The sequence below is a fragment of the Lepidothrix coronata genome, unplaced genomic scaffold (assembly GCF_001604755.1).
Source record: "Lepidothrix coronata isolate B3197 unplaced genomic scaffold, Lepidothrix_coronata-1.0 Scaffold127, whole genome shotgun sequence".
In the NCBI taxonomy this organism is placed as follows: Eukaryota; Metazoa; Chordata; class Aves; order Passeriformes; family Pipridae; genus Lepidothrix; species Lepidothrix coronata.
In genome coordinates, this window is record NW_016690307.1 from 2,271,621 (window position 1) to 2,343,709 (window position 72,089).

Here is a 72,089-nt window from a genome sequence, read left to right on the forward strand (position 1 = left end):
TGTATGAGTAAAAAAAATGCCAACAATGATGGGAAAGGGCTTTGAATATTTATGAGTAAGCTGTGGGCAGAAACATACAAGAGGAGGGTCAAAGCCTCATGGGACATGTAGGAAGGTAAAAGAAAATAGAAAAGAATTTAAATCTCAATACAGAGCACTGTTTGTACTTATATGTGTATGAGATTATGATAGAGATTAAAGAAAAGACAGAACAAGCAGCAAAGATGAAGTAAAGAAGGAAGGAAGCAGAGAAATGAAATTGGAAAGAAATTGGAACTGTTTGTTGAAGTGCTTAAATGACTCAAGTCATATACTTTATAAGACTTTTGCAGATTTTTATCTTTATCAAATACCAATATGATTTTTATATTCTTACCTATGGCAGTTACCAGCAGTATTTAACAAGCAGTGAGCAGGTTTGTAGGGAAGAAACACTGAAAAACTGAAATTGAAAGTCTCAGTTGTAAAACTTCTAGCCTTTTAAAAAGGCATGAAGAGATCTTTCTCCTGTACTCCCAAGCAGCACGTTTACCATCTGAGTTTCTTAGACTCTAGAATATATCTTTTATGTATGACTATAGTCACAGGTTTGCAACAGATGAATACCAGAATCAGACATAAACATGATACATTCCCATGTCCAGCTTTGAACATGGGGCAAACATCTTCCACTGTTTTCTATATCAATTATTAATTAAAATTCATGTGATTAAAAAAATCAAAATATTACATGTTTTCCTTTCTGCATTTTGTGTTGCTTATCTGCTGATAGTATCAGCTAGAATTTTTGAAGAAGAAAGTTTCATTACAAGATATAAAAAACTGCAGAGATTGAAGGTAGATATCAAATATCTCCATTATATTCAGTTTTGGGTTGAAAAACACCTTGCCTTTTACTCACGGAATGAGACTTTCATAGATGTGTCCATGTGAATTCTTTTTGGCTGTTTGAAAGGTCCTATAGGATAGAAGGCAAAGAACAAGTTTAACAGTGTAGGAGGGATTATTACCTTGAATATATACTCCTGTCAGGATCACACTCATTATTGCCTGTGTTCAGGTATCTATTTACCCCAGGTTCACTGTAGGTATAAGGTTATCCTGTCAGGAAACAGAACTGACTTATACTGTCAGTGCACTTTACTGTGTTGTCTTACAGCTGCAACAATGGCTTTATGAAGAACGTAAGTAAAGATAACGAGAAATGACAGTGTACAACCTCACACATAGTGGTTGAAGGATCACAAGGAAAATGCTAGTCATAAAAATCAGTAATATTTCAGAATATTTTGGTTCATGTTTGGCTGCCATTTTTGATGAAGAGCCAGTGAAGTCAGAGAGGAAGAAAGTGTATTTTTCTTTTTGAGGAAGTTCTAAATTAAATTTCTAATTCATAGAGTCATAATATCATAGAATAATTTAGGTTCAATGAGACTTACTTTAAGTCATCATGTCCAACTCTCTACAAGAAGCAGAGACAACTCAGGTTAGGTTACTCTGTTGTTTGTTCAGGGAGTTACAAATCAAGGTAGTCTAACCCAAGCATCATTTCCTAGTCTGCAAGATTATTTCTCTGTCCCAGGGAGTTATTTTGAGGGTAAAATCTCTTCCATGAGGCATTTGTCAGGCTTTTGGTTATTTTTGTCTCTGTAGTGACAACACCCATTTCATCAAGTACAGCAGGTGTCTCCTACTCTCATGGAGGCAGGAGAAGTGGTCAAGAGAAATAGGTACAGAACATATAATTCTGTAGCTGAAGACTGAGATAAATACATTTTAAAGTGAAAGAACATAGAGTAAGAAAGAGAAATGGCCCCTGGAAGAAAAACATCAAGAAGTATACAATAATAACAAAAAAAATATTTTTTCTTGCTTCATAATAACACTTTTATGAATATGAGTTACTATTGGGTTAATGAAGAAGAGATTAAAAAAGATGCAGTGAAACAGTCAAGTCCTTGCTTATTTAATCTGTGTAACTGTTCACACAAAACTGTTTTTTCTCTACTTTATGACAATTTCCATGCTGCTTTTTTCTCTCCCACTCTTGGTGCGTTCTCTCCATGCTTTCTGATTTCTGGCTTTCTTGCAGGGCAAGAAAGGTCCATTTAAATATCAAGTCCATCAGCAATTTCCCAACATAGATATCTCAAACTAGAGGATTCTTTACAGCCAAAGGCTTATGAGGAGTCCAGCTGTCCTTTGGACTGTCTGGTGATTATTCACTGAGTTTACAGTGGTGTCAGAACGGCAGTCCGGTGATTGTTGTAAGAGCTTAACCATTTGTGTTGAATATTATCTCCTTCATTTTTACAAGCTGCCCTGCATTTAAGATTGATATTGTTAGCAGCTAGGAGAAAACACAATACATGAAACAGAAAAAATAACACAGAGCAGTGTCAGATGATTCTGACAGATTTGAGGAGGAAGACACAAGGAATTCTGAGAGATTACACTGGCTCAAAAAGTAACCAAGTCCTCTTAAAAATATTAAGATACAAACAGGTGTCTGTCATAAATACTAGCTTATGAAGGTTTGTAAAGATCTAGTTACTAGGTGGTTTCTATAACGAAAAATGCAAAGAACTTCATAGCTTTATATCAATTAGAATCTTAAATGGAAGGTAATTATCCCCAGCTTTGTGTTGCTCAAACCTGGCTGGAAATTCCACATCAAGATGGTCAAAATAGGCCTTTTTTAAATTTCTCTATTAATTAACCTCTCCAAATTAACGGTACTTAGAACCTGTGTCACTTTTTCATTATCCACAAAAATTAATTTTATATTGTCTCTTTTCAGCTTTCAACACACCATCGAAGTACATTTTCTTCCCATATGTTTACAGCACAAATGAACATTGGAAGTGTTACCTGGGGGAAGATAAGTCTTGGCAATTGGAGTTTGGGAGAAATAGCATTGTGTTGGGCAAGAGTAAAACCAAGACTGGAATTTCATAGATGATTGGATGCGTCTGGCAAAATGAGTAGCATTAAAATAGCTAGGAATGTTAACATGTAAATATAATTGGTGAGTTTCAGAGTTAATTACTGGTGTCACTAAGGAAATCACTGCACCTCTTAAAGTTATTTTTCTGCAGTCTCAGGAAAGAAAACAATTATTATACTTGACATATACATTCAAGGATATCTTTACTATGACAGCATAATTACTTTTTTATTTCTGCATGAATTAAAGTTTAGGTTCTGAAAAGCAGTTCTGTTTCTTTGGTAGCCCAAGAACTAGAGTTACTCCTCTCAAAACCATTGAACACATATGACTTCTTAAGATCATTTTACTTTATACCATACATATATGAGATTTTTGATCAAGAAGGACTGAGAGAAGGGTTTAGAGAAGAAAAAATGCACACTGCTTGTAAAGAGAGAGCAGAGTTAACAACAGAAAATGCGTTTTAAAAGGGCATACTTGAAAACAGATCTGAAGAGGGCAGCCTGCAAGAAAGAAGAGGTTTCTTAAGGTTAAGCTTTTGTATTACTCCACTGTGCAACATAAGTGCACCCAAAGTGACAGATACCTATCCGATAGAAACAGTTATTCAATTGAGAGAGGAAAAATCACACACAGAAGTGTTTCAGTTTCTCTGTGTCTGTATTCCTCCAACTACAACCTGTTTGTTTTCCCCTTTTATTAATAACCTTCCATGTTAGGATTATTTTAGCATCATTTTGCTATATTTGGTTAATTTTTTGTCATTTGGGAAGTAGTGGTAAGGTCAAAGAGGACTATAAAACAATGCACATTCTTATGAGACTAGGATTAAGGTTCCATTAGCAATTTCAACTTTTTATCTTGAATGCTGATGGCCTAATAAACAACATTTAATAGTTTTAGAAATGTAGCTTTTAAATGCAAGAATATTAGAGTGTGGGTGAGTTTTTATAGTCCCACATATCCCAAGGTGAAAAAGGCTGGAAAGGTGAAGGGAAGAAAAGATTAAGAAAATTAATTCAGAATAGGGCTACCTGAAAATGCTTTGCACACTCACAGGATCTTGTTGCACCGTATAGATGATTTTACATATCTTTGGGAAATGTCACTTTGGACCTGACTCAGTTTTCCTCTGCCCAGACTCCTCTAACTAAAGAATGTTCAGTTCCTCTGTTTTTAACATAGTTTACTTCCCGATTAAAGCAATGTGAACACTCTCTTCTTATTCTTACAGGTGGTTTTTAATTTATATTGTTCTGGAAGGAGAGGATAGGGAATGATTTTAAAGTAATTGAGCTTAAAACAAATTTTAGGCTGTTAACTTTTTTTATCAGTCAAATTTCATGGCCACTCTGGCTATTTGTTATTCCAGTGTAGTCATGACCTTAGCAACAGAAATTTAAATAATTAGCATAAAATCTGTGGCAAAAGATGAAAGTGCTGGTGTAGTTGTGATTGCTGGGAAGATTGTTGTTATAATCTGATGATCTACCACAATATTAAAGCATTTTTGGTGGGGATGACCTCATGCAAAGAGGTACATTTCAAACCTGTCTATTGTATATGTGATGGTATTGTAGCTGTGTGTAGAGCTACTAAAATAGATTTAAATTCATTGTATTTCTAGTGCACAGAGGTAAAGCACAAGTATGGGAAGATCAGAAAAGCTGGAACTAGATGATCTTTAAGGTTAATTCCAACCCAGGATGTTCTATGATCCTATAAAATGGTGAGGCACAACTGAAGGTTATTAACTTTGAAAAGTCTCTTTATACATGGCTATGCATGGTGACAGTGACACTGGCAAGAAAGTTAAAAAAGCAGTCCAGTTTTATATCTGTATTCTGGGAGGAGCATATATAAAGTAGTTAGATTATGGTGTAGAGTTTTATGAAGTCTTACTGGTTCAGTTTGATGTGACCTGCACAGCTCAGGCACAGAAAAGTCACACAGAAACTACTGAAGATTTTTGCAACACACTCCACCTGCCCACAACCCCTTTCACCCCAATTCTGCTCTATACAGTGTGTGAGCACAAACACAGCCCCGGTATTTGTAATGTTTTATATTATTTTTCTCTAAGACAGCCACTATTTATATATATATGTATATAAAATCTTCCTTAATCTAAGACATACAAGTTTTTATATCTTTCCTCTGCCTGGAATTTTCTGGTCTTCACAATTTTATTTTCTTCTAACTTCTGCATTGAGAGACACTCCATAAAACCAAAAGAACTGGCTATACAGTATTTCTGCATCATTAAGGAATCTTCCAGTAAAAATCCTATGCATGTGTTCTTGCTCATGCATAACTGAAGAAGAATTATGCTTAAACCTTTAGCTTGAGAGAGCCTTCCAAATAGTACTCCTACTTTGAGGTTTAAATTTCCAGGGAACCTAACAGATTTGAACACCTAGTTCTCATTAATTTTTTTATGGGAACTGGACAAACCTATCCCACAGGCATATTGGCAAACACTAGGCTTGCATTTCATCTATTTCATTGCTCTGTCTTGGAAAGCATGAAATAAAAATGAAACAAAGTAAAAAAAAAGAGAATTAGAAAGAGACTTACTTATATATATAATTGTTTTTAATTACAAATATCTGGAGAGCTGCCAGAAAGTAGAGTAAGAGGTGGAGTTCTAGGACAGAAACTTCTTGTTTTCCCAGACCCATAGAGGTACTCTTCAAACATATAATGTTCATCCATGGTTAGTGTTGAAAAAAATGAGTGTGAAACATATACATGGTATGCTAATGAGAACATATCTATATATCTGTATATCTATATCTATTTATATGTCTGTCTATCTATCTATATGTACATATGGACTAACTGAGACAATGGAGATTAGATTTAAATAAAAAAAATGTTATGATTAATTCTTTGAGCCAGATTCCATTTTACCAACTCTACCTTGCCTGGAAGATCAAATCTGTAAGTTTATCATTTTTTATTAACCAAATAAGTGAACTAGTCTAGTCTTTAATTATCATTAAAACTTTGAGACTGGAGCTCAAATTTAGTTGTAATTTTTCTATTTTTATGCTGTTTGTGCTTCATTTTTTTTATCTACGTGATGTTACCCTACATACAGTTGTAGTGTGTAACTGTTTATCTACCAGATAGGTGGAGAGAGACTTTCTTACAAGTGCATGTAGTGATAGAACAAGGGAGGTGGTTTTAAACTGAAAGAGAGTAGGTTTAGATTAGATATTAGGAAGAAATTCTTTACTGTGAGTGTAGTGAGGCACTGGAAAAGGTTGCCCAGAGAAGCTGTTGGTGCCTCATCAGTAGAAGTGTTTGAGACGAGGTTGGATGGGGCTTTGAACAACCTAGTCTAGTGGAAGGTTCCCTGTCCATGGCATGGGGGTGGAACTAAAGGATCTTTAAGGGCCCTTCCAACACAAACCATTCTATACTTCTATGAACTCTAAGCTTCGTAGTTGTTTTTCTTCCTTATATAATGTAGTTCTGAGAAAAGCATATAATGAGAACATTCAAAAACTAAAATTTAAGTGTTAAAAATCTAAATATCCACAAACCACATAAATGATTAATAGTCTGAAGAAAATAGATGAGGAATTCAAATACATCTGTACATACATGATAATATAGAAAATATTCAGGGACCATAAGTAATTATCAGTTGACTTATGAATCTATGGAGACTCATAAAAAACTTGGAAAGTTCCAGTAAGTGTTTTGCAAATAACTGATGAATTAAAAATCATTTTCTTAAAAGTTCAGCTCCAAAAAATGTGTAAAGCAGACAGAATAATTTCTAGCATTCAGGTGAGGATTCAGCTTGACGTGCTGTGAAGTGATACTTTAATTGTTTTCAATGGGACTAATTTTTACTATCAAAGGACCTGTTTCATAAAATCTGTATTTAGCCTAAATAATTTCCTGCAGCATGGTACAACCAAATACTTTGATAATCCATCAGAGACCAGATTAATGTCTATGTGGTAAGAGAAGCACCAATAACCCTGAAAATTAATATTGTTTTATTTTTCATAATATGAATTTCAGTCTATGGAACTTAGGTCTTCAGTCTAATGAGATTACTTCAGTATTCAAAAGTGATTGTGCTATACAGTTCCTTGGATTTTTACTAACTTTTTTCCTTTTAAATCATAATGATATAGTTAACATGGTTTGCCAAGGCATGCCACATATGCTTAACTTTTTTCTTTAAAATATTATGACTGGACACTTACTTTTCCAACCCACAGGAATTTCAAGTTATTTGACAGTACTTCGTACAATGACATTTGGCATCATGGTATCAAACTGGCACCTAAGGATCTCCATTTTCCTACCGATTCATAGGATCAAAACAGTTCACAATTTGTGTTTTCAAGATCTGATGGTTCAGTTCCAAATTTTACATAACATTGCATTGTAGGTTTTAGCTGAATGCTTTGTTTCCCACCAAAGCATTTTGTTGCCATGACAAAACAAATATTTCTATTTGACTTGGTACATTCACCAATCAGTTTAATATATTTTTTTCATGTAGGGTAGCAGGGATTTAAGTCTGAAAATGTGGCATAATGCATGACTAGGTGATTAAAAAAATATTTTTTCTTAATGTGAAGTTTTTAGAAATCCATCTCCCTAACGGTATACTGTCATGTTAATTTTATGCAGTTTAGATTAAATTAGGGCCCCCTGGTGGTCTAGCGGTTAGGATGCAGCACTCTCACCGCCACAGCCCGGGTTCGATTCCCGGTCAGGGGACTTCCCCGGGCAGATGGAGCTCGTTAGCCCTGTAAGGCCATCAATCTACGAGAAGGTCACTCTAAACAAACCTACGTCCTGAGAACCTCACTGCCACCGTCCAAGCTTGCTCAGCCCCAGCAGACGAACCTCAGGATTAAAGAGGGGCTCAGTTCAGCGCTGTGTCTCACCTAAAAAATCCACTGCGCAGGCTGGAAGGGAAATGACCTTTCCCAAATCTTCGTTCGCAAAGACTGGCCATGATGATGAGATTAAATTACCAGAAGTTGAAAAAAAGATGACAAAGTTCAGTGTTCGATAGTTTTGTGTCAAACTGAAAAGATGGTGTATGTCTGTCCCAGTTGACCCATTCAGGGAAACAGCTTCTCTGAAGGTCTATTCCATATTTTCATTAATAACTTAAATGAAATAAAGGGCGTAGCCACGCAATTGACAAATGACACAATATTTGTAGAGTTTGCAAGTATTCTGGAGATCCTCATAGGTCAGAGAAAAGTTTCCAAATCTGATTAAATTTAATGATGACGTATACAAGTACCATGCTTGGCAATGATGTTATATGGGCAGTTATAAAAGGAGGAAGAGCAATGCAAGAAAGAATACAGAAAAGTACAGACGTGCCATAATCTGAATTAAGGTTTATAAGATGTTGCCAAGAAACGTAAGTGTCGTTCTGGGAATGGTTCATGGAAAATTGACAGCTCTGAGTGATATTTTTACTTCTTTCCTCAGTCTTGGCAAGGCTTCAGCTAGAAATTAGGTTTGGGCACCATTCTCTCAGAGAAAACAATCAGAAAAGAGCAACAAAGTGATCAGAGATTTAAAGACACATGAGAAAAGTTTTTGTCTTGAACTGAAAATTGGATTTGTATACTCTAGAAGGGATGGTGCAGAGGACATGGTAATGATCTCTATGAAAATGTGCAGGTATTATAAAAAGAATACATTTATCCACCATCACTGTGGGATAAATTTGACTTAATTTAAAATCAAGACAGTTAAAAAGTAAGTTAAAAAGTAAGTTAAAAAGTAAGTTAAAAAGTTGAAAGCTAAAAAGTAAGAATGATTCAAGTTACTTCTACCTGAAAGCAGAGTAGATTGACTAAATGACTGACACATTGAATTACCTTTTTAATGAATTACTAGTAAACAATGGAATCAACCTTAGAAAAATAACAAATTGATATTTGGTCTGGATTTAAATATGTATAGAAGCTTTTGTTGTGGGTTTTTTTTCTGTGGGAAGAATTTTTACTACTTCCAGCCCTTCAGAATGAAAATAGGACAGAGAAATACCTGCATTTCTGCAGTACACAGATGTGAAGTTTTGTGGGGTTTTGTGAAGTGCATTAGTGTGCTGACTAATGGGACTACTCCTTGAAACACTAGTTTTCTCTCCTTTCATTTTTGCTGACAGATGATACATTTTTCTGTAGCTCTTGGAACTAAAAGCTTTTCATTTAATGATTAAAAATGTACTTGCTTGGAATACTATGAGCTTGCCATTCTGAGAACATGATGACAATAATACGATTGTGATGTAATTACAGCATGTACAGCCTTGGGAAGTGATCTCATTTTCTGAAAACCATAGGTCTGTGTAACAATTACAGTATAGTCTCTAAACTTGCATTTACAGATGGGAAAAGGAAAAAGTTTTTAGGCTATGCAGATGCCAATAATCAGACTGTAGTTATGTTTTAGGGCATCCTGCTGCCCTTTTCAAAACATGAACTTGAGGGTTCTGAATTGTTAAAAATACTGACCACAAGACCTTATTTTCTAGATAATTTTCTCTGTATTGGTAGGTGAATAAAATAAGTAGGGAAGATAAAATGTTTCTGGTACATGAACGTAGGTAACCTCTTCCAGCATTTTTGTTTTGTTTTTTTTATTCCCCAGGAATATATTCCACTTGCCATTTGGAGAGGGAAAAATGCAAGAGCAGAAGCACTTCTGAACCTTGGTCCACATTATTGAAGACCACTGTTATGAAAGCAACTGTAAAGAGATCATTTAAAGTTGAGCAGTGATACTGCTCACCATGTCATTCTTCTGCTTGCTCTTTGCTGTGTTAAACTGGGGGTCTTGTTTAACTTAAATATCTACAGCCAGGAAGACCATTGACTTAGTTTTGATAACAAAGACAGGGAAGAAGAAACAGCCCCTCTGAGCACGTAGGGCTTTCTAAATAGCTAGAAACCTTTCACATAAGTAGAGCAATAGATAGTATGGCATAAAAAAGAAAAGTATGACACAGTGCTGTTTAGAACAACAAGTGAAGTGAGGCACACAAAGGCATGACCTTGTGTTGAGTAACCTACTCCTTATGCAAGTAATTTTCATTAAAATAAGCCGATGAATATAGGGAAGAATTTCTGTAAATATTATTTTATTTTTAATTAATTCACTTCAGCATTGTATTTTCTGGTTGTGTTTGTCTATGAATATTTTAGTGAACCAGAATTAGAGTGCAGGACTGTACTTGTGTAGTTATTTAGCTATTTTTAATGCTGCATAATGTTTAGGGAAGATGAGTCTTGTACATGTAACCAAAACTAGTCATGGCAATTCAAATATATTGCAATTGGAAACCTCATCAACTGCAGATAAATGGAAAACAAACAAAAAGTATTGTAGGAACTAGATCTCCCCTTTTAAAATGAGTGAGGATGCTAATGTCATTCTTCAGTACCACCTTTCCTCCTTTGAATTATTCTCTGGAATTAAACTGAAGCAGCTCAAGAGTTTGTATTTCTGTAGTCCCCCAGTCAAAGTCTTTTACTTATGATTTTCTTGAAATGAGAGGGAAGATAATTTTTTCCCATGTTTCTGTTCTCTTCTTACCGTATTCATTCATTTTACTCAAAGAATTGACAATTGTTCACACTTCAAACTGCTCTGAGTGGGGAACAACCCTCAGGCAAGTGCATGTGATAGGTAAGAATCTTTGAGTCTCCTTTCCATTTACACAATCTCCTCAGAAGTCCTATCCTAAAATCATGTATACCACTTCATCAAGTTTGAATTTGCTCTGTGATTTTTGTGACATAAAGATAAAAGAAATGAAACTAACTGGTTACTCTTCATCTGTCATACCTGTGCCAGCAACAACTAAGAGGAAGATAAATGACAAATTCTTTAATGAACAGTTCTTTAATGAGGTAATCAGTACACAAAATGTTGCGTGTTTTTCTTGTTTGGTTGGTTGGTTCAGCTGTGTTGCTATTCTTTTTCATTGCTGTCTCCATATGGACTCTGGTGAATTATATAATTGTTCAGTAAACTAGTTGGAAGCTTTGGCTTCCTCTACATTCAGGTGGTTCTGATCATCTTACTTAATATCTAACTGCAAATGTGACTTCCGCATAATACAATGCAATGCTCCAGAAAGAGTTTTGCTAATAGTAAGTTGTAAATTTTCTATACAAAGTCTGTGTTGCATTCCTAGAAGTAGATTGTGGATAAAGCTAAGTTTACACCTCATGCTACATCTTTTATTTGTTGAAGCCTTGATCAGTTGTCTATAGTGCTCAAATTATTTGTCAGATAGTAGAGAAAATAGGAAGGAAAACAAAAGACTAAAGTCTTCTGTCATAAGACAGAAGCAACAGAGAGGTAGAACATGAGCTTAAAATGTCCGATAATTTCCTGAAGAGTGTCAACCATCTCAGACATCACTGTCTTTCACCATTTCCTGCTACAGTCTCTGCCTGTTCCCCCATTTTTTGGGAGACATTTCCACTTTTGTGAATGAAAGAAGCAATCTCTTCCCTACTCAGAGAAGTAGGTTGTGTTTGTGACATCTACCTGAAGGCCACTTTCATATTGTTCCATGATAAGGAAAGAGCAGAGGAGAAAAATAAAAGAACAAATACCAAACAACAGAGAAAGAGGGAAAGAGGCAATGAGTGATAAAAAATGATGAGTCAATCTGAATGGGGGAATATCCTCTTCAGATGTAGGCAAAGAGATTAATTTGATGTGGTAAGGATGAGATATCAGTGCCACTAAGAGAAAGCAGGAAAAATTATACTATCTGAGGTCATCATGATGGGAACAACAGAACAAAGAAATAGGGAAGTAATAGGATGAGATCAAGAAATGGAACTATGAGACCTTATTACTGCTTGACTGAATTGGGAGAAAATATCTTTTGTCTGGAAATTGCCAGGTATATGTTAAAGCAGCAAGGGCAAAATTACCATGTAGTACAGAAAACAGCTTGCAAGAAAAATGGTGAAATCCTGGGTCCACTAAAATTCCAAGGGATGTCTGTCATATAATTACAACCCAGAGATATGAGTTCCCCCAGTTTATTGAATGTTTACCCATAGATTTGTTTATCATAAAATGATTCTCATTTGCAAATATTGCTGTAAATTTGGATCCTGAAAATGTTATTCATAGAGTTAATCCTATATTTTCATAGAATTTTATGGAATTCTTAACAAGACAAGCACAATTCAAACTCAGTCAGAAGAGCAGATAGATTCCTTAATATGCGAAATCCACCTTAGTGTCATTTTGTAATCTAATCTAGGGCTGGATCACAGTTAATTATGACCACCTAAATGCTTGCTTGCTTTCAACAGCTGCAGGTGGAGTTTTTTATAGTTGGTCTGACTCCAGAAATAGGTCAGAGATCGAACTGTGTGCATAGCTGACACATATCTCATGACTCACCTTGCTCATTCTTAGAAGCCATGTATATGATGCCTTCTATCATTATGATGATACTTATACTGTGGAACACTTAAATTGATTGATTTTTCATTATGGCAAAGCACCCACTTGCCAGATTCCATTACCTTGCGTTCTTCTCTGAGGATGTAAAAGATATAGTATACCTGCCCAAATTTTCACCACAGGGTTAATGTTGCTCACTTCCCCCACCCCCAGAGGTCAACTCCAGGGTAGGCACCAAATAGTCCAAGAATGATCTGTCTTTGCCTAATTTTAGATTTCAGCTGCGGATGTGTCTTCTTTCACAGTCCTTTTGACTCTGATTTTTTGCCTAAATCAACAGTTGCTTTGAGAATATACTTGGCAAATTATGCAATCTGAAAATAAATTTTGAACTGTAGCTACAACATAGCAGTTAAATCTCTGAAAAGGGATTATAATTGAAAGGTAGTTTTTATGAATATATTAGGCTTGTTTATGACATGAGCAAAATAAGAGCAGATCAGAAAATATTCAGAACTATGCAAGAAATAAGTTGTAGAAAAATTTACCCCTAGTTCTTTATGAGTGATGTGTGGAAGTCCTCTCTGGCCTGAAAACTCAGAAACATTAAATGTGATTCACAAAATTCAAGCAAACATAAATTTGTGTCTTATTTGCTAATATTGTATGTAAATTTATTAGGGAAAATTTCTTATTTTAGACACCTGCTCCAGGGAGCAGCAAGAGCCCTTGGTTAAAGGGATCTGGTCTAGTCCAGAAGAGGATAGTTCAGTGGAAAAGTATGAGGTGGTCCACTGAAGAGCATGAGTCAAGAGCTGAGAGCAGCTGTGGCATGGGCAGGGCAGTGTCCTCTCTGACAAAGGTACAACCCTACTGCATCAAGGCAGGGTCATGAGAGGGAAAAGGTCCATCAGCAGTTCCCAGATAAGATGAGATAAAAGTCTGGGGTGATCACTGAGATTCCCTCAGGAGTGATAGGAGACAGGAGTGGAAACAAAGCTACTGCAGCATATGCGCGAGGTCTGTCCAGGAACCCCTGGAACCAGCACAGCAGGTGGCAGGTCTGGCCTCAGGGAAAACTGCAATGCTCAGGGCAGGTCTATGTGTCCTGGCATGAGCTTCAGTGAAAGCTCCACGCCCATGGGAAGAGTGGATGGGTGAAGATTCAGGTGAGGCTCCTTAGGGCAGCTAAAGCCTATTAGTGTACTCTATGCCCTTAAAGTGTAAATCCAAAGTAATCCAATTCACTTCAAAGCGTAAGCAATGGAATTTACAGTAATCAGTCTCTCTCAGTGAAGTTTTCAAGCCTGCTATGTGTTAAGAAATGGTTTTGAAAAAATATGAATAATATAATAAATATCTATGGTTTTCCTTATTGTGTAAAATAAATATTATTGATGGACTCCAAATCTTAAAAAAAACAAACTACTTGATATTTAAAAGATTAAATTATGAAATTAGATTAATATTAGAAATGCTGCAATATGTCAATTTGTGATATTTGTGAAGCCATATTTTACTCCTGTTAATCCATATTTCATAAGAATTCAGATACATTGTATCCCAAAGAGACTTTCATTGATTCCTTTTCCAAATTAAAATATCTAAAATATAATTCATTTTATATGTAAAGACCACATTTATACACATATGAAGGGGTCTAGCTATGCAGATTGATGCTCAGTGTAATTTGCAATGGCAAGTACTGTTCATTAAACAATGCTTTTAGAAGTCAGCAAGTTAAATATCTACTCTAGTGGGTTCTTTCTAAAATCTATCTACATCTTTATTCACTGTAACTATATTTATTAGACCATTCCCCTCGATTTTAATCTTTATACAATTTATATTTTATGCATAGCCTGATAATTCTCCAACATACTTCTGACAGTATTTTCTCTTGTTGCCTTTCAATACTAATCCTTTATTTTTTTCTCTGATAGGATATTATCCAAGACTTACTATCTGTCCCCAACAGAAGCCATGTGAGTTTGACTTGCTGACTAATTCCAGAAATTTAAGCTACAATAAGCTACAATAAGCTAAGTATTGAAGCTACAATAAAATATTAATGAGAACCGAGAGTGATTGAGACAGATTAATGCACATACTGAAGAGGTGAAATCATAGAATCAGAAAATGGTTTACATTGGAAGGAACATTAATGATCATCCTACACCCCTGCCATGGGCAGAGACACCTTTCACTAGACCAGGTTGCTCAAAGCCCCATCCAACCTCGTCTCGAACACTTCCAGTGATGAGGCATCTGCAGCTTCTCTGGGCAACCTGTTCCAGTGCCTCACTACCCTCAAAGTAAAGAATTTCTTCCTAATATCTAATCTAAACATACTCTTTTTCAGATTGAAGCCATTTCCTCTTGCCCTGTCACAACATGCCTGATGTATGGTTTGGGTCTTAGGCGGCCGTGCCATACTTGATTGGTTGGTGCCACTGCTAGGTAGATTTTTGAATCTTTATTGCAACAGACTTTTCTCACTGTTATAATACAAGAAGATTCCTGTCTTCCAATATAATTTACATTTTATAATCCCCAACACATACCTTATGAAAAGTAATTTATGGGATATTTTTCAATCAAGGTTATTTTCTGGTTCAGACTCACTGTTCTATGTTGCAGAGCATGTGTTTTTAAAAATCTTTTTAGGTTAATTTATGCAATTGTAAATAATTAAATCCACTAGAGGGCAATAACATTGTTAATCTAGCTAAAATAACGACATTTCAGTTGATTAAAAAATTTAGGTGAATAAGGAAAGCACAGGAAATCATTTAAGAGACAGGGTGTTTGTACTGACTCCAGACTGGGAACACTACTGTCCAACTTCTTTAGTTTTCCTATTCCAAGCATAAAAATGAACACCCAGGATAAACATCTTCAGATATGCTGGTCCTCTATTCCATGAAGAGAAAAGGAAATATCAAAAAAACAATTTTGTAAGTAGTGGATTTCAGGAACTTCATTTACCTAGTGTAATTCAACCTGAAATATTAAGCCCTTCAGACTTTATCCTGAACAGTAATCACATGATCTCCTAGTTAAAATGTCCTTTACTTATGTAAAGAAGTTGCAAAAGTAAAATATTTGTCATCAATGCCTTCCTGACCTGCAAAGTACCAGAAAGACTTACCAATGTCTTTAAAAAAGCTATCATTTAGGAATATGCACCAAATCTTACACTATGAGGAGGAAAATGGGAGTAAAGAATGGTAGGAAAGATAGAAGAGTAGTTAGTAGTTTCCAAAGTGTTTTTACTGGAAGAAATGGCAAAAAGAATATTCCTGAAGGAGAGAGGCTGAGACCATACTGACCTTTGTCCACTCATCTCCCCCACCTCATACTTCAGAGCTTTGCTATGGCTTTCTGTCATGAATGTTTCATATCTGATGAAATGAGTACTAATTTCTGCAGTAAGGGAAAGCCTAATTTTAATCCATGGGTAATACAAAAAGCATACGAAAATGATGAATACAGTGCAATTTCAGATTTGTACTGGGTAAATTTTAATGATGGATTAGACCTTTTACAGGTATAGGCAGGTCTGCTCATTTATCTTTCTAGATAAGTCTAATAGAAGACTGTTCATAGTGATATTGTGAAAGTTTTGATGGAATAACATATACATTTAAATCATCTGCAAAATAGAATAAAACACACCGGTACTATCAGCAAATTATTTAATTTATATAATAAATTAACTTATCAGTTATGTAAACAAGGTAAAGAAAAAAGATGGAAAAAAATCAGTAAATTAACTTTTGACTATAAGTATATTAAGTGCAGAAATTAATTATGATGATATGTGAATAATCTGCAGTAGATTTATTTATAGTGTCAATATATATATATTTTCAGAATATTCATAAGCATAGAATTCGAATGCATTTAAAACACTGTTGAAGCAATGTTATGCTCCTATATTCTCATTCATCCTGCTGTTTAGCTGAACTCTGTGAAGGTACACTTCTCATAAAGCTCAGCATCACTGAGACTAAAACTGAGAGAAAAATAGGTATTATTGTTTTTCACAACTAAAGAAAAGAAGCAGCAACTGAGGCCTTTGCAAACGATCCCAATGCACTCTTCAACAGTTAGTGAGCACCAGAGACTTTTCGTTTATGCCCCGCATGACTGTTGTCTGTTGTCTACAAAAAGTAAACCTTAAAAAAGAAGTCTTGAAAACAAATCATTTTTGTGTCTTCATGTATTATTTGACGACCCTTCAGACTGAAGAACTCTGACAACTCTGTTGTTGATTTAATCCCAAACAGAGTCTTCCATAACAAAATATTGCTAGTTTGTTTGAAAAAGTTTGAAAGATGTTTAACAGAGACAAGAACTAAATTTGGATACCTTATAAAGGCTATATGTAATTTTGCCTAAGGGCTATTCTATTTGATATTATGACAAAATTGTCCTCTCTATAGTGTGCTTTGCTCCAAGGAAAAATTGTCATTACCTGTGAATCTTGGAACAGCAGCTGAGGAAAGTTGAAGAAACATTATTCAGTAGTTGTGGCACTAGGCAGGTCCCTCAGAGATCTAGGCCTTTGCAGTAGAGGACATGTGGGTAGGAAATCAGCATTAAGTAAGAAAGAAGATAACAAACAGGCACATGTTAGAACATTCTTCTGAAAAAAATAGTAACATGCATTTATTAACAAACAAATTCAGCTAATCTATGTTCAGTTATAAAACTAATTTTGCAGATTATTTTGAACAATTAAAGCAGAAATAAAGGACACTCCTTAAGTTTCATCACAATATTAGCAAAGTCTTAATGATATCTCTAGTTACTATATACACAAACACTTACGTGCAAGGTCCGAAATGGATTAAGGAAATAATAAACATGCATATGAAATTATAGGTAAATCAGTTTAAATGGAAATATGTTCCAGATGCCAAAGGAGATGCTGTTAGAATGCCAGGGATGTGACGTCAAAGATGATGAGTAAATGTGGTTTAGTAGTAGCATTGAATTAATCCTGAAGATAAAGTAGCATTGATGTATGTTCCAGGAGGAATTCACACAGGAAACTGTAAACTAGAAGATCATAACTGTTGCACTAGATGGATGGGGGAATATATTCAGCTTGAGCCTTCTCTCTGGCACGGCATAGGTGCCCTGTCATGCTAAGGCTACTGAAGTCCTTGTGCCTTCTGATAGGTACCTGGAAGCAAGGGAAATAGAATATGAAACCATCTTTTCCTTTAATCTAGGTAAATGTTTAGATAAGTCCATAACCTTTCCCACTTTTTCCTCAAATGTACTGTTCCTGTAAAATCATGGTATCTGCATCAATTCTGATTTGTCCTAATCACCTGTACGTATTATGTATGTAAGAAAAAACAACACATTTAAATATTAAAACTCAAATTGGAGAGCCTAGAAGGTTTTTATCTCCAGAATGTCCAAGTGAAGTTTTGATGGAATAATCTTTCAGGAAGTCATCTGCTCTACCTAATGCAGTAAATATTGTTGTCAGGGCCCCAAGGCCACCATCCTGCCCACTGCACAGGACCCCACATGAGCCTCCCCAGGCTGTCAGCTCCCTGTCCCAGCAGCACTGCAACAGGGCCAATATCCAGGTCCCCACAGCCCTACCATGCCATGGGCTCCTCCAAGCCATGCCCACCCACAGGCTGTCCCTGTCCCCATCCCCAGGGGATTTTCACCAAACATGAACCTGCCCCATCCACCTCCCTTGACTTCAGAGCTACTTGATCAACATGACCTTCCTTAGTCATCTGAAATCCAGGATGAACCTGTCAGCCATCTTGAGCCCTGCCCTGCCACCTCGCTGGGGTGGTGGGATGGGCTCCACAGCCCCCAGCCCCAAGGGCTGCCCCAAGCAGCTGGTCCTTGCTGCTCCCCAGTAATTAGCTTCTGAGTGATTTTAAAGCATTCAGAAATAATACAGATCTTGGTTGATAATCATGTGGAATTTACCACATCTGACTGTGAACACATGTTGTTCTCTTAACCTGGTAGATATGTCTTAAACCGTTGTGTCCAGTGCATTGCACTGTAGATCCAGGTACAACACAGTTAAAATGTTTTATCACAATTTTTTCTGTTACCATGTTCTCACAAATTCAAAACTTATGCTCATTATAAGAATATTTTTAAATGTTATGTGAAGTCTTATTCCCCAAGAACTACATGGTCCTGACTGTAAAACTACCAGTTCGCTTCTGAAGATTTTTGGTAGGAAGGTGTCATGTCAGCAACAAAAGCTGATGCTCCCTCTTATGCAAGTGAAAATCTCTTCGACATACAGCTCAGCAACTGGGTGAACTTTAAGTAAACTCATAGCCCCTATTCTTTGCATATGGAAACTTTTCAAATTAATCCTTCAACAACTTAGGAGAAATATTTTTTTCACCATGTTTTTAAAGGGACCATAAGTACTCTAACCAAGACCTGAATCTAAGTAACACGATATATAATCCTATTAATTTTCTGTTAGAAGATTGACTTATTTCTAGATTTCTACAAAATATCCCTTATAAGACCATTTTAAGTGGATTAGTGGGCTTTTTTTTTTTTTTTTAGAGTTACTAGCACTTGCCAGGGTGTGGAATAGAAGCAGGATAATCTCCACAGCTTTCTTCTCCTAAATGAAGAGGACTTTAACTTAACATGCTGAACTAGATCTGGAGGAAACTATCTACACAGATTATACAGGAAGCCAAAGCATAGACATCATTATGGGTATAGCTATAATAAAATATACTTACAATAAACTGGAGGGTTTTTTCTGTCTGAGGATTACCCCAGATGTGTAGGCTTTCTCTACTTAGTATATGATTTTCTGGAAGTCTGGAATCATGCTGTTGTGATGCCAGAGGTGGTTAGATCATTAAATAATGTATTTCTAAAAAATCAGAACTAAAATCCAGTGAATCATAGACAGGATGGTTGTGATCAAATTTTGTGCTTGAATCACAATTTCTGCTAATTTTCTTTGTCTGAAAAGTATTACATAAGTTTTCTCAAGTACCTAGCCTAGCCAATATAAAAAACTTTGGTGGAAAAGTACAAGGAAACATGTTGATTTATAAACTAAAGCATTCTATTCAGAATTTTTCTTTTTCTCAATTTCTTCATTTTCTTCATATGACTTACCAATTAGTTTCCCTCAGAAAATTAGGGCAAGAAATGACAATGGGATAGTTAGAAAATTCTTCCTTTAGAGTTATTCTTCAGGAAGCTGTGTCTGTGATGAGATGACTCAGAAAGACAAAAAAAAATTATTTCAAGAATTCTTGATATCTTGTAGTTGATGCTCCTTAAAAGTGCTTGTAGTTTCTTGCTGCCAAAATAATTAAAGGTTTCTCATGTCTTTGTCATGACCAGCCTTTTGTGTCTAAGGCTAGACAAATAAGATAAGAAACACAGGGTGAAATCCTTAACACAGAGAGATACAGATCTCCCAAATGTGACTTTCTATGTCCAGCTGTCACGTAGCACTGTCTTTATTTATGCAGCCCTCTAAAGTTTTGTAAAGTCAGTTACAAAGACTGACTGGTTTCACCAGTGTACCCTGCTCTGAAAACGTACAGTAACTATCAGCACAGCTTAACTGGAGTCTGAATTGGTTGGCATGGTAAAAAATCTGATCTCAACAGTTAAATTATTTTTATTTTTTTTTAAGAATTGCTATTTCACATTTTCCTGTCATTAGAATTTATGAAAAGAGTATTCTCTGACTTGGGGCCTCTGGTGGTCTAGTGGTTAGGGTGCAGGACTCTCACCGCTGCGACCCGGGTTCGATTCCCAGCCCCCCGGGCAGATGGAGCTCGTCAGCCCTGTAAGGCAATCCATCTAAGAGAAGGTCACTCTAAACAAACCTACGTCCTGGGGACCTCACTGCCACTGTCCAAGCTTGCTCGGCCCCGGCAGATGAACCTCAGGATTAAAGGGTGGGCTCAGTCCAGCGCACGCTGTGTCTCACCTAAAAAATCCACTGCACAGGCTCGAAGGGTTAATGACCTTTCCCAAATCTTCGCTCGCGAAGACTGGCCATTATTATTATTATTATTCTCTGACTGCATCTTATTTCAGTTTTCTAGTATGAATTGTTTGATAACTCTTTAAATGCAAGATGAGCAAAAGAATGAAAACAATCCCTACTTTTCCTTCTTGATGGGCCTCTACAGTTTTTTATAAAATTAAAGTCTTTTTCAATAGGTATTGAATTATGCAACAAATATGCTTGTGCCATTACACTCAAATGGCCTCGAGTCCACTATAAAATAACATTACTATCCCAAACTCCTTGCAAAGCAATGTCAGCATAATATGAAAAATATTTCTGAGCAAGTTACTTTGAATTAGAGCCACAGACTCTGTCACTTTAGATGACAAGTGACTGTGGTGATTCTCCTTGAAAAGGATTTTGTGTGTTCACATTAAAAGAAATGCTCATTTTGCTTTACATACAGATTTCTTTTAAAGGTAGAAAGTAGCTGTGTCATGCTAGTGAAATGGAACTAATTTTAATATTTCTTTTTTATTTTCGCTAGGGTATGCACATTATTATGAATAAAGTAACAGGTAAAGCAGCTTTAAGATTTGTCTTTCTGTCTTTTCTGTTCAGAGTACTAAGTTAAAATAATAAGAAAAAGAAAAAATCTTCAGAGGAATGATTTCTGAATTCACCTCCTAATGAGTCAATTGTTTCTCTGAAGACTGAAGCTTATCAGCTCAGCTTAACAAATGGATGACAATGAAGTTTGCAATGCTTTTATATATCATTGTATATTGATGATTTTACTTCTCTTCTTGGCTTTCTTTTTCTATTCTTTTTTTCCTAAAGATTAAATGTAATAAATCTGGTTTTGTTCCACGTCTTTCACATTTAAGGTACCCTGAAGTATATTACAAAAATAATGAGACAGGAGCTTTTCATTTCAATAGATGTTTAAGAAAGGATAAAATGTGTCTGGTAAAAGGAGGGGGATGATCTACACGTCTTTTGGGGCTGACTTCTGTATTGACCTCGTGCTGAACTGTCCTTTATAGTAATTGTAGGCAGAGCTTTCGCAAGGGGAGAGCAGCCTGAGTAGGCAGCCAAAATATTATCCCTCCTAATGAAAGGGAAATAGCTGAAGTACCAGTGAAACTTCTGCTCCAACTTCCCAGATCAGCCTGTGCCAGGCTATCTTCTGAAGTACAAATTAAAGAGAAGAATAGAGAAAATACAGCCATAGCACCAGGGTGTATATCTTTTTCTTCATCTCCAGTCACTTTTTTGCCCCATAAAACATCAGGGAAAATAAATATCCATTTGGATGCAAAATAATGTACGTTAATTTTAGGTATTAGTGCCTTCATCACAAGAGAACTAAATAATTGCAAAGTTCTTTGGGAAAGGACCCCTGACATTTAGACTGTCACAGATTCATATATATCAGTATCAGTTAATTGCTCTTGCCCACATTTTCTGAAATTTCTGCAAAGTATTGACTTAGCAGATACAGGAAATCGTTAAACAGTACAATGTAACCTAATAACTCTGGGCAGCACCACCAAAATGTTCAAATGTAGTGGACACATGACTAACACTCCCCATACCACCTTCCTGTGTCCTAGGAGTGGTTTCTAAGTTAGGGTTCTAAATTACTTCTTCAATGTAATCGTATTGTCATGCTTCCTGTTATTGCTCTATTGTGGCCATAAGATGCTGCTCATCATCTACCTGCAAGCCATATAAGTGAAAACACTTCTCTCTGAGTATTGATATTTAAAGAGTAACACCTTAAACACAGTGAGAATTAACAATAATACACAAGCATATGAGGATAGAAGGTAACTGGTCTCTGCTGTCTGCATCAAGGTTAAGCATACTGATATCCATGTTAGCTTGTGGTCAGAGTAGTATTAGACTTAGAAGAGTAAGTCTAATACAGCTGTAGCAGGATATATTTTGAAGGAAGAAAGAAAGACAGGATCTTATTTACAGTTAGACTTCTTGCTGAACATAATATAAAAAAATTAATAAGAATTTTCTTAATAATAAAATCAATTTATCTTTAGAAACATGGTGTATTTTAATCTGTGCACTGAGTTAATGTAACTGAAGTAACTAATGTTATATTAGTCGTAGTGGCAGGGGGTTGTCTTCTCAGATCCAGAATTAAGATGAGTATTTGATTAGTGCCCAAATAAGTACTTTGGAACAAAGCAAAGTGGAACTATGGAAAGAGTCAACTTCTAGAGAACTTTGCCTCTTCAGAAACTAGAACCACAATACACTATTTTTAAATAATGTTTCAGGCACTGATAGAAAGTGGCATCTATTGGTATGACTTTAGGAGCTGCAAAATGGGTTATACTTAAAGACATGATTCTCAAAAGTGCTGTTCATTGTGGATCACTTTCCAGAAGTAGTTTTTAAGACAAATATGACATATTTAGTCACATTATCATTTTTATCATGTATAAAAATCTCCATAAAGAAGGCATAATGAAGATAAAATGCAGTGAATGATATTAAATCTCTTCAGTCTGGAGAACACAATATTTTATTGCTCAAAAATTGCTCTACTGTTGTTTTTTATATTGGTGGCAGGTTTTTGGTACAGGGGCAGCAGTTGTGGCTGTGATGTGGGAGGAGACCATGAGCTGGCTGATCCCAGCCAAGTTCCATCTGGCTCTGACACCAGTGCGAGTGCTTCACTGTGTGCCAAAACCACAGACAGCCAGAGGAGACCAGTGCCATGGCTCTGCCATGTTTAAGAAAGAGCAGCAGCTACTATAGAGGGAATAAGATGAAGATCACAGAATCACAGAATATGCTGAGTTGGAAAGGACGAACAAGGATCACCGAGTCCAACTCCTGGCCCTGCACAGGACCATCCCCAAGAGTCACACCATGTGTCTGAGAGTATCATCCAAGCGCTTCTTGAACTCTGTCAGGCTTCGTGCTGTGACCACTTCCCTGGGGAGTCTGTACTAGCACTCAACCACCCTCTGGACAAGGAACCCTTAATATCCAACTTAAACCTCCCCTGACACAACTTCAGGCCATTCCCTCTGGTCTTGTCACTGGTCACCACAGAGAAACAGGCATTGTTTTCAAGAACCTGAATACACAGAGATATGTGAGAGAGGATGTGAGAGAGATATGGAAATCCTGGAGAAAGTCCAGAAAAGGACCACTAAAATTGTTGAGGAAATGGAGCACCTCTCTCATGAGAACCTGAAAGTGCTGAAACTGTTTAATCTGGAGAAGAGAAAGCTCAGTGGGAATTTTGTCAATGTGTACAAATATCTAATGGAGGGAGAGAGAAGACACGGCCAGGCTCTTCTGAGTGGTGCCCAGTGAAAGAAAAAGGGACAAGAAGCCCCATCTGAAACACAGGAGGTTCTCTCTGAGCATAACAAAACACTTTTTTAGTGTGAGAGTGACTGAGCACTGGTACAGGCTGTCCAGAAAGGTTTTGGAGTCTCCATCCTTGGATGATTTTAAAAAACACCTGGACATGGGCAATCGACTCTAGGTCATCCTGCTCAATAAGGGGAGATTGGACCTCCAGAGGTCCCTGCCTCCCTGCCAACCTGAGTTTTCTGTGATTCTATCTGATTCTCTGAGATAGAACCATCTGTTTTCCCTTAGTGACTCAATCAATAAAAGCATATCAAACTGACCAAGGAGGCCTCTGGGAAAATACAAAAATTATTTCATTACCTGGAAATAAAAGGAGTGCTCTCAAAACCTCATTCACTTTACAGCAGCCCAGTTTGGCATACACGGAGCCTGCTGGAGAATGGCATTTAGCAGTAGGTGTTAACTTTGAATGAAATCACATCCCCACCTTTTCCTGCTGTGTTTTCAGACATGTTGCACCTCTCCTGTGAGGTAGAAGCCAAAGAATGTAACTTGTATGCTACAATTGGTATTGCAAATACTTGTTTTCTGTCCCTCTGGCTGTAGAAACAAGATCCCAATTTCTCTTGTTCTGGAGTGGTATAGGCCTGGAAGCAGCTGACCCAGGGGTGAAACACAGCCCTACCATCCACCTTGGCATCATCCACCAAACTTGGAATCAACAGATATCCAGACAATTTTTTAATTACATTGATGATGCATTACTTGGAAGAATAATTACAGAAGTGCTAAGTAAAGGGAGTTTAACTTTGGACTGCAGCCAGATTCTCACACAGCCACTTACTCACTCCACTCTCTCACCAGGGAATAGGAAGAACATAGGGTGAAAAAACCCATGGGTCAAGATGAAGACAGGAAATCACCAGCTACTATCATGAGCAAAACACACTTGAATTGGGGAGAATTAATTTAATTTATTGACAGTTAAAATAGATGGGGTTAGTGAAAAACAAAGGCAAAAATTAAAACAGATATATGCACCCACCCCCATTTTCACAGGCTCAAAATAATTTCTCAAACTCCTTCTTTCCTCGTTCCTCTATCTCTGCCCTGCTCCATGAGTAGTACAGAGCGGATGGGGAATAAGGGGTTATGGTCATTTCATAACAGTTTAACATTTATTACCTGTTGCTCCTTCCTTCTCTCACTTTCCCCCCACTTCATAGGTCCTTTCCAAGGACTCTAGTCCTTCAGTAAATATCCATCTGCTCCACTGTGGTCTTCTCCACAGGTTGAAGGGAAATTTCTGCTCTGGTGACTGGAGCAACTGTTCCCCTCCTTCTTCTCTGACCTTGGTGTTCACGGGGTTGTTTCTTGCTCTTTATTTCTTTCTTCTCTTCAGATAGTGTGATAGGTTTTGCCCTTTCTCAGCTATTTTCACAGAGCACCACCAGCACTCCTGAGCTGTGTCCTGCAGTGGGTCTAGAACAGAGCCAGCTGTAAGCAGCTGTGCCTGGAGTGGAGCAGCCTCTGGTTTCTTCTCACAGAGACCACAACTTCAGGCCTCCCCCAAACTTGTCATAGATCAACAGAATAGGAAATCAAAATGTAGTCAGTACTTTACTAATGCCAGATTTGCCATTAAGGGTTCCAAAAGGAGCCCATTCAAGGTCTACTGAAGAAATATATTTTTTAGATTTTTCATGGCCATATGGGCAGAGACACATCACAGCTTAACCAATTGCTCAAGTAAATGCCTTAGATGCCTTAATACAGTAATACATTTTGGTGTATCCATATCCTCAGTTGCAGCCAATTGAGTGAACCTTTATATTGTGATCTCAAAAAAAAAAAAGAGTCATTTTGAGAGGGAAGAGAAGTAGCATTGAGCTTTTGACCAGGTCAAGCAGGAGGTAGCCAATGCAATGACATTAGTACCCATCCAAAAAGAGAGATGTAAACATTTCATTTATTAGTCTATAGCCAGTAAACCAAAAATGAGAAGAAATCAGATTCCCGGGGCTATTGAAGCCCCAGCATATGATGAATTAAGTTATGTAAAAAACCAATGGAATTTGTTTACAGATAGATCTTTTAAAATTACAGCAAGAATCAGGAGGTGGTGAGCTGTTACTTGGAATCCCTCCATGGGAGAAGCTGCCACCTGCGAAGGGACTGGAGGCTCAAGTCAGTTTGCAGAAGTAATGGCCTTGAAAATAGCCTTGGAACACGTTCAGGAACACCACTGGTCCCAGTATATGTACATACAAACTTCTGGATGGTGGCTAATGTAGTGTAAAAATGTCTTGAAGACTGGAATCATGTTAACTGACAGCAATGAGCAGATGAGCCTGGGGAGAAGGGAGGAAAATGTTAGTGTTCAATTGTGTATATTTTCCTTTTTTTTCTCAGTACCTGAATCAGTAATCAAAAGTTTCTGTTAATTGCCAATAAAACATAAATAAAATTCCTCTAATTGAGAGTATTTTACCTCTGACAACTGTTGGCAAGTGATGCAAACTAGATTTCTAGAGGATAGCTCTGGAAAGCAAAATACCGATTCCATCAGCTTGCCGGCATACGCTTACTTCATGAAAATGCTAAGAAGGATACTGAATCAATGGACAGATCTTAAGGAACAAATATGCGACATTACTGAGGGGGCGGTAGGGGTAGCCCTTGCAGATTTAGGAGCAGACCTAATAAATATGGATGTTTCACGCTGGACAAATGTAGTCTAGTGTCTGTATATGCAAGATTATTTGGCATATGTTTGAACAATGAGAAGAGTGCAAACAATACAGAAGACATATAGCCTCAACCAGTTCTCAACTAAATGTAGAAAAAATCAAATCACTATCTAGGAAATATATGGATAGTGAAAGATTAATTTCCAAATTTGTGAGAGAAAGTCTATCTGGAGGGCAAAATATGTCATGAGGGAACTAAAGATAGGTTTTACCATTTCTGACCTATCTGACATTGAGTCAGGAAATGAGCAAGACATTACAGAAGGTGTCAAGTGGTTCAGTGGCATCTGGGAATCTGAAAACATAATGGATAGCAGTAGGCATTCATAATCCCTTGGAAAGACATCCAAGAAACTGATGGCAAGGGCAAACAAACAGAAAAGGATCCCGTACCTGGTAGTGTTGGATCTGGTGAAATGTCTTCCCAGGTAACAAAACAAAGTGCGATGAGCTAGAAAAATATTTTTATTCCCTGAAGTCATCTGGACCTCATTAGAGAAATGACAGACCCTCTCACAGTTAGGAGAATGACAAGCAATGTGGGCAGCCCTCTATAACAAAGGAGATCTACAGCTGAGCCCAATTGTGTCCGACTGTCAAATCACCACAGAAACAATGGCAATAGCCCATATTCCCATGGAAAACATTGCCTGTGAGGTAAACACAGACTGAGAGAACAGTGGAGAGAAAACTGTGGACAACTGCATAGAATTGGCAGACAGTGTAAAAAGGACAGAAAGAAAGTGATAGAGGGTGACCTAGAGTGACATCCTATGAGAAATGAGTCTGCCTAATTCATCTGTGACAAGGGTTACGTAAGCTGACAAGTCCTCATAGGCCTCACAGCTACTTCCAAAATCAGACTTTCAAAGACCAAAATATTTTTAACATTAATAGAAATTCTGAAAAAATAGTTCCCATTCTGATTCAGAAGGAATCATCAACTTTTATCCTGAAACAGAAAATCTGGATTTCCGGATTTAGCCAACTGTACCTCAAACTGCTTTTCCCACCAGATCCCATCTATGACTTTCTTTTAATGTCTAAGCTATTATAGTATATAGACTTTCTGAAAATGCACAAAATAAATAGCTTAAATAATATCTAATGTTCTCAAGTGTGAGTAGTTTAACAACGTATTAATTTAGTGCAGAAGCTTTGAGCAGTTAGTGCAAACACAAAGTGATGAAACTTTGTTTTATTTAATATAGCATAAGTTACTAGAATTTCAAATTTTCCTCTGGTTTGATTTTTAAGTGAGAAATGTTGCATTTATCCTATATAATCAATATAAAGGAAGTATATTGAATATTCTTTCATATATTGACAGAACACTTTGTCATAAATGGATTATCTGTACTGGGGATTCTAACTTTAATTTAGAACTTGTTACCCATGTAAGTCACTTACAGTATTAGAACAAAGTGAAATTATACAAAGTTCATCTTTGCAGATCAGGGAAGAACTTACTAAATAACACAATTTAGAGATTTCGTTTTTTTCTTAATTTGTATGAATGAACTGAAAGAAATTTCTTAAGCGTATCTCCACCACACTGGCACCGAGAGAATGTCAGTATTTTAAATGGAAATTAGCACTGGCAGGTGAAAATTTGATGGGAAACAGTGAGATTGCGTTTAGATGAGCAACACCTTCCTTAGCCTTCTCTCAGTGAGACTATAAGAAAGCTGACAATGTGGCAGTGCTCAGTTTACAGTTTATCCATATTTTTCAGGTAGCTTTACTGAATGGAATCTCTCACTTAAATGAAAAGTATAATTGATCTAATGTAGACAGGCAGAATGGATGAAAGAAGTGGTGCCAAATATACATATTGCTGTGAAATATATGGTATGATGGATTTGAAATATTAAACATTAGAGCATTTTAAATTACAGCTCTAGATAATCATGATACTTAGGCTTCAACCCAAATATACCTTCCCTATTTGTGAAGTATCTGTAATAAAAGAGATCACCCTTTTTGACATACGTAGATATGAAATACGATGGAAGGTTTTTGGCTTGTTTGTTTTTTAAAGTAGGCAGTTCCACTTCTTTTGGTTATTATTTTATTAAAATATTATGCATATATTTTCAAAGCTCTCTGTATGTTTCTGGATATTCATACAAAATATAAATCCATTCAGGGAGTTATTCCTGTTAATGCTATTTATGGAAAGACATCAGAGATTAAACTTTAATCCTAGTTGCCATTATAAATAGTAATTTCTTGAATACTTCACAAACAGATGATCATGGTTTTAATACAATATCTGGATTTTATCTAGAATACCTAACCTTAAAGTAGGAAGATATTCTAAGGAGATAGTTTACCAAAACGAGAAATTGATATAATATTACATGTCAAAATTAATTACTTCAGTTAATGAAGGCAATTAACCACTGAGACAGTTTAACAGGAACTGTGTTAGACTTTTATGACACTGAATTGAAAGCTGAATGCATTCCTAAAAGGCATGATCTGATTAACAAATGACTTAAAGGGCAAGTGGTGAATTTCTCTTCCTTTCATGTATGCAAGAAGTAATTATAATGATACTTCTCACCTTAAGTACTCTAAAAAGATCTCTTACCTAACAACATACCTGTAAATTCTCAACAAAATCGGGAAGAACATATATTTATTCTAAAGGAAAAATTAAACATCTGTTGGTCCTGATGGTATGCTGAGATGTGAGGGCATTTATGTGACACCCTTCACTTCTGTTCTTCTTGTCCCTAGTGCAATGTTCGAATAGCCATAAAAATTTGAAGTACATGAAAACAGAGAAGTATCATCTGATTTGGCATATGTAAACAGTCTCTCTGGAAAACAGTTTTATATTTTACGTTAGCTGAAAATGTTATTTTAAATATATGTAGCCTAAACTCTGATTTTACAGGTTTTAAAATTGCTCCTTCATAGATATGCTCATGTGTTCATAGATATAATATAATGTAAAGTGAAGAGGGAAGAGTTAAGAACCTTAGAGTCTGTTTCTCCTCCCATATCTTTGTTGGAATGAGCTATCCATTTCACTGTATCATTACAGTGCTGATTTAGCATCTTAACAGCTAATATATAATTTCCCGGGGTAAAAAAAAAAAAGAAAGGGTTGGAATATAGCTTATCTGCAAAGGAAATAAAGGGTTGGAAATAAAGTAGGAAAATGTGCTTAGTTTTTTTAAATGCAAATTTTAAAGTGTTAAAAATAATTTTAATTGCCCTGGCATTGCATGAACATTAATGGATTAGTCATTAATTCAAGCTGGCAGCAGGTTTTTAATACCTTTCCTACTCTGCTGTGTGAGAAAACAGATCATTTTAATGGATATTTAAAGCCTCAAGATGTACCTAATACTGGAAAACCTTCAATGTAAAACTGGTAGAACCATAGTGACTTCCTAATTTTATTCAAAATGGTTTCACTGCAGCTAATACGTCATGCAGAGATGTCTCACAAAAAGATATCTCTTGTTTACAGAATGACAGTGATGATGAGTTTGGCCCCATTTATGCTGTCTTCTTTCCTTTCACTACTTGTTATTTTAAGGTTAGAGAACAGCTCATATAGAAATTTGCTGTTTCCTTCCAGTCTTTAAGGCTTTCACTGAGGATAGTTAATGTGGTTAAAGAGTAATTTGGAAACTAAATAATTAATAAACAATTCTAAAGTAATTGATTCCCACTGGGTTGTATTTTTCTATTCAAGGTTGGGCTAACCACAGGCTGAGCCACAAAAATGAGTAATGAACTTCTCTGAGGACAGACAGAGGACTAGATTTAGTGAGAGATTTAGGCACACAGAAGTGTTTGACAGCATCTAAATCCACCTTTCTATGTACATTCCCCCAGTAGCTTACAAAGAGATGATATGCCTGTACTAACATCCCAGATTACTTGCCCAGGTTCTGAAAAGGTGCAGTTTTATTATCCAAGAGCTTCACATACCTGGAAAAAAAGCATGCTATGAAGTGCAGTACCATGCACAAAAGCACAAGTGTTCACTGGCATATAAAAGCATTCAAAATCCTAGTAACTGTAAGCAACTTGAAACCTTTTTCACTGTGTGGTATTTTTTTACATATTCTTGACTCATAAAATCATGAACATTTATTCATTTATCTAAATAAACAAACAATTAAAAAAACTTAGTTCTATTATTCTTAACTACCCTGGGCAGTCCTTACTGATGTCCTTGTAAAAGGTGCCTCAAGCCTAACAATTAAGTCACTAACAAAGCCCTTGTTAGTGTTTCAACACTAACAACAAACAGTAAAACTTTTAAACCTACAGGAAACATATAAAAACCAATCAAAGGACATGAAACTTAAGTAATCAATGAAGCTGACTAAAGAAAATATTGCTAAGTGTAATACGACGAATTTGATTTTTTTATCCTTAATTGTGTGGAATCTTAGGAAAAGACTCACTTGACAGCATTTGAAAAACATTAGAGATGATAGCATTCAATATGCTGTTTGTGTCAGGAGTGAGGCACGCTGGGCTATGTTATATAGAGCAGTTATTGCTGCCGCAGAAATCCAGTCAATTTTCTTTTAATACATGCAAGGGCAGGAAAAGGATAAAAAGTTAGTGAGAAGTGGGTCTCAACTGCAACTCACAAATAAGGAGATGACAAGTACAGTGTGCAGTCTTATCTTTAACTTCCAGATTTGATAAACCTCTACCCATGCCTGTGAACAGAGGAGTAAGAGTCTGATGTAAGAAAGCTTAAGTTTCCTGACAGACAAATTTGTGTAGGCAATCTCTGTGTATAAAACAACCTACCCCAGCATTTTTAGTCCCTTTTCAGAACTTACATTATACCTGAGTCCATCCTGGGCCATCTTCAGTCAGTTGGAGAAAGTGCTTTACTCCTAAACCCTCGTAGTGCTTAGTGCTACCTCTTCTTCCTTCAGTCTGTACATTTGAAAGGGAAATCCAATGAGGATTCGTGCTTAAACTATATAAAGGAATGTGATTTTTTACATACTTCTCTTCCTAACTTCTACATTTTCTCAACCATGTCATTTATGGATTGTCTAATACATCATTTACACCATGAGAGATCAGGGCTCTTAATTGTTTATTTTAGATTCCAGACTGGTTGGACTCACATGTCAAACTGATAGGCTCCTTGGGATAAATCCTATTCATTTAACTTAGATAATTAATACCTCTAATTTTAGGTATTTAAATAAATAGTAAGATTTATATCCAGTGCAAGGATGTGTATGCTCAAGTTTAAGCACTTAAATTAGGCAGATAAGATGTCACTCATGTGAACTTCAAAGGCATCTACTCTCCTGATTGACCAGATAGATGTGAGCTCTACCTCTGGAAGTTTGTATGCTTCTATACAGCTAAAATGGAAGGTATACAGAGCAGGCTATACCCTAAGAATACTTTGGGGTCTAGCCTGAAATGCCTGATCCTGCATTTTGAGGGTTTTATGTTGTCCTATTTATGTTTTATTCCAGTTCGCAGAATCATTCTGCCATCCTTACATGATATTCTGTATTTAAAGTACTTTCCAATTCTATATCATCAATAAATTTCATTATCACATTGACACTTCTGTGCCAAGTCCCTAATGAAATATCTAAATAATATCAGACCTAAGGCTAACCTTTTATGAACACCAACAAGTTTCTTCAATGAAAAAAAATATGCTATTTGTTCTTTTTCATATTTCATTGTTCAGTTTCTTACCTATCATACAGTTCCTCTATTTGTTCCCATTTTTTCTGGTTTAAGGAACATCCCATGTGACACTGCATTAATTTCTTTTAAAGAAGACTAGATTTAATCTGTTGCATTTCTCTAAGTGGCTTAGAAACAAAGGAGCGTGACCCATTATATTAAATCAAAATATTTCATCTCAGAAAAGTTTAGTGTAGAGAGAACAATTTTAAGATATTCATCAGAAATGAGAAGTAATATTCTCAGAATTCACCCAGAGCCTAAACTAAAAACCTCCTTATTAAAACAGGTGGAGATAAACCAAAACAACACTCTTCAGGGGAAAAAAAAAATCAGATTAAAAATATAAACTTTTTAAAATGACAGTTATTAACTGAGCTATTTTTAGTGATCTGATATTTAGATACCAATCAGCTTGGTACCCTACTGCCTTGGTAACTGCAAATACTGTCTCTACAATATAATAAGATGTTTTATTACTCTTCTACTTGGTTCTTTCTTTCTGACAATGTGATGAATTATATTGGTGTTGCAATTTATTGAGTCACTAAAGTTAGAGCACAAACTCCTCTTTATGACAGCACTAAGATATTAGTCTGCCAATTCCTTGAAAATGAAGAGTCGTTTTGGAGTTGTAACTTTTTCTACATGCACTAAAAAAAGAGAACAATTTCTGTCCTGTGTTAAAAGAGATACACATCACATCACATTCATGTGTCATATATGACATCAGTAAACCCTGATGTTTCTTGCTAGGTGTTCATGTCAATGCCTGAAGTACAGTACTGCTCCAGAGGAAAAGAATAACCTGGGAAATAGAGATAAACAGAGAACTCTTGTGATTCACAAGCATAGAAATATTTTACTGGGTGCAGTGCTGAACATGTTCTGTATGTTATTTTCCACCCAAGATAGACTATTTTTTCTTCTTCTGTGAGCAGAAAATATTAGTACACTGATGTGTAATAATGCCTATCAGGTAGAAAAACGAGAAGTGGACAAGATCAAGAACAATTTATTATTCACAAAATATAGGATTGCAGTTTAGGGGTGATCTCTGAGAATTATTATTTTGGAAAAAGTGGGTGAAATATTGTCTGTGCAGAAGTGTTGCTATCAGTGAAATGTTGCCATAAATTTGAATGGAGATAAAATTCTAGCTTGCTTTCCTCCTAATTTTCACGTCACTCTCTTCGACTCTCTGGACACATTGTATTCATAGTGTGTTACAAATTGCTTCATTTTTCATCTTGGGCCTAGGAAAAATTTACACATCTGTATGTCCAAAGCATTTGGGTCATGTCACTATTTTTTGATTTATTATTTATATATGCAGATTTATTCTTGAGCATTACTGCAGAAAGAGCTGGAGCACGTGTGAGAAAGGTGATCAGGTGAAAGACAACTACATAGATTTGACACAAGTTCAATGGGAAACAAGTACGACTTATTCTCTCTAAAGATATCTCTGTCTCTAAAGAAAACTGGTGATCTTAAACACCCTGAAAACTATCTATGGAGATGCTCAGAGAAAACAACCTATATGAAGAGATTAGTGGAGGGGTTTTGAACCGTCAGAGGGAAGACTAAGGGACAATGAAATAACCTTGAAGGGTAGTTACAAAAATAAGGGAGCAAAACTTCTCTCACCAAATGTTTCAAGAAATGGCAATAAGATAATTCAGGATGAACAGGAACTCAAGAAGTCTCTAATCCATCTTCCTACTCAAAGCATAGTCAACTGGAGGACAGACCCCTTATAACCTCCCTTGCCAACCTCTTCAGTTGTTTTCCCTCATTGTTTAAATGTTTATCTTTATATGCAGTCTGAGTCTCTCTTGCTACAACTTATCCATGTTGCACTTCATCCATCCACTATGTAGCACTGTGAAGAGCTTGAGACCATATTCTCAATGACCTTCCTTTTGGTAATGGTAGGTTGCCCTTAGGTCTTTTTGAAATTTTCCATTCTCCGGTGTGAACAAGTCCACCTTCCTCAGCCTTCCCTGATAGGGCAAATGCTTCAGCCCCAGCCATCATGGTGACTCTCTTCTGAATTTGATTCCTTATTCAGAATATTTTTTTATAGTGGGAGATCCAAAACTGGGTGCATTATTCCAGATGTGGTCTCATGAGCGCTGAGTAGAGTGCAACTTCCCCATATTTGTTTGCTGAGACACTGTTCATTTCACCCAGAATGCAGTTTGCCGTCTTTGCCACCAGGACACACTGCTGGCTCATGCTGAGCCTGATGTGTATAAAGGCTTTCAGGTTCTTACGAAGACCCCCAGGTCCTTATGAAGACCCCAGGTCCTTTATAGCAAAGCTGCTCCCCAGCCAGGCTCTTCCCAGACCGTATTGTTTACAGGAGTTCTTCTTTCTTAGATGCAGGATTTTGCATTTGTCCTTGTGGAATTTTATAGGGTTACTATTGACCCATTCCTTCAACCTGTCCAGGACACTTGGATGGCAGTCCTGCTCTCAACCACATCAGCTGTTCCCTCCATTTCAGTGTGATCTGCAAAACTGAGGAGACTGCACACAGTCATTTCTTCACGATAATGGTACCAGAGCAGACCCCCGCAGTTAGTTCTACACTTTTTACCACCTCCAGATAGAGCACAAACCCATTAACCACCACCCTCTCGGCCCACTACTCTCCAATCGTCCTTTTACCCATCTAGACTGAACTATACTAATTTGCATTCAAGAATATTGTGTAAGTCAGTATCAAAAGACTTGCTAAAATCAAGGTAAACAATATTCACTGCTCTCATCTCATTCACAGACCTTGTTATTTTATCACACAAGGAAATCAACTTGGTTAGACATGATTGATCTTTGGTAAATCCATGCCAACTTGTTCCAATTACCTCCTTCTCTCTAGGGTCACCAGGAAAGTGTACCAAAAGGACTCCTTCTATTATTTTCTTAGGGACCAAGCAGGCTGCCTGGCCTGCAACAAACTAAGGCTTGGAATACTAAGGTTTGTTATTAGGTAAAAAATTTGATAAGGAGTAATGCTGCTCTGGAACAGATGATGGAATTTCCATATCTGGAGCTTGTCAAGACTCAGCTAGGCAAAGCCAGTACTGACCTAATTAGACACTAATGATCTCCTATGTTAAAGAATCGGGTTGGATTAGATGACCTGAAAAAGTCTGTCTAAATAGCACTTCTGTGATGTTATAACCCTTTGATATAATAAATCCTAAAATTCACAAGGTTTTGAGTATTCTATATATGATGGGATGTTGAGATACATTTATTGCTCTTAATAATAACCCTATTGTCTTGTGAAAACTTACCTTTCAGTGTATCAAAAGCACATTTTTATGTACATCAGATTAAACCATTTTGTGGCTTTCATAGCATACGTAGGACTGGTTTTTGCCCATTGTAGATTATTTCTTAATTACTTTGGGGAAAAAATAAGTAGTTAAGGATGCTCTAAGGCAACAGTTTAAGTACAGCCAAGAGAGCTATAAAAAACATTATAGAGAAAATGCACAGCCATTTTAAGTCTGCTCTCGTATGAAGTTCTCAACTACTTTTAGTATTTGGAACAGAATAATTAGATGGTATTATTCCTCCTCAGCCACCCTAAACCTTATACAGTGTGCTGGTTTTGGCTGGGGTAGGTAGAGTTAATTTTCTTCATAGTGGTTGGTATAGGACTATGTTTTGGATTTATGCTGACCACCGGGTTGATAATATAGAGATGTTTTTGTCATTGCTGAGCAGTGCTTACACAGAGCCAAGGCATTCTCTGCTTTTTGTACTGCCACTCTGGCGTGGGAATTTGGGAGGAGACACAGCCAAGACAGGTAACTCAAACTGACCAAAGGGATATCCATACCATAGGACATCATGCTCAGTATATAAAGTCAGGGGGATAAAGGAGGAGAGGTAGGACATTTGGACTGATGCTGTTTGTCTTCCCAAGTAGCAGTTAAGTGTGACGTGGCCCTGCTCTCCTGGGGATGGCTGAACACCTGCCTGCCAATGGGAAGCAGTGAATTAATTCCTTGGTTTGCTTTGCTTGTGTGTGTGGGTTTTGCTTTCCCTATTAAATTGTCTTTATCTCCACCCATGTCTTCTCTGGCTTTTACCCATTTCAATTCTCTCCCAGATCTTGCTGGTGGGGGAGCGTCTGCGTCGTGCTTGGTTGCTGGCTGAGGTTAAACCACAACATACAGACACTGAAAGAAATTTTAAGTTCTACTATGTGACATGAATGACTGCATTTCAAACTGCTCTGCATTCAAGGATGACCAAAGTACATTACAAAAGCTTTTGAATCCTACCAGTCATATCAAACAGATGGGGAAATTAAGAAAAAAATTATTAAAGCCATTATTTCAAGAGTGGCATTTTAGTAACGTTATGAGCACTCAGCATCTTGCAGGATTAGGAAAATTAAGTTCCATTCAAGAAAACTGTGTTGAGCTGACTTTTTGAAATCATGATGCAGAGGATGTTGTTCCAGCAAAGCTGCATTTTCTATCTTTTTGTGTCATCATCATGTTCAGTAGGACCTGTGTGCAAAGGACTTTTTGTTGCTTCAGATTTTTATATGTAAACACTTTTTTTCAGGCCTTAAAGTTGTATTACTACAATTTTATTGGATCTTCAGAATCAAAAACTTATTAGTTATTGAAACCAATGGGGATTTTACCTGAATAAAAATTTAGTAAAATTGATACAAAATTCTCAGGTTCTATAGTAATTATAAGAATTGAATATACTTCACCACACAATCTATTAAAGCATATTAAGAGGTTTTTTTAGAAATTAAGCATGGTGAGGTTTCTACTTATTTTTTCAAACTGATTTAACATTTTTGCTTTTTTTCAAATCTGTGTGAAATCTGATTTTCTCTTTTAGTGTATTATATTATATACACAGAATTTTCTGCCTATCCAAGGACGTGGCCACAGAAAGTGATGTCATCTGTGTAGTAAATTGTACTGGCATGGGATAACTTCCAGAAGAATGTGATACATTCATTTAAGGCTTGAATTTGATTGTTTTCGTTTCTACTCACTATCCTATTTTCTCAACTATTTACTTTAATTTCCAGACCTTGGAGAAACATCAACATCAACTTAAAAAATAAAATCAATGCACAGAAAAAGTATTTTCCATCTCACACATAGCAGACCCTAGTGCTACATCCTCCTTTTCATCTTGGAAATAATGATCCCACAGAAAATATTTTTAAGGTCTGGGTTCAAAACTAGCTCAGTATTAAAATGGAATGAGCATGTTTTCCATCTCTTGCTCTGAAAAAACTTTGTCACATTTTAACGTACATATTAACCCATCATTGTTGCATTTCTCAAAAGACAGAAAATAGTCAGAGATCTCAAAACTGAATGGTAAGCAAGAACCCAGTATTGCAAAACACTGATGGGATTTCAGTTGAATCTTTTTGTTACCAACCATGTTCCATAAGCAGGTCAGAAGGAGCCTCTAGGGGAGCTGCACTTCTGGCTCATACCCACATGGCTCTTGCTGACTAACAGCCAGGCCTGTTGCTCACCTGCTGCTGGGTGCCAGACGATGGCAGACGCTGCCCCAGCGCGTCCCTCATTGGGTGCCAAAGTGAGCCAGTTTATATCTCTCCAGACTAGTCTTATCCAGTTTGTTATCAGGCCAATTCCTGCTGCTTAAATATTTATCTCTAACCAAAGATTTTCACAAAATGATCCTAAAACAGGTTTTTAAAGATCTAAGCTTTCTATATCATCTGATTACCTGCTAGGAAATGAGGAGTATAAACATCCTGGAATCACTCAGGCTGGTCAGATTAGTGGCCCTTGAAAACTTAAGGGTTGTATTAGTGAACAGCAAACAAACATTTTCTCATGTGAAAGCTGTATTGTGAAAAGAGTCTATAGCTAGTTGGACAAAAATAAACAGATTAGTGCCCCATGCAACTGATATTTTGTACAATCTGGGCATTGACATAACAAGCTTATGAAGTTGGGACCAGGCCAGTTCTGATTCCAGGAACACAGCAAGAGATTGATTAAAGTGAGCTTTATACCATCTGTGATCAGGTTATGCTTGGCATAGTTCATATATCTGCAAGAGTAGCAATAAATATGCCAGTAGAGACAACAGATTTACATGAAGTGAGAAAAGAAATAGGAGGGTACTAGGAAGATGGCTTCTGTCTATTGGTAAGGATTTGAGAGGGTGTGGCTCCCTGTTACCTGTGAGAAAAGATCACACACAAAGGAAAGCTGCTACTGTGAGGTGTTCCCTCAGAAATCAGTTTATGATTCAAACTCAAATTCATTCCAATATTTATTCAATTAAATTTGGTATTGGCAGAAATTCAAAGCCTGCATTACCAAGACAGTAGCAAAATATATATCTGTTTAGGAATGACTGGCTCTCGACTGCATTACTCTATTAATGAGATTGAAAGTAAAGACCAAATTATAGACAGGGCATAAACAGGCCCAGTTTACTTCTCTTCAGTGGTATGGTACATATTTATGGCAGATATAAGTTTTGCCACAGAAGGTCAGTCAGAGCAAAGCAGTTCTTTCTTCTCCACACCTTCAGCTAACACTGAGCAGCTGTCACTCCCACTACAAAAATTACTTGATTCTACACTCATGTAATTTCTGATCCATCCACAGCATATCCCTTGTGCCAGCTCCTGCTGTGGGTGGCTTGGCAGGGAGCTCCATTAAGATCTGAATTACCAGCACACACAATCACCAATGTCAGTTGTTAAATATGAAGCAGCTTTTTATCAAAGGATAAAGCAGAAAATATATTTTGTGATCAATCTGCTGTTTAATGTTTTGTTATCTCAAGCATCCAATTAAAACCATAAAATATTTGTTAGTGCCTATAAGCATTTTTAGCACTAAACCCATACAAGCTAGAATACTGCAGGAAACACTTTCTATGCTTTAAGGGAAGACAAGAAGTATATAGCTAAAACCAGTAAAGCACATACTTTCAGCAGGTAAAGCAATACTGTGTTCTCAGATCCATTTACACTGGAGTAATTCAGATACACTTTTGTTACCACTATCACCAGGCTTTTGATATAAAACTTTCAAAAATGGGCTATGCATGAATTTATAGTAATAAAACATAAGACTTATTTCTAATAGCAGTCTATATTTGTGAGCTTCCCAGGCATGTGGAATGACTTGAATCAATTTTGGAGCAGTATCTTCTCTTTAACAAGTACCTAATCCATTCTATGTTATTAATTAATGCTATCATTATTACATGTATTCTTTGATGAAGTTTGCTGGGGTAGACCCTACTGCTTTTCACTAATGTTCTCGTTAAGTCCCTTTAATATGGGATTAGACAGGAATGCTAACAGGCCAAACAGCTGTCATGGACTGCTAATATCATCTTCCAGCTTTTAGAAATTGATTATAAAGGAAGTCTAATAATCTTACTTTTCCTAGGATAATATTTTCTTACCTAACCTTCTGACAGAACAATATTTATCAAACTATATAATACCAGAAGCATCTGGTACATCTTTGGACGTATCTCCTGATATTCTTTTGAATATTATTGGCTAAGAATATTAACCTACTTGTTGCTTACTGGTTTTAAGCTTTACTCTTTTTTTGACCCATTTAATGTAATTTTTGATATCCAGAATAACTCCACAAATGTTAAGTTTACAGTTGTTGTTTAGGTATTAACATTCACAAGCTCCCATTAGCTTTGTTGATGTATGGATTTTCAGATAAATGCTTCATTTGACCAGGCTAAGTTTAGTCTCATTTTTTCTGGATTTTGTAGCTGAGCTTTTCTTGCCTGTAAAAAAAAGCCATATGCCAGTCTGAGCATGATGTGTCTTTTTGATCATTTAATACCACAGAATATTCCTGGGAACTCTATGCCATAAAGGGGTAGGAAATAATTTTTTCAAGTTATGTACCTTTCATCTTTTTGGTCTCATACAGATAGATGTTTGACTATTATTTTAATCATTTTGAAGATGCAATTTTAAGCATTAAAATTGCACATCTTAGTAAACCGCTTCTTCTTTTAAAACTAAAATTACTAGGTCCCAAACCCCCATATTTTGGACTCTGTGTGAACCAGTGACTCTCCATTACAAGTCAAGAATCCATGTGACTGCTTTATTTGTCCTTCAATAACAGCGTCCTTTCAGACTTATTTAGCTATGTAGGTGAAATTAAGAAGATTAAGATAAAAAGCCAAGTTCACAAGAAAGAGCTTAGAGAGTATAAGCTTAGAGAGTATAAAAGACTGATTCTATGCTTACCATGGTGAATCATGGAGAGTCCCAAATGCAGGTCCAAGCGGTGCCACTGGCTCGCCACTACTTTTGCCACATTTCCCAAGTTTAGCATCACTGAATGGTATTCCAAGTGTTTGGATCATAAGTCCAAGGCAACAAACTGTCAGTTCTTCGGTTAGTCTTAGGTTCAGTGTTCTCTTCATCTTAAGCAAGTAGAATACGCACGTCATGAAGATGGCCCACAGAACAATCCCGTCATATAGAAGCTTAGGCGACCGTAGTCATCCAACCATAGACACAGGCTTTAAGTTAGTCTCAAAACAACTGACTGACAGTGTGACTCCTGAGTTTTAGGAGGGCTTATAGACCTGTGCGTTTATTCTCAATGAGTAGCAAAGGAATGTGTTTAACATCTCCAATAGAACATAGTTTTGTGTTCTGTTCTAGTGTTTGCTGTGCTTCTGGTGTTGTGAGAAACAGTCACCAGGTGATTTCTGAAAATAGGGAACACATTTTTTTCCCACACTTCAATTTTGGGTAGAGCTGAACTACTTCATGTGAATTTTATCTAATTTAGACCAATGCACACAAGAAAATTGTAGCTTAGTTGCTGGAATTTCAGAAAAGTAATTGCAAGTGGAAATAGAAAAATGTGAAGGAATGGCATCATTACTAAGAGTCTTCTGAGACTTGCATTTAACTTGTAAGAGATCTTGATAAAGCAGTCACATAAACACAATTTCCTAGTAGTATCTAATTACATTATCAGGATACACTTTTCACTGAGATTATATGCTGCAGTAAGTGCAATAATAAATAATGTCAGAGAAGGATTTGCTGAAGAAATTCCAAAGGCTGAATCGCCATTTTTGTTAAAATAATTATGTTGGGAAGAGTTTCAAAATTAGGAGAGAGCCATTCACTTAGCCATGTAGAAAGCATTAAACAGTAGTGGTGCTGGTACATCAAGATGGTCTTTGGCCCATCCTCAGCATAGCTGAGAGTATGTGAGTACTCACAAAATTCTTATCTCAGCAGGATTTTTTTGCATTAAGTTTTGATGTTGTTCTTTCGAATTCCCCCCTTAAGTAACATCTATCAAGGGACGTTTTTCAAGTCAGACAGTTCATAGATTTTCTTTCTTTATTTTTGCATCATCAGCTACTATTAAAATTGAGAAATGAAAGGCTAAATCTTAACCAAATGGGAAAAAGGAGTGGAGAATGTGAGATGCCTGTATGGAAGAATATGTAGAGGGCTAAAACTCTCCTTGGCATGAGACCTGATATGAAAATTCTCTGTCCCTGGAGTAACCCATGACATTTAAAGCCATAGGATGTGCATGGTATTTGTCTGTCTTACTTAAAACAAATCCAGACTCAGGGGTTCTCATTTTCCACTCACATAGAAGACATTACCTTTTTATTGATGGAAATCAAAGTGATCATTTATATGCCTGAAAGAGTACAGAGTGAGGGCCAAGAAACTTTGCTTTTCTAATTTTCTCCTTTCTGGAGTCTTCATGTGAGGAGCTATCATTAAGCATATATAGTGCAAGAGGTTTATGATAGGAGTCCATTATCTGTAGACTATAATGCTTGTTCTTTAAGGCAAGCATTCAAGATTTCAGATGGGAGGTGGAAGTTATCTAGTGTCATATTAATTTCTGTCATACAAGTAGACAGACAGACTTGTGCACTGGTCTATTGCCTATGATAGAAGCACTAAAAGATGAATTGGGATGCTATAATTCCCTGCAGGAACCCATATGTGTGTTAGGAGGGAAACTGAATTAAGATGCTAAGAAAACTGTACTTATAATTCCTCCTAACTACTCCTCCGGGGAATAACTGAGATGCTGAATTTAACAGGCTTGAATCTGGAATGAAATTCACACAGCTAAAAGGATTATTTGGGAGTAAGAGCTTTGGCCACACTTATGACATTCCTGTGGTAAACATACAGAAATCAAAGACAAAATATGCATTTATGTTGGATCGTGTCCCATCTGCAGTTAACTGCTCCTCTTAATTTTGCATTCCTGTTTCTTTACTCTCTTCACTTAATGAAACACATTTGATTTCTAATTTCTAAAAATCCAGCCAGCCTCAGAATATTCTAATAGCCTTGGCTCAGACAAGGATGAAATGTAACTAAGAAATTGGAAAGGAGGCTTGTGGAGATGTCCCATTCTTGGATTAATTTAGTTGAACAATTAAATCTAAACCATGCAGTTTTTATTATGTAATTCATTCCAAAAGAATTCGTGTTTTTATTTTTTTATTAGTGTTTTTCTCAGTGTTGTCTGATATCAGCTTTAGACTTCAGTACTACTATAAAAGCTAATTGGCAAATTAGGAATTTTCGTATTTGAAATATATTTCAAGTACAGAAATACTATTCCATTAGATAAACAAGTCATGGACAGCTTTGAAACCTAATGAAATAAAATCCTAAGGTAAATACCACAGTAAGTGATACAATATCTCTACTGGCTTTAAACACTCTTAATTTGTTGCCCTCCTTACATTTGAATACTTACAAGATCATCAGTTTTAAAACTTCCATATCTGTAAATGGAAACACAAGAAGTTTCACTTATCCATGTGGAGGAATATTGTTCTTTTGAAAGCGCAAACTGTGTGTTGATAGTACTGTAAAATACAAGACTGTAAACAAAATTAAAATTAAAATAAAAATGAATGTCCCTTTATGCTTTCTTTGATGAAAGCAATCTATAAAATATACATCACAGAAGGAAACTGTAAAGGCCATTCTTATTTTGTCCAATATTTTTCTGTAGGAGACATTTTATGTGAAAACTTTTGCTTTGGTTTGGTTTGGTTTGGTTGTTTGTTTGTATAGTAATTCACCAATCAGAAGGAAAACCACAGTTAAAATGTCTGGGATTTACCCATATATTGCTTTTCACTCAAAGGTTTTTCTGAGTTATATTCAGAGGTGACTAAGCCTGGTCTATCATTGACTATGAGACAGTAACATATAGACCAAGGTAATTAGGAGTCAGAAATTCAGACAGTTTGGGTAAACACAGGCACCACACTGCATTTCTCATACTATTTCAACGTAAGGACTGTTACAAAGTGATAAAAACGTACCAGGCAAGTGGCTACTCTAACCTGTTGACAAGCTCCTGCTTTTCCTGTAAAATTTCAGTATTGTATTAAAATTTTCTTTATCAACACATCACCCATTTGAAAGAACAGAAAGCTTCACGTGCTAAAGGATGGCAGATGACCTGGTTAGTTCTAGGGAAAAGGCCCAGGAACTTCTGAATTAGATCACCCAACTCTGAGTTCAGTGGAAGCTGAAAGAGCAATGAGAAATTTCATCAGGCAAGTGATACTTACTTTAAGGGTCACTAAGACTATTGTGCAACGTAAGTGACTATATGTTTGATAAGTATTTGGAGGGCCTTAGATGAAAAATGTTATTTAAATGATAATATAACTACGTATTTATTCATGAGAGAAGCTGAAGTGTCAAAAACTGTCAAACAAAAATAAGATTCCTTCTGGAAGTCATCTCTGCTGCCTCAGAGGTTTACATGGAAAGATTTACAAGTGTATTAGGGGCCAGTAGGTAGTACATGGGACTAGAAATGAGAAGAAGCATATTCTACTAATATCTCTGACCTCAACTATTTTGTCATCTTTGGCATGTCATCATTCTGCTTTCCTTTTCATTCCTATCTGTTTTCAAGCTTTTCTCCTTTTGCAAATTTGTAAGGGCAAAGGAAGGATCGGGGGCTTAAGAGCTCTAATAACCCAGTAGCACAGTTCACAGTGATATTAAAAGAATATCTTCATAGTTATTCTAGTCTCCTTCAATCTATGTCTAGCATCTTGTCAGAGGCAGTGATTGTCTTCTGGTATATATTTTGTGGTGAATTAAAAAATTAAATCTGATCATTCTATAGATGTTTGTGCAATATTATTACTATTATTATTACCACTGCTAACAGTATTCATAATTATAATAACGTTGTTACACACATATTCATGTAAAAATATAAAATTACCTAACTGTACATTACTGTCTCAGACTACAAGTTCACATAACTGGGAAATCTCCTGGGCATCTGAATATGTCAAAACCAGACATCAGTCTCTGTTTGGTTACAGAAAGGGCTGTAATACATTCTTACAAGTCCCTGATCTGAACAACAGAGTGACCAGGAACAGCACCAGTTTCATGTAGGTAGTAGATTAGTTCTTTTCATAACATGAAGAAGGCAAAGGCCATATATATTTTTGTCTTGAGAGGTACACTGAGAAATGTATGCATGAAGAAGATTGTACACATTCCCTTTCAGTTAACTATGTGTGCCTGTAAAATGGTCATATTCAGAACAATCAGATTATAGATTAGTCTGTCCATGAAAAATTCATGCTTTGACTTTTCCTTTAAACACTATGCTTTATTGAATTTTAAATGTCACAAAAAGGACATGTAATCATTTAGCAGGGAAAAAAAACAGGTTTAGATCTTTCAATAAACAGAAGAGAGAGAAGACTCATAATGAGAAATGACAGTCTACAGATCTTATTTCATAAATTATAGAAAAGGAAAAAGAAAGAAAATAGTAATAATTTAATGTTTATAAATCAGGTAAAGGAAGATAATATAAAATATTTTCTGTGATTATCTGATTCACTTTTTTGCGCATTTCTATTAGTTACATTTTCTATTTTGTTTTCCTTTTTATTAAATCCAGTACAAATTATTTTTTTCTCGCTAAAATGTTTGCAAACAGAGAATACAAGGTCACGTCTATGAAAACAACTTGGAACCTAAATTTATGTTTGCATCTGTGAGGATTTGTAGTAGAGCTACTTGGACATTTATCCAATCAAGAAATAGGAACAATACTATATGTCCTTCTTGATCAAGGCATTCAACACATGAATACACTATAAAAACAATTCATATTCAGTCCCTAAAACTAACAAGTTTTTAAAGAAGCTATTTTAATTCTGAATACTTTATAAATTTGAGAGAACTGCAATCTCCTCACAGATATGTCATAAGAAAAGGATTTAGATAAATTATTCATAGCAAGCCATTCACTCATCTATGTTCTAAACAATATCCATCAATATCCAGTGTTCCTGGAGGTGTTTATATAACATTCTAGTGTATAAATATACATGCAGAGTGGACTGCTGTATATTATGCTCAAGAAAAGTAAAGAAAAAACTCTTTTGTTTAACCTATAACCAACAATTTAAAAAAAAATTTTTAAAGTAACTTTTACAATAAGATTTCCAGATTTTATTTACATTATATTATTCCATGGGTCAGTTGTGTAGGGAGCAGTTTGGCAGCTGTGTCCCTGATTTGACAGTGGTTATACGTAATGACCTTTGGTATAGTAAAAACATACCAACCGAAAATTCAAAATGAAATAATGTTTTCCCCAAAGTACTAAAGATGCTCTAATCTACTGAAGATGCTGTAATATTGGACAGGAGAAAAATAAATTAACTGTCTGAACATGCTTCTGTATAAGAAGAGACAAATAATATTTTTCTTAAAATGTCCGGAAGTTTATTCTGTAATAGAAGATACTATACATCAGTAATATGGTACGATTTCAATTCTGTAAAACTGTAGAAATCTCAGTTATACAAAACCTAATCAGATGGAACATATGTTCACATATAGAATGAGACCTAAACTTTGTATTTAGATGTGCAAAGCCAGTTCTTGACTTAATAGTTGATAGTGTGACCTCAGAGAAATATGGACAACCCCACTGGAAATAATTCAGGGATCAAAGATTATAAAAACAACTTGGTTTTGTTTAAAGTAATAAAGCCAAAATCCGGGTCCTGATGCAGCACATGGATAACACTTAGGGACTTTAGTTCTCCTCTTCTCTCCCACACATCAATCCGTGCCTACAAGTTCATAGAAGCAGTGACACAGAAAAAAATTTGGGGGCATCTGATCTCTGTGTACAATTATCTCAGTGTTTTAGCTCTTATTTTCCTGAAAAAAACCAAAGCGATGGTCCATCATTTCCTCTGGAAAAGCCATACTATGTCTGTGAAAGAAATGTTAAATAAATAAACCCCACAGTGAACATTTAAGGAATCTGTTTTTGGGCTTCTATGTTTGTGAAGCAACATCTTTATTAGTAAACTCTCAAACTGTTCCAAAGAATTTTTTTTTGTTGGAAAAATTGCCCTGTGCCAATACTGTCCCAGTACCAGGGACTGTGCCAACAATTGTACAGCATAGATAATCACTTCCTATTCCTGAAAAAAACCTGTCTATGAAGACAGAAACAAATGTGCCTGAAAAATATAAAATTTATACTATGGACAAGGACAAGAACTTGCTTTTTCAAAGTCTGTCTTTGGAAGAAAGTATCACTGAAGTATCTTCTCTATGATCTGCATATATGAAGCAAAGGTTATTGCTGTTGGCTCCCTTTCACAGGGTTAGAATTTAGAGCAGGAGAACTTCAGTGATTGCATGCTGGAACTCTGTGTTACTATGGAGAGTGTAGAATAGCAGAAACTCCCAGGAAGATTAAAATGAAGAGAGATTGGAAGAGGAAAAGGATACTGACTTGTTTCTGGCTGCAGGACTAGTGAAAGTCAAAGGAAGCTCATTAAGACAGATAAGTAAAAATACTATCAAGCTTCAGAAGAGAAATTATAATTGTGGATTATATCTCTGATGATCTAGCTGGACAGAAAAGCTCTATATGGATGAAATTTATGGGGATGAAAACTTAGGCCTCTCTATATGGGGATGAAACTTAGGCCCAGTATACAGATTGAATATTCTTTTGTCTAAATCTGTATACTTTCTTTACTAGCAAAGGAAAGCATCACCTGTGGTTAGTGGCATTAGCTGTCACTATCTTTATTTGCAACTGTCTTCCGTTACCTAAGTGCTCTATTCTGTGAGACGAAAAAGAAAGTCAAGAGCTTACCTATAGGGGAAGAAGTAGGGCTGAAGTCATCCTTTTGCCTAGGACTCGGGAACTTGACTCAGAGCCACAGGGATGCCTCCTGATCTTTTCAAGATTCTCTTTTGTCTGAAAGAATCTGACACTATTCTCATGAGTACTGAACATTTAAATCTTTAGCAAGACTTCTTGCTTAAGATTTGCAAAGCCCCAGAGCATTTTATAAGAAATCTGATAATCAGGCTTTTACACACCATGAGCATACATTCATGAGTTTGCAGGACAGCTGACTTTCTGGGAACTTCCCTGGCAAAAGTAAAAGGGTTCAGTTTCTTTTTCTTTTACAATTCAATGACCCTGATACACTTCAAAGACCTCCATGTTTTCAGGCTATAGGTAGTTACCATGTCTAAATACAGTATGTTTTATTTTCAAGCATATAGCATATCTGCTTGTTTTTTCATGATTAAAAAAAGTGTCCTACCAAACACAGGAAGGTTTCTTTTCCAGTATAGCATTTATCACTGTTTAGTGTTTAGTATGGAAGAAAATCATCATTTTATTCGCAACAGAAACCAATAATAAAGAAATATTCTTTTCCTCATAAATTAGATTCATTTAGTACTAAGAGTCTTGGTTTAAAGGGCAACTACATGGTGTGAAGAATATATAAAGGAACAGGTTTCTCTAGCTTCAACACTCCTAGTTATAGACTTTAGGACTCATGGCAATACATACATATTTGGGTTAATGTTGAGTAATAAATATAAAGAAACTTTTCTCTGGTTGCTTTATCGAAAATATGCATCCCTAGTATAAAGAACATGTAGCACTTGTAATTGATGCTCCAGAGAGCAGTAAATTTTCTATTTTACAAAAGAGAAAACTGAAGCTGAGGAAAAACATCCTCGAGAATTGTGTGAATAGTACTAGACATAGTACTAGTTTCGTTAACTGTTTAGCACCAGGCTACAAGTGCATACTACAACTGAATCTCATAGAAGGGATGAAAATTATCCTTTCTGAAACCCCATGGTTTCAGAGGTTTTTTTAAAACATTTGGTAAATTATCTTATTAAATTTACCCAGTGTCTTAGGGGAGGTTGGGGAGGGGTGTATGTGTGTGCTTGTGTATGAGTGAGATAGGGAGGCTTGGGGGCCTGTGTGTGTTGCAGTGGTTTTGTTGTCTTGCAATTGCTTGAAAGAGTCTGAATTCCTGAGGCTTGTCAGACAAGTGATATTTGACTTGGGTAAAAAATGTTAGGTAATGTCTGAAAGATCAGAAAATACTTGAATAGAATATTCCATCAACTAGTATACATGGTACATGGGGTCACATATGGTAAGAGCTTTGAATTGTAGCTCCCACTGAAGTTGTCAACACAGATGTTCAAATGTGATTGGTTGGGGGAAGTAAATCTCATTGCTAAAAAAAAAATTAAATAGCAATGGAGAGGAGATATATCCTGGAAAACAAATCAAATTTCTGGTTTTTAGGAGCAATGAAGATTTTTTTAAAAAAGGTTATGTTAACTAAAATACTTATGATATTGTTTTAAAGTTATCAGCAGGAGGATTATTGCATTCTAGAAGAGATGGAGAGGGCACCTTGAGCCACCGCCACCTGTTCTTAAATTCATTGGGAAGGAGACTGAAAGCTTGTACAAATTGCAAGTCAAATACCAATTCCTTCAACATTAGATTGTTTTGCCAGGGACAATTCACACTGCTAGATAAGTGTGTGCTGAAAAAAAATATGTGATATCTGGCTTTCTCAGAGTCTTCCATTGTTCAGTACACTCAGATTTTATCAACGTTGTTGCTTAGATAATGCTCCTGTTTCAAGTTTTGCATTTTTCCTTTGCAGAGAAAGAAAAATACAACAAAAACAGTCTGCTGGTTTGAAAGTCAAAATATGATCAAGATTTCTTGGTTTTGCTATTATTTCCAGTGGTATTAATGTCTCATCTATAACTTACATTTTAAAAATCTTTCTTTTTGCATTATCATGCTGGAGCTCTCCCTTTCTGGGAAATGAGATAAATATATGTTTGCTGTCTTCTATGCATTTATTGTCTTCTGTGATTTCTAAAGAGATTCCACAGAGATGCAAGTGAGGCTGACTTACCAAAGGGGTTTTACACCCCACGAGGATACATTAACCTTTTTCTGAAAAGCAGAGAGGGCAAGCTGGTAGAAAATTTCACTCAACATTATTTTTTCAGTTTCCTAAATTTTCCTTGTAGATTTTACTAATTTGCCATTCAAAACATTTTCCATCAGTGTCTTTAAACTTGGGATCTGAAAACTGAATTCTGCAAAGGTCATTCATACTTTAATTGCCAACTGTTAGCTCTTTGGAAGCTGTCTGTCATGTACAGTTTGTCAGAAAAGTGAATCTTGAATACATCTGTGACAACCTTTCATTTTTACTTTTTAAGGGTTTGGAGGGTTTGGGGTTTTTTTTTTTTTGGTTTTTGGTTTTTTGATTTTTTTTTTGCCAGAATTCAGTCCAGAGTTATGCCCAGTGCTTAAAATCTGAAAGACTGAGATGAAATGCATGCTTGTTAAATGGACTAACACAATTCGTCAACCTGCAGCCAGATGAGAAATGATGAAATCCTGCTGTCATCTTATTGATATACTTCCCATTATATTAGTCTTCAAAATAAAAAGACACTATTTCAATATGAATACATGTAGACAAATTCTCCCCTGGTATAAATTTAAAAAAAAAAATTGAATTTAGGAAAACAGGACTAATCTTGCATTGTAATGCATGATAGCTTTTTGACGCTGTGAGGATGGGTGATTTGGAGACTAGTGAACTTTAAGTGCATTGACTTCACATTTTCATGCTTTTCTATGAGGCATTCTATCAGTAAAAATATTAAAATCCTGTCCAAGCAACCAAAGTCATTCCTTTTTAATAACAGACAGGAAAGATGATGCTGACTTCATCATAGCAGAAATCTACAATGCCTAGGTGACGTACACTGTCTACTAAGAAAGTTTTCTAGTTTATATTCTGCTTAATGAATGCAAAGTAATGTTGTATAAGTTTACAATTAAATTTCTGCGTCTAAAATATTGAATTTCATGGAGCGTATTGCTGAGGAAAGAACAGAAAAGTTGATTTTTATACATATCACATACAAGAACATCTGTTTTAAGTTATCAAAGTGTGAATTGAAGATTATAGTATCAGGAATTTATGCAGGGCAGTTTGTCCTTAGAAATCTGAAACTGTCCCCATTGATAGTGCAAATGATTACACTTTCTCATAGCATAAATGGGTTTTTTAAATGATCCCATTATATCCCTTATGTTTCCTGCTAGTTGTCACTTATTCTGTGTGTTAGTTTTTAAATTCTGTTTCTGTGCATTTGTGCTAATCTTTTATTTGTGGTCTCAACAACATCCCATGTGGGAACAAGTTAAGCCAGCAGAACCTGCATTCGGTTAATTAAAATTAAAAGGTAGTGTTTCAGCCTTGGAGCTGAGAAGGAGTGTGTGAATCAAAACATTGAATTTACAAAAAGTCCTGGGAATTTTGGTTAACTGAATGACAACACCGGGTGCTGTTTACCAAAGAACCCTAATAAAGGGGAAACAGAGAGAGAGCTCAGTGGAGAATCCCGAAAACTGAATCATGTTGTGTATGCAGCCTCATTTCTTCAGTGCTCATATTTGCCATAATCCCATATGATGTGAACACAATCATAGAATCATAGAATATCTCAAGCTGAAAGGGACCCATAAGGATCACTGAGTCTAACGCCCTGCTCCATGCAAGGCTACATAAAACTAAACTACATGACTAAAAACACTGTCCAGATACTCCTTAAACTCTGACAGGTTTGATGTCGTGACCACTTCTCTAGGAATCCTGTTCCATGACAGACCCCTTTCTAGGTGAAGACACGTTTCCTAATGTCCAGTCTGAACTCTTTCTGTTGCAACTTCATCTCCTCATGTGCTGTCCCTTGTCACCAGTAATAGATCAGCAGCTGTCCCTCTGTGACAAAGTCAGGCCTCAGCCTTCTCTTCTCCAAGCTGAACCAACTAAGTGACGTCAGCCCCTTCTTGTAAGTCTGGCCCTCAGGGCCTTTCATCATCTTGGTTGCCCTCCTCTGGACACACCCCAATGTTCTTCAAACATCGTGGCACCCAAAACTGTACACAATACTTGATGTGGGACTATACCAATGCACTGTAGAGTGGGATGGTCACCTCCCTTAACCATCTAGCAATGCTATGTCTGTTGTACCTCAGAGTACGGATAGCCCTTTTGGCTGTCAGGACACTTTTGACTCATTTCCAACTTACCATCAACAAAACACACAGATCTCTTTCTGCAGAGCTGCTCTCTAGGCCCTCAGCCCTCAATATGTATTGTATGTAGAAGAGGTGACAGACACCAGTCTGTCACAAACTGTCCCTTTCCATAAACAATATAGAAAGTATACTAGAGTATTGGCCAAATTGATTTTATATCCATATTATTGGTACTTTAAAGAGCAATCAGATATGCTCACCTTTTTCTTCCCTCAGAACTGATTCCAGAGAGATATCTCTTACCTCACTAAGATTTTTGTTGTTTTGTTGTTTTTTTTTTTTAAAATCCCTTCAGTGTCTTTTCCTCTAGGGACTGCTTAAAATAGAATGAAGTGGATGTACCAGATCTGTCTTTGTCATAAGACAGTGAAAAATAGCAAAAAAAAGTACAGCTTAGGTACAACATAGGAGAAATTGTAGTAGAAAAAGATAATGAATTTGGTGCAAATGCTCAAATGAGAGGGGAAACTTCACCTGTCTTCTTCTGAAGCTTTTTCTTACTGTAGAGAGTCAAAGTTGCGCTTTGATGTTTACGCAAAGTGGAAGAACTCTAGCAAGAGATGCTGTAAAAAAACCCAGCATCTACCTCATAATATCCTTAAACTCAAGGCTAAAGAAGTTTGAGTTAAATGGCTAGTGCAAATCAAACAAAGAAAAAGCTCCTATCTGGACACTGAGTCACATGCATGCATGTTGACTTAACTTCCAGGAAATCTTTGCACTGTTTTCTTGTTCAATAGTCAGATTGTAATTAAAGTTGCATGGTCCGCTGGAAAAGGCTGGGTGGAATCATTTTAAGAGGGGCCTGTTGGATAAAGAAAGACCTGGGTTGACAGCAGCTATAAGCATAGATTTTCAGGGACTGTGAGGTCTAAGCAGCTGAAATCTGTGGAAATGAATTTTCATAGGCTTCAGAGACTCCAGATACTGGGGACTACAGAGCCTGGATCATCTTGCAATACTAGTTTGCTAAGGGCTGTAGGGTTTGATGTGTCAGAGAACATTGCAACTGTGAAAACATGCTGATCTGGGATCTATTGCTGTCATCTAACATATGCATGATTCTGCTTTGTAGCAGGCAAATGTGAGGAGCTTGCACAACTAGCCAGCTAGTATATCCCTCATGGTTTGGCTCTCCTAATTCAGTGAACGAGCAGTCATTCATAGCTATACGGGCTCCACATCTGCTCTTCTGACATTCATTGTCCATGATATCACAAGGGCCAAGCAACATACTCATGGCAAAGAGGACCTATGTGAGCAAGACAAGACCAGATTCCAGCTGAAGACTGAAACTTCTGCAGTCCATACTTTTCACTTATCCATCTGCTCTAATGCTGTACTGGAAGAAGCTCTGGAAACAACCAATATTGCGTGTGAACAATTTTATAGTGCCAGGTGTCATAAATTTGGTAGGGTGTGTTAGGTAAATCTGAATTAATATTCATTATCTGTAGCTATTAAATAGATAAATTAGTAACATGAATATACCCAGGACCCTTCTCTGTCTTGGAGCTAACTGGAAAAGGGTGTGCTAGTTGAGTCCTACTAAACTATCTTGAACTTCAGAAAAGCCTACTAGAAATACTCTGCCACTTGCGTTGGTGCAAGCAAGACTGACTGGTAATTGTTTGAAACAGCATGGTGTGGGCCAAAACTCAGTCAGGTACAGTTGAAACAAATTAGCATTAAGAAAGTCAGATTTAAGAGCCCAGAAACATTCCTTGTAACTACATACTGTATAGTCTATATTATGGCTTCTGTATTTACGTGTCATCAGCCAGGGAAGTACTATGGAAGATACGGACATCATAGTTGCCAGTCTATCCATAAATGATTGCAGAAAAGTGTTGGCAATGACCTACAGCTGTTGTAACAACTGAACAATGTCCCTCTCTGTTGATAAATTATTGAATCTAACATGAAACCAGGAGGGGGAAAAAGGTAAAAGAACAGAAAACAGGGTAATAGATGTGCATATACAATCCAGCAGTAATATGAACATAGCTGACAGTGAAGGAAAAGTCCACTGTGATCTCTTATGTCTCCACCACTTGAAAATGTCATGGAACCAGATTCCTCAAAATGGAGAATATCACATATGGAACTACATTATAGGAAATCTGGTTTCTCAACATAAATTGAGAGCAGAGAGATAAGCTTCTAAATGTTTCTTTCTTCCATTGTCACTCCGTAATCACTTGTCTTCTGTACTAAATGAGGAGTGACCTCAGTACCAGTCACCACAAATGTGAATTCTCCTTCCATTGGCTCTCCTCCCACATTTGTAGTAAGATCATCTGCCATTAGTTGTTTGTTCCTCTCAGAGGCTGAGTGCAGTAGGAAGCCATTTATCACCATGCTGAAGGTCAGTTCAGACTCCTTAATCTCTTTAATTTAATTTATTCATGTGCTAAACAAGACAGCTTGCTCCCTTACATCAGTTTGACCACAGTTGAGTGGAGATGAAGTCTTTTGCAGTAGCTACTTTGTGTTCATCTTGTCAGATGGGCTGCAGACAAAAATAAAATTTGGGTTGGCAATTCCACAGTGTAGATGGTCACCCGGACCAGCAGTATTATATTATTACTACTTTAAAGGAGCATGCTCCTCCAGACACTGGTCAGCTCTGAAACCTAAAGAAAACCACACATCAGGGCTGGCATTCAATACTGCACACAGATCACAGGGGGAGAGCCAACAGTATTGCAGTTTAAGATGCACTGATTGTTTAAGACTGATTTAAGTCTAAGAGTAATGAGGTCAAAAGTCTCAGTTGATTTATCAATATAATTTAACTTGCTGTAATGAGACCAAACTTGCTCAACCCTACCACTGAGCCGTACCAGCATTAACTTGTTACTGCTAGTTGTCTTTCTCCGCTAATAACTTCTGTTTTGTGAATGTTAACTACTGTTATTATTATGCATCAAAATACTGTATAATGTTGGTATTTACTCAATTATAATAAGTAAACTAGGAGTAGTATGGCTACCTATTATTAGTTTTTTTGATGCTGCTTCTTAGGTTTAATACTGGCTGTATGGGTCCAAAGTAAGTGTTTTCCAGCTTTTCTACAAGGCCTAGTAAAAGATACTCCACCTGCTCACAAGCCTTTCTTCTGTCAGTAGTTTGGACTATCACAGAATCATTTAAGTTTGAAAGGACCTCTTAAGATCATCTGTTCCAATCCCTTTTGCTCAAGAAGGGTCAGCTAGAGCAGCTTGCCCAGGACCCTGTCCAGTCAGGTTTTGAATATCTTCACCAACGGAGAGACCACAACTTCTTCGTGTCAATGTTTTACCACCGTCACAGTAAAAGAACCGTTGTTTTCTTTTGTTCACATGAAATGTGATGTTTTATGTGTTGTTTCTTTTTCTTCTTTTTCATTTGCCTCTAATATCTCTTTTTCTCTCAATGGGCACTATTGAGAGAGCCTGGATCCCTCTTCTTCATTCCATTCTACCAAATATTTACACACATGGATAGGTCCCCCATCTCAGCCTTTTCCTTCCCAGATTGAATCTTTATCTATATATATAAAGAAGTAATTAAAAAGGTCTAGAAGTGAAATAAAATACTCTGTTCCCAACCAGAAACTCGACTCTTATATGGAAGTATTTGTACAGTAAAAAGTAGAATTTTTTTTATTTGGTTTTATAACTCTTGCTGTATTTTTTTGTTTCTTTTTTTTCCTTTTATTTTCTTTTCTTTCTGGGACTTCCTTATTAATATTTTTTTTAATTTGAATTACTGATATTGATTGCATCTGTTATGCCAATGTCACATTGTGTCTCTAACCTAAGAAACTATTTTTCTGGGGGAGTTTTGTTTCCTTTTTTTTTTTCTTTCCTCACAGTTTCACCAGTGGTTTGGGGGTTTTTTCCTATAGAAAATATTCACATCCTCTGAGTTTTATGAACATCACTTTTTAGAAGGAAGACTTGATGTTTTTCCTGTAGATCTTCAATAATGTGGCTACTGTTAGGAATAGCCCCAGAAAAGTATAAATAAAAAGTTATTTGTGGTAGTTTTATTTCTAAATGCTAATAGCATGGCATCACCTCATATATCATTAATGATGAGTTCCTAATTATGTGCCAGCATCACAGTGGGATCCAACCTAATACCAAAAATTTACATATTCATGAATACACCCATACTTGTGAATGGAGGAATGCAGAATAGAGCAAAAATCAAACAATAGCTTAGTTTTCTCTAAACTGTTATTTAGGTGAATTGCCTCCTTTCTTAACATTCTTCTTCCAGGTATGTAACTATGATATATACTTTAATTTCAAAAAGTTTTCTTTGGAGTTAGATTTTAGACTGTACATAGCTTCAACTTGTCCAAAGGAATGTGTGTAGTCTGCAATGTTACAGGTTTTGAATACCTCCTATAATTAGTGTCCACTCCATTTCTACTTGCTGACATGAATTTTGAGTTTAAAATATAGCTGGCATATGTTTAGTCTAGAACTAATGGGCTTTTATCTAAATTTTCTGTGATGTAAGTTGGCATTAATGTTTTTTAAAAAATCTACTCTTTTTTCAGTGTATATTTACAGTTGTCTGGAAATGGTAAAGTTTGTTTTGGACAGTGTAGGTACTTCAACAGATCAGCTATAAGGTATGACTTGTACATGCAAGTGGTAAGAATTAGAGGGAAGAAGATGGCCTTTATTCATTGGTTTTTTACACAGCCTGGCCTTACAGGCCCTGGAAAATATCAGCTTATCAATGTGAAAGCAATGAGCCTTTCCCAGCCCTGAAAGAAACTAGTATGAGAGTTTCTTTTCAGGGACAATTTTATTCTACAGAATATAACTTGAGTAAAACATTAAAACAAACGCTTTTTTATGTTTTCTGCATGTTCCCAGCCCTGGAGGCTTGGAGGGTCTTTTTCCTTATGCCTCTTTGAGTGTGGTACTTCTTTACTCTGCTCAGTCTTAGGGTCTAATGCAGCAGCTCACCTGCACATCTCTTTCAAATGAGTCATTTCCTACCTCTGTAATAATTTCCACCTTTTCCACTGAACGCCTTAATTGAAAGAGATGTGCTGGCTCCTGACACCCTGTCTCTTAAAGGGCCACCTCTGTACAGGACACAGTCTCTGCCTGGGGCTTGTTGGCACTGCTGCAATTCAGACACCAGTGATAGTTATTTTAATTGAATATATCTATGGCTAATTATGTGTATTTCCACAGAAGCTATTATTCAGGATCCCTAAGCAGTTTTTGCAATTAAAATTATGAAAATTCATGTCAAACCTGCACAGTATATAATGATAATAAGAAAATCACTATATCTAGCACTGATCTATCTCAGTTTTAGAAAGTAATGTCTTTTAAAAAATAACTTGCCAAGAAATTCTTCCCAACTCCTCCCCACCCACCCCCACAAACTCTACCTGTGTATCTCTCATATATATTACAATGGCATAGAGTCCTTGCTGTTCCACTAGCCAGATGCTGTTGGCCAGATTGCACATCCTGCAGTGCTCAGAGCACTGGTGGACTCTGTGAGGTGGGTGCTGAAGTGCCTGGATTGCCTGGGCAGGTACCTCCATGCCTTAATATCACTGCTGTTGGTCAAAGAATAGAGAAACTCCTCTTGATGGTGTATTTTTCTATGTCAGCTGAACCCCTTCACTGAAACCAGCAAGATGCCAGCCCTCAGAATTGGTTCATGATTTCATCAAAAAAAGAAAACCCGAGAAATATTGTCTGCTGAGGAAATTTTAGGTGTTTCTCACTACCTGTGTCCTCGAATGTTCCCATTTTATGTAGATATATCTTTCATTTTTTTCTGACAAAAATCCTAGCATGCATATTTTAGTGAAAACTAAATACAAATAATTAGACTCATTATCACTATACAGTCCTATTGAATAGAAATCAGACAGTTGTATAAATTAATATAAAGAAACTATACAGTTGCATAAATGAATACATCTAAAAATAATTTTTTAAGCTCACCTTTAACATTATTAAATTCAAACATTTGTCAGAGGTCAATTAATGTGATAATTTACTCTCCAGGTTACAGAAGCAAGTAACCTCCCAGTGCAATCAAAAGCAATCTATTTTCCTGGATATATAATGCTGCCAGTGGAGTACAGTAGATGTTAGAACTAAGAGCATGTGTAAATATTCCAGCAGCATTGTAATATTCCAGGCCTATCTATGGTTTTGCCCTGCTGATGCTGATTTTTGCTTATATAAATTAGACTTTTTATAAACTACTTTTACTAAACCCACTTTTATTAGAGTAATTTCTTCTATGTTGAACTAATGTGTGACTTCAATATTTAGAAAACCTATTTTGCAAATAATGCTAATACGGAGGTTTTTGAAGAATTCAGCTAAAAAATTACATTTTTTATCCTTCCAACTTATCCAAATATAGTTTTCTCATGTCTACTTCTATCCCAGAGATATCTCTGTGAATTTTAATCCTTCATGCTGCTATGTACATCACTGGTCTCCTTAAACACCAGGGAAGTCTTTTAATGTACAAAAATCTCCAGAAATGGGATGTGGCAGTGCAATATTGCAAGGTCACATAGAGTATTTTCTCAGCGGACTTCCTATTTCTCCAGGGGAAATTACTTTGCAGGCTAACCTTCTTTCTTGGTTAGGAAAGATTAAGAATCATGTCATATATCAAATTGGGATTTTTTGACATAATCAGAAGTGCTTGAAGTTGAATAGAGTTCAAAACCCTAACTCTAACACCAAATTAGGTTAAGAAAGGGGATAATACTTGCAAGGGATATTGTTAAGCAATGAAGTTTCTGGATTTCTATGAAAGCACTTGGAAATCACTTGTTTAAGATGCCTGCCCTTAGTGCAGTGCTCATTCTTTGACCAGTTTCACCTGGTTCTGGGCAGGGCCCTTAATTATTTTAAATACAAAGGGCAAATTTTACCCTAGGCAAATTGCACTTCTCCCAGTGAAGTTCAGCCAACTGATAAAGGAAGAATTCTTATGTGAAAATTTCCCTAATTCCTGTATTTTTTTAAGCTTTTGTTAATGTTTAGATGTACACTTTCTAGAAATATGAGCCAGCAACATTGTCTTACTTTCTTAGGTCGTGTCTACAATTTCCTCTTGTAAGAATATTTTTTTTGCCTGCAGGAACAGCATGATTCTGCTCTGGACACATATTAGCAAACTGTGCAACATCTGTGAAGATACTATCACATGAGATCTCAAAATTAATAACTTTTTTAGAAGAAATGGGAGATACCTTTGAATGCCTCCACCAAGCTGTCTTGGTTTGATTTTTGTGCTCCTAGTCTAAAAGTCATGTTGCTGGGATTAATTTTTAAAAGTTAAGAAAAGAAACTAAGCTTTTTTAAACAATGATAATTCAACATTTGTGTTTTATTAAATCTGTACATCGTCTACATTAGAATTAGAATAATAATAATAAAATAAACCCCAACCAAAAAGGTTTGAAAGGATCTCTGGAGGTCCTGCTCAAAGCACAGATAAGTTCAAAGTTAGACTAGGCTGCTGAAGGACTTGTACAGTTGTGTTTCAAAATACTCCAAGAACAGTGATTTCATATTCCCTCTGAGCTGTTACATTCCAATATGAAAGAATAATATAGCTGCAAGAGTCTTATATAGAGTGCTTGTCTAGACTGATAATGGTCTGCATCGTGTATTCTGTACGTGGTTTTAGAAGTATGTACAGCACTTAGTTTAATGATTCCTTCTGACATTCAGCTCTACAGTTCTATGACTTTTCTATTCTTAACACCATAAGATGTACCTAAAAATCTATTTTATATACATCGTTTTCCACTAGTAAGATAGACAATAAGTATTTAATAAAAAAATCTTGACATATGCCCTCTGAAGCTAATGGGAGATCCCATATGTTATGGTGCGATCGTGGTTCCACTGAAGATTTACATAAAATATGGACTTTCCCTGATTTCTATAAATATGCAAATCTCTTTGGCAATATAAAAAAATGGATATTTTCCATACCACATTATTTACCTTTATTGCAATATTTGTACTATTTCTGACACTATGTGTAGGAAATTCCTCAAACGCTCCATAAATTTAAGGAATGGTTCTGGTAAATGTCCAGATGTAAGATGAAACATAGAACATATAATACCTTACAGTGCTGTCCTAAGAAAAAAATCTTTCTATTTATGCCTTGTACCTCTCTTGCTTCTGAAAACTTCTTTAAGTCAAGGTATCACAGCTAGAGCATAATTCCAAGCAATTTTTTCTAGGTCAGTGGTAAAAGCAGTCTTTCTTGAGTTTTTAAGCAGGCTTTTAGTAAAATGTCAAGCTTCTTGCACTTGGTTGAGGTTTAAATGAAACATAAAGGAGTTAAGGAACATGCAAAAGACCTGGAGGGAATAACTGAATATTGCCATAAGTGTAAGAAGAAAACAAGAAACTCTCCCTAGGGGAGAGTTGGGAAAACTGGGAGAAATCTGATTTAGAAAACAATTGTTACATTTATAGGTAAAAAATGTAATACAATTTCTATCCATTTTTTCTTCTCACTTAACCTACACTGTAAAGGAGACAGTATGGTTACTGACCTATTTGTTGCTCAGGTCAGACAGCATCCTTATAAACATCTTCTGACTACCTTTCAGAAGTTAGAATTGGGCAAGACTTACAGAAAATTCAAGTTCTACTGGCCTATTTTGAGGAAAAATATTATGCATAAAGCTTGCTATGATTGGTATGGAGGCTGAAGTAATTGCTTCAGTGCAGACACAGATTCAGACTAGCAGTCCAAAAACAGAGAATCATATAATTGTTGAGGTTGGAAAAGTCATCAAGTCCAACTGTTAACCCAGCACCACTGTGTTCACCACAAAGCTGTATTCTTACACATCTTTTGAACAATTCCAGGGATGATGATTCCACCACTTCCCTGGGCAGCATGTTCCAGTGTTTGACAACCATTTCAGTGAAGAAATTTTTCCCAATATCCAATCTAAACATCCCCTTGTGTAACTTGAGGCCATGTCCTCTTATCCTGTCTCTTGTTACCTGGGAGAAGAGACCAACATTCACCTTGTTGCAACCCCTTTTCAGGTAGTTGTAGAGAGCAACAAAGATCCCTGAGCCTCCTGTTCTCCAGTATAAACAACCCCAGCTCCTTCAGCACTTCTCATAAGACTTGTGCTCTAGAACCTTCAGCAACTTCAATGTCTTTCTCTGGAGGTGCTCCAGCACCTTAATGTCTTTCCCAGCCACAATTAATTTATTAGAAAAAAATGTATCCTTAGAGTACTTTTTCTAATACATAATATCTCTGCTCTCAACTTAGAGTCAACATAAAGTTTCTAATTGCTCTTCATCTTATTTGCTGTTCGAACCTTCTCTACATCTACATAATTGTCATAATTTGTCCCTGGAAACATAAAGTTTTTGTCTCGTTGTGATCCTTAGTTCTTTGCTTTTTTAGCACTGGCAGAGAAGAAGCAAAGTAGAATGGGGAGCTGTGTGCCTGACGTGCCCAAGACACACTTGCTTACTCAAATGACATTAGTGTATATGGGCTTGGACAAGCTGAATTTTGGGCATTCCTGTAATATAGGACGAGATATAAAGTGAAGGTGGGGGTGGGAATTACTGCAGTGGTAAATAATATCTTCTTTTTTTTTTTTTTCTATGAACACCTATCACAACCAGAAAATTACAGTCGATGTGGGAAGTTCAGACTGCATTGCAGGAGAAGACGCTGTTGTTTAGCTTGAAGGACAAAGCCATGGAGATTATAATTTCTATTTATCAGTTTCCCAGTTTGTAAATCTAGGAACATTTTAATAATATATTTTTGTTTTAATTATAATTTTCCTGGATAGAAATGAAAGATCATGTGTCTCACCTTTATTGTATTTAATAGCACTGGGGGGATGCAGAGTTTAAAGTGGATTAGCTCATGACAGCTGGCATTGCTCATACGCCATCAGTCCTCCTATAGTGGTTTACTGAAGTTTTAATTGTTTGTAGTTAAGATGCTTATTCATTATATTTCTGCGACGGCTCAGATGAGGGTTACATTCTTTTTCACATGCATTTATCTCCTCTGATAACACATAATTTTGCTTTTTTTTCCACTCATTACAAAGCACTCAAAATTTGTGCATGATTTTCAGGGTGAGTAAGCACTGTTTGGTGATTTCTGTTACAGTCCAGGCCTCAGTGAAGAAGTATTCCCCTAGAAAAAGTGTATTATTTTAGCAAGTGTCTCACTTTTGGCAGGTTTTCTTTTGTCCAAGAAAACCTGACAAAATAACATGACTGCAGAGATTTGGTTAGTTTGCCAGCTATAGAAATAATGTCCAGAGCACAGCTTGACATATTTTGTGAGGGTCTTGCAGATAAACACTCTAATTGTCCCTGCCTAGACATGTGTTCTTTGCAAGTGATTTTCACTGTCTTCAGTCAGACAATTGATATGTACAACAATTTCACTTTCAGAAAAAAAGAGAAATAAATATTCTTCCATAAGCTTTCTTAGTCGTTAGGATCTCTAGGTCCTCTTTCCATTTTCCAATATTTAGAGATTTTTTTTACTAATCAGTAAAGATGCATGGCATTATAGGAAGATGAAAAGCTTTTGAATACACGAAAGACTGTGACCAAAGATCTAGCGTAGGAGGAGTAGAAAAATTGATTGTCTTACTATAAGTAGTATAGGTCCTAGATGCTAAAACAGTTACTTCTAATTTACTCTGATACAAATGGTCTTAGATTCTGCCTTTTTAAGGAAAATTAATGTTGAAAATGTTACTGCGGTTTTGGTTGTGGATTTTCAGTCCTCAGGAAAGTGGAATCATGATGTATGGACTCAGTATTTGATTACCATTTCCTCACTGTGCCTTGGATGGCAATCATTTAAAATAATATGTGGTATTAACAAAAATTCAAAAACACCAAGGCAACAACTTATGATACAGTTACTTTGAAATTACTTTCGAAAATGTGCACCTCTATAGCCTGGCTTTTAATTTGTATATTTTTTTAAGTGCATAATAGTATAGATATCCCACTGTAAGACTGGCACCATTCATAAGTTGAGGGAATGAAAATTCAGTTTGTTTTTATTAATTCATGCAGGAGCAGCCCATGTCTGGTATGCACAACCTACATTCACCAGTTTGTATTTAAACACCAAAAAAGAAACATATTCCCTCTTTATTGCTACAGTTGCTTTAAATTAAAATTGCAAAGAAATACAATGTTAGGTAACACAAAGCTTCTTTCATTTCTCTTAAACAAAAAGCATTATGAACATGATGATGTATTTTGTAAACATAATAAATTTTATCTAGTGAATCAGCGAGAAAACATAGCCCCAAGGCTCAACTCTTTGATGTCTCTCTGAAATGATACTGCTAAAGTTATGTGCTAAAACTGTCATAAAAGTAAGAAGGAAAAACATTTTCTCAAATGCTAGCAACATTTTAATGCTAATAGCATGGAATTTGCTCAAATGAGAACATTTTGGTAAATGGTTATGGAGCAAAAAGCACCACATTTTTTTTATACAAATCAAAGATAGAGCATTAAAGGTCATATGTAAAGCTTTGCCAAATAGTTCTCTACATTGATTTTACAGTTTGTTAATAGGAGAGGCTCTAGTTTGCTTGTAACATGGAGAAAGGGCACTTTGTAACAGTCTGAAGGATCCCTGGAGCAGACCATGGAATGAGAAAAGACGAGTTCTACAAAGACAAAGATCTGGGCAAACTGTTGAGGTCCAAGGTGACAAGGAACAACAACCCTGAAAGCTCATCAATGGATATTGCAGGTTCCAGTCTCCATTGATTTTCCATCCTGGGCTCTGCCAGCTGTAATGTCACTGTCACTGTAATGCTGAGGCTCTGGAAGAACAGCAGCCTGTGTGGGGGATTTTCCCAAGGCTGGCAGTCTCACCAGGAGGTATATTTGAAAAGCTGAAGGAGGAGGCAATGGCCATGAAAAATTATTGCTCTAATTTCTCTTGTTAATAGACAGTAGTGCTTTCAGTCATTCATGATAAAGAAAACATTTTTCCTACTTCTACTATGTGTTCCTATGGTTCATGAAGACAGGAGCTGGACCTGAACTGCATAGTGCCTAGTCAGAACTCCAAAAATGTTTTCAAGCTGCTTCCTGCCAATGTGTCTTCTGTATTATTTTGGTTGAGGTTGGAAAGCGTTTTAGTACAAATGTTTTAAAAAACTTTAAAAAGGCTTGTCCAGGTGTACAATTACGGTAATTTTGTCTCCATTCTTCATCTGTAAGAAAGAAATACCTTTTTTGTACGAGTACTTCTTGAGAAAGAAAACACTTTAGGCACAGCATATAGAAATGTAAAAGAAAATTAGAAAAATATTTTTTTCCAGACCGTGTTTTGTTAAATCTTCTTTTTTTGTGACTAAAGTGATAAAAAATGTTTCATAGTTTTAAGTGCTGGGAGGAGTTGTTTTTTTCTTTCCTCTTTGAAACTCAGTTTACTGCTGAGAGTTGCTTCTGCCTTCAACAGGGAAACCTTGAAGGGAGGTTTTGAATGGTGTCAGTTGAAGACATTCTGAAATACACGTTAAATAAGTCAATGCTGAATAATGGACTAGTATTTGTGTTGCTAGAGTTAGGTTATACTTATCTTCTATTAAAAATTGTTTGCTCATTCAAACTATATTATACTATATTACAAATAGCTAAATCTCCCCAAATAAAGTTCAAATAGAAGAGAGTTTCTCAGCTTGACTGTAATTTGAAAGAAATCAGTTGTCTTACTTTTGCTTTACCTTAAAATAATTACTAAACGCATTACAATATATAATTTGTCTAGTGTCAAAATCACTAGAAAATATCAACCTTTTACACTTATGAATAGTCTAGTTCAATAAATTGAATTTTACGTAGAATCTCTTGGCACGACAATGTTTTGTCCAGCTTGGACAATGCTCTTGTATACTACAGTCTCCCTAAAATGCTCTAGACAGTTTCCATTTTATCTCCAACTCATTTTTAATGAGTCTTTGATTGACAAATAGCAGGATTGCAAGTACTTTGTCAAATCAGTAGAACAGTAAATATAACCACAATATGTACTGGTATACATTTCTGTAAAATTATAAATGGAGAAGGAGAAGGAATATCTTTAATTATTTGGTAGAAAAAATTAGCCAATGGTCAGAAAAACTATCTAGTCTAATGAAGATTAGTTTAAAGAAATATTTAGGAGACTGGTGAAGGGAAAATATGCTGTCGAGCAGCTTTAGTAGGTTATGCAACAGTTTTTTAAAGAGAAACTGTTGAAGCCTCCTCATTTGAGACATGTAAAGTTTCAAGCAACAGAAAACTAAAATTTATATGGTTGGGAACAGTTGCAACCTGGCAGAGAGACACACAAAATGGTCTAAGAAATGTTTTCCTTTCCCATATGAAAATACTTCTCTAATATTAGTGTGTGAAAACATAATGGTAAAACAAGTCATCCCCTTTCTCCTGTATAGGAGACGGAAGGATGGTGAAGAATTGGATAATATAAAAGGAGAAATGGCTAAATTAATTATAGATATAAAAATAGAAGTCAGATTTGAATCTACATCTGTGACAGACACCACACACAAAAGAGACATATTGGAATGTTACATCAGGAAGCAATCCTACTCTGAAGAATCCTACACTGCAAAATAATAATCTCAAAGCTCCTCTGATATTTCTTAGCCAAGCTCCCTCCTGCTATGAACACAAGCAGAGAGAATATGTAATAAAATTATGAACAAAATCCATGGTACATAAACAGGAGAAAACAGTCTTATTAGGGTAAGAAAATGTTTCTTGCAATTTTTCAGTTCCAATTCTTTCTAAAATACAGTGCAGAAAATGACTGATTGTATGTGTTTCCAGAGGGGAGAAATCTGTCAGAAATTGAAAAAGTTCACACATAGGAGGTTTTGTCCTATTCTAACTGAAACTATCCTCACCTCACAGATGTGTGTAGGAGCCATTAGCATGCCATTATCCTGTATGTCAGATCTTTTTGAACATCTTTTTATCAACCCCAAAAGGAATAGATGGACTGTCTCAGCATTGTCATCTTTCTCTTTTTCTGCAGAATACAAAAGTCATCAAGTAGACTAGCACAAGCTGACCGACTGACTCATCATCGACAGATTTGTCACTGCTTGAGATGATATTTTGAGTAGTTGGAATCTGAAGGCTTGAGTCCCAGATCAAAGTAGTAGGTAAGAAAAAAAACAATCCAAAACTTATGTGTTAATGATTGCTTTCACACAGTGCTCTGACAGAAAGCTATATTATATATATAATATATATATATATATGGTTCTGCTCTGACAGAACCATATTATATTTACAATGAGTATCTATCCAATGGCACATATGAGTTCTGAGCAATCTGATCAAGTGAAAGGTATCCCTGTCCATATAGCAGAAAGGTTGGAACTAGATGACTTTTAAGGTCCCTTCCAACCCAAGCCATTCAATGATTCTCTAATATTCTTGGAATTACTTGCATGCTGCTTATCTCTGTTTCCATTTGAATGTATATGTAATAATAAATAAATAAATGTACTGGAAAAACATCTTTCAATTAACATTTCAAAATATCGCAACATAAGTGAGTGAGTAATCTGATTTTTGTGTTACAAAGAATAGAGGGGCAGTTTTTTTTAAAAAAAGAAATGTATACAACTGAAAGTACTGATGTATGAAGGGGTTTTTTAATCATTTAGGTGTCTCATTTCAGTGAACATACAATTAAGATTCTGAAGAAAAAATGGAGTAAATTAATGCATCCCATCATACATTTTGAGTCAGTGGCAAAAATAAGAAAAGCACACATCAAATTTCTTCTCTAATCTTGCAGTGAGACCCTGTCTTCTCTAAAATCCAGTATAAAATACCCATTGACTTGTGTTTTATCCATAAACTTAGGAGATTTTTAACATTTTATTCATCTGAGCTGAGTAAGGTCATCCAGGTTTTAAATATCAAGCAAGCATCTTTCAGAGAAAGTAGATACCAGTGCTTACTAGACAACTTGCATAAAGGAGCAGCAGAGCTCTGCGATTCTAAATAAATTGAGACCAATTGAGAAAAGTTTGAGGAATAGCTGGTGTCGTACTTTGACGCTACAAAAAAATCCAATTTTCAAACCCCCCACAATTTGCCTTAATGTGAGAGAAGTTTTCAGACATGCACAACTATCAACATGGGGGAATTCTATTAGAATTTATTACTAACACAATAAATACCGTAATACATATATATATATATATATATATATACAACAATCCTAACTATCTCTCCTATGGTAAAACAATATATTTACATAAATCATCCCTCCTTCCCTCCATAAAAAGTCCAGAAGGAAAGAAGAAGAAGTCTTTTCCATTTAGGGCCACAGCTCTAATTTGCAGTAGTTGGAAGATTCTTCTCTTCTTCTCTCCAGAATGAAGGGGGGTCTACCCCCACTTCTTGCCCCTCAGCCACGATTACCAAAGGTCTTACCATGGACTTCGGGGAAACACCCGTCTCACCACGTCTGCACCACGGAATACAAGAGGTTAAAGCTTAAAGTCTTTGTCCCCTGCTTCATGGAGGTTCCTTCCATGGGAGTTTTTGAGGGGGTCCCCTAAGTCTGAGGCTACCCGTCCTTTCCTGGGTCAAAAGGGTTCTGGGGGTTTTTGCCTCCAGTCCCTACCCCAGCAGATCTCTCTCTGTCTGCTCTGTCGGAGTCCAGGTCGACTCCGCTCTGCGTTTTGCGTGCAGCCGCTGTTTCGGCGTCATGGCTGTGTTCCCTAGCCCGTCCCGGGTTACTCCGTGGCTACATGTTGCCACTGCCTGTCCAGGGTCATGGCTATCGGCCTGACCCGCTCCAGGCCACCCCTCTGCCTGCGCTGGTTTGGCTCCAGCAGTGTGCCTGCCCACCAGGGGCCTGGCTCCAGACCCCGGATGGCCACTCAAGCCCCGCGCCACTGCCTCTCGCTGGCAATGGGGGGAAAAAACCCTAGCCTTTGGCCACAGCACCTGGTCCTGTTTTAACACCGCGGGCTCCCGCAGAGTCTGGGAAAATCAGGAATTACTTGTTGACGCAATAAATATCATCAGACAAGAAATCCCCATGATACATATAATAAAAAACTAATGCCCATACTGAGTCATGTCTAAGACTGAAGGGTCTGGTGTTTAATCCTAGTGGCCATGAGCAGACATTTAGGACGATGAAGAAAGGAGTAAGTATATATGATACTACTCCTTAGCAATTTTCTAACCTTCAACTTTTCCCTGTCTGGGGATTCCTTGATTTCATATTATCTTAATTAAGGAATTCCCAAATTATTTCTTTCCAATTAGGCTATACAAGCTTTAACACAGTACTACATTTAGTGCAGTCTAAAGGTGTTTCTGTACCCTTTCAGTCTTATCTCTGGGTCATGAAATAAGTAGGTTGCAGAAGAGCTCTGGATGTTTTTTGGTCCAACCTCCGTACTAGATCAGTCCCAATGTACAGTGATAGAAAAGCAACCCATAAATTAGCTCCCAAATGGCACAGAAGGCCACTAGCACTGACTAAATACTTTTTAAGCCCTTTTTTCTCTCATTCTCTGTATTGCAGTAGTTAGCCAGACAGTATTTCAGCTTATTAATAAAAGAAAATGAAGTTGATGTAAAGTAAAGGTACTAGGTGGATTTTGCTTTAGCTAGGTTATACCAAATGAGATTCACACAGTATCTAGTCTTGAATTTGTTTGTATCTCTATTTAGAACCTTTTTTGTTTTAGTAAAATATTCACCCTAAACAAATTGTGATACTTGTGAACTGAAACCACTGTTTACTTACATGTTTAATTAATTAATCCTTATATGAATAATTTTCTGCAGTTCTACTTGCCCAGACTTTGTACAAGTAACTTGAGTGCCTGCTTTGGAAAACTTGGTCAACAGTATAATTGCAGTTTCTCAGGCAGTATCTTCTTTGACAATAAAAGATTTCATTTTATGTGAATGCTCTGGATCAGAGTTTCGTTCTGGTGTATGTCAATATACTGTCATATACCATATAGGATTATATATACTATATGTATCATCAACAGTACTGAAAAGAAGTTGTAACCCGTAATAGCACAAATCCAGGTCAGGCATTGATTTTTTTTCATGTGGTGCCTGGGAAGTATTCTTAAAAATATTTTCAGGAGAAAAATAATTATCTCTGTAGTGATTTAAAACAAACACGCACCCCCCTGCACAAAAAAATCAAAACCAGCAGAACTGGAGATAAAAACAATCTTATAGATTTATACAGTTAAACACAAAACATGAATCTTCTCATGACAAAGAAATGTATGCAGAATTACGCATAGACAAAGGTTAACAGAGCTCATTAATCAGATAGTTGAACATATTTTATTTAAGGCAAACACAATCTTTAATGAGTAATAGGGAGAAACGATGAAGCTTCCTAGCCAAAATTATTGTGCAGACAAATTTATCCTTACTTTCCTCGTAGTGCTAATGTAATTACTATGAAATGACAATAAATCTTCTGTTGATTTCTATAAGTCAATGTTTTAGTCAAGATCTTAACTTAAAAAATGTGTAAATGTGTATGTTAATGGACTCAGTCCTTCATTCAGATTCCAAACAAAAGCTACATTTACTTCACAGGAAATTATAATAATGATAAAGTCATTTTATTCAGAGAAAAGAAAAAACCTAAACCCCTCCTGTGGCAGATAACAACCCAGAGGAATTCTATGAATAATTTAAAGATCAATTAGCACTCTGCTGTTAGGAACTTTTACTAATTCTTTACAGACAGAGTGTTTTTTCTTCTGTGCAGACAACAATAATGTCTATATTATTTATGAAAGACAAAAAATTATTCTAGATTTTAAGACATGGAGTGATATCATTAATCAGTTGCAGCTATAAAACAAACTTGGTTGCTTAGCCCATTTTATACAGATTAATTTATCCAGAATAATAATGACACCAAGATTTATGAAAGAAAGTCTGCAAGTGAATGTATCTATGCATTTACGTGAAATCCATTAATTATATCTTACTAATTGCCTACAGACAGATAGAAGAGGGCAAGGCAATAATCTTCCCCCAAGTAATCAACAAGTAAGTTCAACTCCGAAAACACGTGTATATGTAATGTGACAGACTGGAATTGCTCTTTAAAATGCTGAAATGCTCTTTTGACAGATGCATGAACACAATTTCTGTTTACCTGTTCAGGTTGTCGAAGCCTCACATAGGGGAAGGAGGAATTTTTCTTGCTCAAACTGGCATGAAACTACTTCCTTTACTGTAAGACTTTGGAACAATTATATATACTCAGAATAATCCAATGACACTGTCGGGTAGTTAATTCCCTTTTTCTTGAAAGCAGCATATTCGGGTGATTGGGGAGTCTACACATGTGTGTAGCTTAATACCAGGATGTTCAATTATCTACAGAGGGGTGACCCTTGGAAGTCCTACCACTAACTCAGTCAAGAAACGTCCAAATTCAAAGCCATTTGCAAGCCAGACTGCATGTGTTAAATTGGAAGACGTTATTAGTACACAGATGACATCTCTGTGTTCTTAAGAGCAGTCTCTGAATTTAAGCCCTAGAGATCATGTGGTGTGCCTGCGGACTACCTGTTAACACTACATGGTGAAAAATCCCATATGCTGTCTAGACATACAAAGTTTTCTGGCTTGTTGGGTGTGTGTACCAGAGTGGTCTTGAGGACAACCTCAGGTCTTCCCTCAGCAGACCATATGGACTTACACAGGGAGCCTGGACAATAATATTTCAAACATTTGTCTAAATTTTGAGGCTTATAACTCATATTTATAACCTATTTTGTGGGTGGAATACACCTTTCTTTTTCCGGTTACAAGACTAACATATTATAAGATGCATGATGGTGGGAGGCTGATAACAGAATTAAAAGCTGTATACACTAAACTGTTTGAAAAGTGAAGATGTTATTCAGCTGTAAGTTTAAGTTTTAAGAATTAAACTTTTACAGCCCTGAAATACTTACATTGTAGCAGAACTAGGAATACAGTTTCAGGGATTAGCATAATATTGTTTTTATGTATTTAATTAAATTTAAGTTTCATAATAGAATTGCCTAACAAAAATACATAAAAGACAGTATGGTTATGGTGCAGTACTGTAGAACGGTAGTTGCAAGTAGATCCTCTATTAATGTGCCAAAATTATGATTAAATATTCTTATGTCATATTTCCATTTTGGACTAGGTGTTGGTGAATATCAGTATAGTGAGATGGCTGCTTTTGTTTTCAGTATGTGACACCCAGGTGCATTGGTGACTTGATTCTGCTCTGACAGATGGGCACCTAAACGCATGACTCTGCAGTGTCCATCTCTACATGCCTTAGTTCTTTTTGTGAAGCTGCTCTTTGAACTCCTTTTTCAGTCTCAGTGATTCTTGAATAGCACAGTTTTAGTAACACTACATGTAGATTAAATGCTTGCTTAAGCACCATTTTATTTTCTCATGCAAAGATGGAAAATTGCTGCCATTTCTGTCATCTTTGAGAGATTTTCCATGTAATTTATCCATATCTAAAGTATTTATTATTATTTTGGAAAAGAGGTTTTACCCCATGACCAAATAAAAAGTATTTTATTTGAAATTCATATTGTTCATTAGTTCTCATCATCGTTAACATTCTCTTACGGCAGGAGGTAAGTAGTTTGTCATTTCTCTTCCTGGAAAGTCATAAACACAAAAAGTGGGACAACATTTTTTTTCCTCAAGAACAGTATGAAAGAGAAATTGAGTTATTTCTTACACGAACAAAAAATATAGGAAAAAGTATAGCAATACTCTGCAGATATGAAAACCACCTGTTAATTTAGCTAGCAGGTAGGAGATCTGTGAGCACTGATCAATAGAGAATATACAGTATTTAATTACATTCTTGGAATTAAAGTCTAGTTGTTCCAGGCAATTTAAGCAACGTGTTTAAGAGGAAATTTCAGATGTTGGCAAAGGTGTTTGGAATTTGTGATAGTGTCATGTTGCTGTGACTCTTTCTTATTTTGAAATATGTAAGAAGAAATATGAATTGCAAGTGAATCTTTAGTTATAAAAATAGTTTGTCCCCTTATTTCACCAAAAAGTGAACTTTACATTGTATTACAAGAAAAGGTCAACATTTCATTCCTTGAGAAGATTAATAATTTATTGTGCATAAAAGGAAGATTAACTAAATGTAGGTCTTATTTTTGTTCTTGTTTTCTAGTTAGAAATTATCATATTTTACTAAGAATAATCATTTAACAT